Source organism: Vicia villosa, unplaced genomic scaffold (genome assembly GCF_029867415.1).
Source record: "Vicia villosa cultivar HV-30 ecotype Madison, WI unplaced genomic scaffold, Vvil1.0 ctg.000412F_1_1_3, whole genome shotgun sequence".
In the NCBI taxonomy this organism is placed as follows: domain Eukaryota; kingdom Viridiplantae; phylum Streptophyta; class Magnoliopsida; order Fabales; family Fabaceae; genus Vicia; species Vicia villosa.
In genome coordinates, this window is record NW_026705189.1 from 170,725 (window position 1) to 242,813 (window position 72,089).

A 72,089-nucleotide genomic window follows, 5' to 3' on the forward strand; every position below is an offset into this window, starting at 1 on the left:
TATTTATTTAAGGAAAGAAAATATATTTATTTTTAACTATGACATTTACTATTATAATAACCTATGATACTCACAAAAAATGAGAGCATTTATAATAAATCTATTAATTGATTGCTGTAGTAAATCAATTCATGCCTATATGATTTCTCACATATATTATACATCAAGACTCAATTAATTACCATCATTATTAACTTTTATTCTTATCACGCACGACTCACACCAAATGCAATTCTTAATATTAAACCCTTGATAATATATGGAACAATTCATCTGAAATCATATCAATTTTATAAGGAAAATTTTATTGTCTAATATAATCATTTAATTATTTTATTTATTTTTTGTCATAATCAATGTTGTCTTTTAATATTTTTTATTTGAAGTTATACTGATTAAATTGAATGTGTTAAACAAAAGAATAGATTGATTTTATATACATTCATCCACATGCTGAAAAATTAAATGACCCAATAGAGGTAGGTATTAGCTCTAGGAGATAATAATTGAATTTAGGTGATAATAATTCATTTTATAGGTACAAAGTTTTTCAATATCTAAAAGCAATCATTATGCTTAATTAATCATAAAAAAAAAAAGAGTAGAATTCAAACATAATTTCAATAAATATAACTCTCTACCTTCCATACAATACAAATAAAATAAATAATATCTTGACATAATTCAAACTCAAATAGAGGAATCAGAAAAGTATGAAATAATTAAAAATAAACGTACAGAAAAGATTTTATATAGAATTAAAAATTAAATGCATACAAACATATTCTCATATTTTCAATGTCTTCATTACCTAAACATGCACCTAAACATGCACTATTATAAGGTTGACATTAATTTTAATATCCATGAAAAAATAGTTGATATTAATTTTAATTTTAATTTATTCCTTTAATATTCATAAAAATATCAAATATTTCGTACAAACAGAAAGTTGGTATTGACCCTTTTTTTCTATAAAAATTAATTCAATATATTATATGTAATTTTTTAAATAATTTTTTAAAACAAAAATATCATATATTTGATAAAAATAATATATGATATTATGACATGATACAACGAAAAATAAAATTGACTTGAAAAAATGTTAGCATTTTTATATTAAAATATTAGTATTTTTTTTATTAAAATGTTAGCATTTATACTAAAATATGATACAAATATTTGTTAATACAAAAAAAAAACGAGTGACAAAAAAATTTCTTATGAAACACACAAATTTATTCTTCTTCTTTATATTTAAAACAATAATTTAATATATCAATTATAAATCTTATTCAATATATTATAACACTGTCATTTAATTTTACGGGATATATTTAAAATATTAATTAATTAATTCAATTTTATTTTAGTTTTTCAAATTTGTTTTTGACTTAGAACAAAATGTATAGGAATAAAATGTAAAACATATTTAATTTTAAAATTTATTTCACATGAGTGTTATTGAATACCAATTAATATAATCATTTGATTTCTAACCAATAAATATATTTGATCACTTATTTGTCTACATTATTAATCTTCTTTTATATGTATTCTACTAAAGATACACACGCCGTATAGAAACATATGAGATGTCTAATAATAACTATGAAATTATTTCTTATGGCAATCAAACTAATTAATTGTATTTTCATAATAAAAACAATTAATAGCTATATTAAACTAATAAGGAATCAATTATCACCATAATTATATTCTTATACTAATTAAACTATTTTCCACACCTTAATTGTAATTTTTATCTTAACTATTTTCATAATTACTTTCATTTATTTTATTTTTATTTTTAGTCCTATATTATATTTTTTTCTTCAGTTTTCATTGTCTTTATAACTTCCATAACATAGAAAATAGAGGAATAAAATTAAACAATATGAATAATTTTTCAAATGATAATTTTAATCATTAAATTTTCTAATCGAATATAATTATTATTACAGTTTTGAAAATATTGTTAACAGATTTCATTTTTTTCTTATTTTCACAAGTCTTATTGTGAAAAAGATTAATCAAAATGATAATATGATACTATGATACTATTTAAAGATTAATAAATAAAATAAATCTATTAAATATATTAACCATTTTTTAAATAAATATATTTAATACAATCTACTTTTAATACAATAAAGTAAGTATACTATCAATTTTACTTAATTATCATAATTAAAACAATTTAATAATCTTTTTTTAGTACCTAAATGTGGTTTTGCGTTAAAAATTTATTAATTAAAAATTAATTCTATAATAATTATTATTAATGACAGACTAATTAATAGTACAAATAAATTCAAATAAGTGATTGAGATAAATAAGGAAAATGTAAGAATATCTCTTCTTAGGGGGATGTGAAAAAAATTAGGCATTAATAGAGGTGCTAAGTATTGGGTTTTAATATATTAAAGATTCTCACACAAAATTCATAAATGAATGAAGAGTTTATATATTTCGATTATATGAATCACTTCCATTTCACACAAAATCGAGATTGATTTATCTAAGGTTAGAAACTTCAAATGTTTTATTCTTTCTATTAACAAATAAAAAAAATTAATTTAATTTTTAAATCAAATTATACTAAAATAGTAGAGATAAGTGAATTATATTAAAGTCAATTATTGATAAAATATTATTTTTCAACAGCAAATCAAATCTGTTAGGGTATTAGATTTTTTGTAATAAAAAATATTAAAAATTTAATTTTTATTATTTATTATAAATCAATTAAAAATAACTTTTTGGAAACATGATTGTAGGTTAAATCATTTTTATGATAATGAGAGTTAATTTAAAAGTGGGTTGATTGAAAACGTGAATATTAGATTTCTTTAATGGAAAATCAAATTAAAAAGCTAAATACAAAATAATTATTTTTTCTTTTACTTTTAAGAAAAATAAAAATAATTTACGTTGATAACTAATAATTAATTGGATTATGCGAAATTACAAAATTATTTTAAAAAGATAGATTGATAATTTCACAATTGTTTAAAACTATCTTTCGGTATCAATAAATATTTATTAAACTCTTTTTAATTGTTATTTCATAAAAAAAATACTTATATTTATATATAATTTATAAATTTTGCTATAGTTTTCATTATTAATTAATCAATAATCCTCATGTTTAATTTAAGGGATACATTTAAAATATTAATTAATTAATTCAATTATATAAAAGAGAATAATTATATCGGAATAAGTTACAAATATTTTTATAAACAGGAAAAAGTTTATTGTTGATACAATTATTTTTATAAACGGTAATATGTTATAGATATTTTTATAGACGAGAAAAGTCAATTGTTGATACAATTATTTTTATAAACAGAAATAAGTTACAAATATTTTTATAAACGGGAAAAATTCAACTGTTGATACACTTATTTTTATAAATGAGAATAAGTTACAAATATTTTTATAAACGGGGAAAGTCTACCTTAATACAATTATTTTTAAAAACGGGACTAAGTTACAAATATTTTTATATACATGAAAAAGTCAACGATTGATACGATTATTTTTATAAATGAGAGTAAGTTACAAATATTTTTATAAACGGAAAAAAGTCAATTGTTGATACAATTTATTTTATATAAATGAAAATAAATTTCAAATATTTTTATAAACGGAAAAAAGTTGATACAATTTTTTTATATAAATGAAAATAAATTTCAAATATTTTTATAAATGGATAAATGGGTCATAAAACGTTATCCTGCCCTGCAAAACCACATAGGTGAGACGTGGAGGACACGCGGACATTTTATGAATGAAAAAAGTCAATTGTTAATACCATTATTCTCATACATTCTTCAACGTAAATTCTATGTATATCATGACAACTACAACCTGAAAAATTAAATTAATATTTATATGACAATTATCATTTAAGACATTTATTTTTCTCTTAATTCATATATATCGACTTTGCGCGACCCGTGCGCCCGCACGGATCCTTTACTAGTTTGAAATAAACAAAGTCACGAGCTTCAACATATCTACCTTTTGAACAACATCTACCATTGATTTGATTATATGCACGAATCCTATAGTAGTATTTACAGGACCACTACATGTTAATGAGTTGTTCTTGTTCCACCATATACAATCTGGGAAGTTGAAAAGGAAAAGACAAAGTCCCTTTCTGTCCAACTACATATGCAAACATGCGTGTGTGGTCACTTTTATCCATTAAAGTTTCTTGCCTAAGACCTCATGGACAGTCTCCAATGAAAATTTAATTCAAACAAGCCATGCATGCTCATCACAAAAAGTTTTATTAATTTTTTGGTGTAGGTGTGGCTTTCATTTATATTTATTATTTAGTCATAAAGGAACAAAAAGTTTAGATATCCCAAAAATGGAAAATAACTAATCAAGCATGATCATTAATAATGTAGTAATACTTGATAGTCGAGCATGTCTTGATTCCATCATTGAGATATGGGTGGAGAGAATACTAATAAGACTAAAATGTTGTATATTTTTGTATTTCATTGTTTTCTTTTATGTTGACACGGTGTATTTTTAACTTTTAAGGCATTTGTTCTCTTAATTCGGGTTTATCATAACTATAAATGTGACTCGATAAAATGTAAAGACATATTTGTGAATATTATGATATAGAGAGTCTAATTTATCTCTCTAATATAAATGTTAGAAGTGTCAATTGACTATTGCCTATAGTTTGATATGAGATTTAACGACTCACATTTGAATTCAACAATCTCTCTAATAAATATGAGTCACATCACTAGTCTTGGTTCATACTAAGACTTCATTTTTGCTTCTCTATCGAATTTGACCATGGCTCTGATACTACTTGTTGGGAGTCTTTAGAGTGCCACAAATGTCAATGAGTTAAACATCTAGGACCCAAGAGACATTGACACCACATATCCACCTAAAACCTTAAAACATCAGATATATTGGACCTCTCTCGTATAAATCCTACATTTTCACCATTTTTAATTGATGTAGAACTTAACCACCCACACTTGAATTCAAGCATTATTAATTGTATGTATTCTATCTTCATAGATTAGAAAAGTATCAATGACAATTTTCACGTATCATAAAAGAATTACGTGAATAACGTTAAAACATTTTAGATGAAATAATATTTAATATCGATCATATGCATGAATTGCTCAATAAATTAATTGTTATTTATCATTGTTAGAATCCAAAATGTGGGTAGTTTGGTAATAACTTTTGTGGTATTTCGATAACTCTTTTCCTTACTTTTGATTCAATTACGTTTATAATCGTGTAAATAAATAAAATCGAGTTTCATAGTAAATATGTAATTTACTAGTTTTTCTTCTTTGTTTTGAAGGTTATTTTGCATTTTGGAAAGCTTTGGATGAAAGTTATGAAAGATACCACTTTGGAGCAAGTTTGGAGCCATTTTGGAGAAGTTATGTTTAGCAAGTTCTGCTAAGCGGCCATCTAGCGCGCTTTCCAGTGGCGAACCAAGCTTCCTGTTCCGCTAAGCGGCCGTCCAGCGAGCTTTTCAGTGGTGAACCAAGTTTTTAATTCCGCTTAGCGGCCTCATTCTGCTTAGCGGACCCTTCGTGACTCAAGATATTTTCTCTAGTCCGCTTAGCGGCCCTCTGTGTGCTAAGCGAGACTACTTTTTGAGTGATACTACTTTTAGGCACTTGGAGATATTTTTAGAGAGGACCCTTATCTTTTTCTCATTCTACCAACCAACCACATTCTAGGGCAAGAGAAGAAGAAGAAAACTCATAAGTCATTAAAGATTTTTCAAGCATATTTCTTCATCATCTTTGGATTTTTATGCTAGAAAATCTTGTTTTGATGTTTGTTGTTGAAGCTATGGAGAGCTAAACTTCTCATGTGTCATGATTAGAGGTAGTTATCTTGTAAAGTATGTATTTTGCTTAATCTTTTGTGTGTGAACCTTGTTGATGATTAATATATGGTGAATATCTTTGTTATTCATGTTTATATGTTGTTTTGATGCACTATTGAGAGATATGTTTCAAATCTTGACCTAAAGGATATTCATCTATCAATAAACAAACTCTAGAGATAGATTTGTGAGTTGATAATCAATTGTATTGAGTTTTAAAGATTATTATGTTGATTGTCGGCATGAGAGATCATCTGATGGTTAATATGATAATATTCATGATATTGCTTTAGAGATAAACGGTGTCGAGAGGATACGTGGTTGTATTAATCATTAATAAGTTCATATACATGATTATCTACAATATTAGAAAATTAAATGGTCTGGAAAAGACCAAAATGCCCTGCTTGTCATATAAGCTTCCACGTGGATGGGCTTAAAAGCTTTCTTTCCTTTTTCTAAAATTTTCCTTTCTTCATTTAATTGTTGGAAATTCACACTGTTTTTTCCATGCACATCTTTTGAGATTGATATCAATTAATGCACTAAGACCTATTTCCTTACTTTACTTACTACTTTTTTCAAACTGCTATGAAAATAATATACTATTTCTTTAGAAACTTTTTACCCCCTTTATTGTACAATGCGATTATGATCATATTGGATGATTATTGTTTGATTTTTTTAATTTAATATTAATAGATTTGATATCTATGATTATTATAAGTATATTGATCTTTATTAAAAAGAAAAGACAACGGAATTTTATTAACACAAATATTTATTAATTAGTGTAAATAAATGAATTGGTGTAAGAAGAAAAGAAATAATATATGTTTTTTTATAATATTAAAACAATATTATAAATACTAAACTTTAAAGAAAAAAGATAATATATAGAAAGATTGTACAAATATTAAGTGTGATTGGACAATTCTATATGAGCCAAAAAGAAAATATAATATTTCATGATAATGATGACTAAAGAAAAATGGCAGAATTGTAGGCAAGAGTAATCATAGACTCATAGATACAAAAGTGACTAAAGTAGCATTTTTTACCAATGGGGCATGCAAGGATATTAAACTATATTCAAATATCTTGACTAAAGTAGTGAACTTTATATGTTGTAACCAAAACTTATTTAATAAAATAATAATTATAATTTCAAACATTTTTTGACAAAGAAATTAAATTTTATTTAAATATTTTAATTAATTAAATTCAAATATTTGTATTACTTTACCTTCTACAGTTTATGAGTGGAATAATTAAAAGATTTATTTTAATACTTAAAACAGTTTGCATTTATAACGTATCGGCAAATAAAAAATTGGATGTTTTATTATTTTATAGCAGTTAATAAATATCAATTAATTTGATTGTTTTTAAAAAAAAAATTATCTTTCACTATTATAATATTCATTTAATGAGTTTGGTAGTAAGTGATTTTAAGGCCAATAGTTTTTGTGACAAAATAAACTTAGCTAACATTCTCATTTAAGTAAATGATTTTATAAGAGAACATTTTTAATAAATAATTTTTACAATTTTAAATTTTAAAAAGAAAATAATATATAAGAAAATTTATGCTTCTAAAATGAAATTAATAATATTTTTTAGAGTGAAGACCCATTTTGGTCCCTCACAAATATTACACGAGTCAAATTAGTCCTTCTCAATAAAATAGACCCAATTTAATCCCTTATAAAATTTAACCGGATCATATAAGTCCTTCTGTTAATATTTTTTTCAAACCGGTTTTTTCCTAGTTTTAAACCGTGACTAGATTGCCACGTTGGATTTTATTTTATTTTCATTTTTAAAATTTTTATTTTTAATTTCATTTTTAAACAATTATAAATTAATAATATAAAAAAGCCAAAATTGTTTCTTATAAGGAGTTGAACTCTGACCCATGTGGTTAATCTTAAACAATTCTAAATTTAAAATAAAAAATACAAAATTTGTATCAATATGGTCTCGAACCTAAGTTTCTTCGGATTAAATGACACTCAATTTAATAAAATAGAAATTGACTTGTCTATTTGTAAATGATAGTCACTTTACTAACAATAGAAATTGATTTGTCTAGTTGTTATTGATAGTCGCTTTACTAACTATAGAAATTGATTTGTCTAGTTGTAAATGATAATCACTTTATTAACAATAGAAATTAATTTGTCTAGTTGTAAATGATAATCACTTTATTAACAATAGAAATTAATTTATCTAGTTGTAAATGATAGTCACTTTACTAACAATAGAAAATGATTTGTGTTGTTGTAAATAATAGTCATTTTACTAACAACAGAAATTGATTTTTCTAGTTGTAAATGATAGTCACTTTATTAAAGATAGAAATTGATTTGTCTAGTTGTAAAGTGAAAATCATTTAACTTGAAGGGACTTGGATTTGAGACCTCATAGATAAAAATTTATGTATAAAATTTGTTAATATTAGTAGAAATCATGAAAATTACTTATTTAAAAATTACTTTATAAGAAATAATTTTGGCTTTTTTGATATTATTCATTGATAACTGTTTAAAAATGAAATTAAAAATAAAAATTAATTTAATATTAAAAAAATAAAAAATAAAAAAAATTCAACGTGTCAGTCCAGTCACGGTTTAATAGTATGAAAAGAACCGGTTTAGAAGTAGGAAAAAACTGATTTGAGAAAAATATTAGCAGAAGGACTAATATGATCCGGTTAAATTTTGTAAGAGATTAAGTTGGGTCAATTTTTTTGTGAGGGACTAATTTGACTCGGGTAATATATGTGAGGGACCAAAATGGGTCTTCACTCTATTTTTTAAGTTAGTTTTAGTGTATAAAATGTGATTAAAAAATAAGATTATATTTTACTAAATCTTTTGTACACGGGAACATGAAGTTGTTGATCAAAATATTGATTATTAACGGGACATGAAATTACTGATCAAAATATTGATTATTAACACGGGACATGAAGTTACTGATCAAAATATTTTTTAAGGTACACGAGGACATGAAGTTATTGATCAAAATAATATTTGTAGACGGGAACATGAAGTTATTGATCAAAATATTGATTATTAACAGGACATGAAGTTACTGATCAAAATATTTTTTATTAATTATATTTAATTAATATTTTAAATCTTTCTTTGGAAACACAAATATTTTATCTCAATTTTCTCTTTCTTCATAAATTTCAAATTTAAATAATATTCTTCTACTCCTAATGAGTTAATATATCTTTTTATCTTTTATTCTTATTTTCAAATATTTTTTTTTATATTCATAAGATTTCTCTTTAATTTTTATCATATTTTTTCATTCATAATTTTTTTATCTTCTATTATTCACATATTTTATATTCAAAAAATTTATTGATCTAAATGTTTTTACGGGTACGAGACATTTTTCTATACATTCAATTAATTTTTTTTACGGGTACCAGATATTTTTCTATACATTTAATTATTTTTTCACGGGTACCAGACACTTTTCTATACATTCAATTATTATTTTTTCACGGGTACCAGAGATTTTTCTATACATTCAATTATTATTTTTTCACGGGTACCAGACACTTTTTTATACATTCAATTATAATTTTTTCACGGGTACCAGACATTTTTGTATGCATTCAATTATTATTTTTTAACGGGTACCATACATTTTTCTATTAAAAAATATACATCTGAAACAAATGCGCGTCCCGTACCAGAACCCGTGCGGACGCACGGGTTTGTTACTAGTTAGAGTATATACAAAGCAAGTTAACGAAAACTAATCTTGACACAGTTTTACCAAATCGTTTTTCAACTCTATTTTATTGTCTTTATTTACTTTTCATGCTCTTCACATCTAATGTTACCAAATTGTTACTCAACCTTAACTCAAAATACACTAAACTGTAGAACGGCGGTAGTATCACATCAATCCCTGAGGAAACGATAAAGGAAATACTTACCCTTTTAATAATCATTGGAAAGATCATTTGTGATATAATTTCTAAAAAAATTAAAAAATTAATATTAAGACATGTTGTTCAAAAAAGTTGTTTCTGATTATTGTTTATGAATAATATTGTATAAACTACTATAAATAATATATTTTATGACAAAATTTTCACCTCACCCAATAAAAAATTGAGGTATAAACTCTGGACTGGGACACACTTATTTTATTTTAAAAAAATACTATCTATTCCCTCGGTTGGTACACATAACCGAGGAGAAAGCTAACTAAGGGGCACACTCCGAATCCCAATAACTGTAGTTTATGTTTTTATTTCTTTCATAATCATATCATTCTTTTTTATTTGATTTTATATTTAAATTTTAAGTCATTTATTCCATTGGTTAGACTACCAACTAAGAGGAAAGATTGCTAGTTTTGTCTATAAACACATTCGTTCATTCAACTTTGCTCTAACATAACCCATTTGTTGCCGCTCCAAACTAGTAAAGATCACTCTCTAAAATGTATTGCATGCCAATTTTTTTATAAGGGTATGTTTGTCTCATGGATTTAAAATTTATTTCCAGGAATGTGTGGGGTTGAAAATCATATTCCAATGTTTGTTTCAAGTTTTCTCAAATTATACCTGGATATTTATTATTCCTGGGAATATGATTTACTCATGAATTTGATTTTTTTATTCCCATGTAAATAGGTGGGAACCTTATATTCCCATGGGAATAAGTGGTAACCACCCATAACCTCCCACTTTAAATTAATTTAACTCTTTTATATTTTAAAATATAAATAAATAAATTTAATATATTTCAAATATTCCAAGGAACTCCAATTAATTACCAAACACATAGACAGGAATAAAATTCCCAGTAATATTATTCCAAGAAATAATATTCATGGGATTATAAATTTAATCCTTTAAACAAACACACCCTAAAGTTTCTTAATTAGTTAGAAAATCTTTCAATTTTGTGTGTTGTTGTTGTTAAATTCATTCATTGAAGAAACTAATTTTATCAACCTTGAATAAAATATTTTTCTGCTCTTGCAATCTATCTTAAAAAGTTGTGTTGTTTATGTTAATTCCACCTCTTGCCATTCATTTTTATATTTGGTAATAATTTCTCAATAATGTCATCTAAGACAAAAATTCATTAATTTAATTCTTTCCTTGCCTGACAACATTGAGAAACATATTCTTAATCCTACTGAGAATATGTTGCAACCCAAAAAAAAAGTTGATGGTAAGAAGATGTAAGTAATATTTCTTACAGTTCTTCATTTAATTTTTGGATCTGCAATAGAAGTAATTTATTCCCTCAAGTGGACTAACAACCTAGGGGAAACATTCTTACTTTATTTATTTTATATTTAAAACATAAATTACATATTGGCTCGGTGTCCATAAATATCTGAAGGGAAAATAACTCAATTTTGTCTATAAATGAATCCTTGGCATCTATTTATAAAGTATCAACGCTCAATACATTGTCAACACCTCAATCTACAAGAAATTTCATTAATCCGCATGAAAACCCCACGTCAGCCAATTAGATCGCAAATGTCGCAACTATATATATTAGATGCTACATTGTGAAACACAAACATTAGCCCTCTTCCACTTCTCATGTCATGATGGTGGAGATTGTTCCCAATCATGAGTCATGAAATCCTCATCTTCTAGTTGTTGTCTTTTTTCAAGAATATTTGTTTTCTCAAGTTTCATGTATCCGCCACGAGACAATCTATTGGGGTGTTTATTTTTCGCATTGTTCAGCTTTCCTGCTTCACTTTTAACTTGTTTTAAACATATGAAAAATATTAACTTTTATGTTTGTATCTACAAATCATAAGCATAAAATTATCAAAAAATGCAATTAGTTCTAACCATGAACTCCTTAGAACTACGAGAAAATTATATCTCACCCACAAAAGCTCAAAATACGACTTAAGCTCCCTAATGTAGTCACGTGTAAGCCGTGACTTAAAGTCCGTCCAAGATGTATCACCATAATTGATCCACTTTTTTTCCAACTTAAAATCATCGAAAAACTCAAATGTCAACTTCATAGTTACATCAATAAGTATGTATTAGTAATTATAGAAAGTAATATTGAATCGATGAAAATTAAAATTAATACCTTAATGTTTGTCCATATGCTCTATTTCATCTTATCTGGTAATTTTTTCAATCAACTTTGCTAAATCCAAGGAACGTAACATAACTCTTAAAAAGTGACGTATAAGGACAATCAAGTATCATATAAACAACACTTAACTCAGCCGAAAATTTCTTACCCGTCTTGTGGACTTTTGCTAATTTAGCCATCATTGTAGCACCTCTTTGTTTTTTTTCTTTTATCCTTCTATATATTGAGAATCATTGGGAAAAACGTTTACATATCATAAACATGATGAATAAGTAAAAAGATATTGAGAATCATTGGCTCGGTGTCCATAAATATCTGAAGGGAAAATAACTCAATTTTGTCTATAAATGAATCCTTGGCATCTATTTATAAAGTATCAACGCTCAATACATTGTCAACACCTCAATCTACAAGAATTTTCATTAATCCGCATGAAAACCCCACGTCAGCCAATTAGATCGCAAATGTCGCAACTATATATATTAGATGCTACATTGTGAAACACAAACATTAGCCCTCTTCCACTTCTCATGTCATGATGGTGGAGATTGTTCCCAATCATGAGTCATGAAATCCTCATCTTCTAGTTGTTGTCTTTTTTCAAGAATATTTGTTTTCTCAAGTTTCATGTATCCGCCACGAGACAATCTATTGGGGTGTTTGTTTTTCGCATTGTTCAGCTTTCCTGCTTCACTTTTAACCTGTTTTAAACATATGAAAAATATTAACTTTTATGTTTGTATCTACAAATCATAAGCATAAAATTATCAAAAATGCAATTAGTTCTAACCATGAACTCCTTAGAACTACGAGAAAATTATATCTCACCCACAAAAGCTCAAAATACGACTTAAGCTCCCTAATGTAGTCACGTGTAAGCCGTGACTTAAAGTCCGTCCAAGATGTATCACCATAATTGATCCACTTTTTTTCCAACTTAAAATCATCGAAAAACTCAAATGTCAACTTCATAGTTACATCAATAAGTATGTATTAGTAATTATAGAAAGTAATATTGAATCGATGAAAATTAAAATTAATACCTTAATGTTTGTCCATATGCTCTATTTCATCTTATCTGGTAATTTTTTCAATCAACTTTGCTAAATCCAAGTAACGTAACATAACTCTTAAAAAGTGACGTATAAGGACAATCAAGTATCATATAAACAACATTTAACTCAGCCGAAAATTTCTTACCCGTCTTGTGGACTTTTGCTAATTTAGCCATCATTGTAGCACCTCTTTGTTTTTTTTTCTTTTATCCTTCTATATATTGAGAATCATTGGGAAAAACGTTTACATATCATAAACATGATGAATAAGTAAAAAGATATTGTCAAAATTTTTGTCTTCCTCCTCGAAGGTATGTAAGCCAAGAACAATGAAGTTGGTGCTATCTTCCACCTCGATGATACGTAAGCCTAGAACGATGAAGTTGGATGAAAAAGGTGTTCTTGGTTGAAAATGATGTTGTTTCGTTAGGGTTGAAAATGACGTTGTTTTGTCAAGGTTGAAAATGACATTGTTTCGCTAATGAAAATGAGAAAAAAATGCAACTAAAGAGACAAGCTAACTAGCTGGGTTTCCTTCAAGTAAATAAGTATTTCCACCACAGTTTTATAAACCGTTGTGATATATGGTTAACTTAATGAAATTTTATAAAAAAGTGTCAAATATTAAACATTTAAAAATTAAAAAAATTGAAACATATATCACAACGGTTGGATTAAAAAACTGTGGTAATATATGGTTTACGTTAACGTAACTTTCTAAAAAAGCGTCAGGTTTTAAGCATTTAAAATTTTAAAAATTGAAAATATATCATAACGGTTGGATAAAACAACCGTGGTGATATCACTTTTATTTTTTTATCTAAAAGTAAATAAAAATGAAAGGCATAACTAAAATACTGAAGAAATCACAAATTTGTCGGTGCTGAGATTCGAACCCATGAAAGGTTAAAGATATCACTACAGTTGTTCTAAACAACTGTGATAATATGTTAACAATTTTTAATTAAAAAATAAAAAAAATGACGCCTGAATTTAGAGATATCATAACAGTCCTTCAAAGGACTGTGAAGGACTGTGGTAACGTGGACGTTGTTGTATATACTTTTGTAGTAGTGAACCTCTTCTGACGATGTTGCATCATTAGAAGTCGTATTGTTTGCAGATGATTTGATGGTATTGTCAACGGTTTAATTTAGCAAGTTATATAGCATTTAACAATACAGATTGATTATTCAATTGAATCAGCAACATTAAATATCAAGTTATTTTAGCAGTTCTTTTATCAGTAACATTTAGCAATAGTAAGTTATAGTAATCCAATTGAAAACTAAATACAAATTTATTTATTCAATTGAATCAAATTGATTATTCATTGATACTCTTACATGAAATTGACAAAACAAACTACTTTTATATCATTAATTGATCCTCTTACTTTCATTGAAATAGGAAAAACTATTGAAATACAATTCAACTTATACATAAGTCATAAATTATTTTGAAAATTTCCTACTTAATTTTCCTAAAAACTAAGTTTGTTCCTTTCTTCTTTATGCTTCAGCGTTTTTAGTTCTTCTTTAGGCTTTACAAATATCTACATGTCAAATTTGATCCCTCCATGTTTCACTTCATGCTTCAATACAAGTACATCAAGCACACCAAATGATTTCTATATAATATGGCTGCACACAAGTTACTAATCCGTGTATGTCCGACCGACCCAAACTTAATTTCACTCTCCGAGTCGGGTTACATCGGATTATCGGGTTAAACAGATGGTTGGTTCGGTTTCTAATGGACTATTTCGGTTTAGATAAAAATATTAGGTTCATCGGTGACCGAACCCGACCGGTATTAATTATTATTTATGTTAATATTAATATCATTTAGTAGTCAGATTTTGAGTCACATCTATAAACCCCAATTCCTCTCTCTGTCTCACTTAGTCTTTCTTTTTCATGTATCCGCCATCGCTGATGTACCATCATCGCCTCCCTCATCTCATCTCACATTTGCCTCCCTCTTCTGATATCACCTTTGCCTCCCTCTCTTAACTTATCATCATCTCATCACCAATATTCATTCACTGTTTTTTCTTATATTTCAAAAGGTTAGTATTTATTGATTTTTATCTTTATAGAGTTATTATTTATGCTTTGTGTAATTTTGAAAGTGATTTAAGCCGACAGTTTTCAGATCTGTATTGTTTGTCTTTAAAAAAGATATTTAGCATTTGGGTTTTGTTAACGGTAAGATAATCATGTGATTTTTGAAATTTGATACAAGATTTGTCTTTGGTAAACTAAGATTTGTGTATCTCTAAAAGTGATATAGGGGTAAGATTCTTCAATATGTAACATTTGGATTTGATGAACTATAGTATTTTAGTATTTAATAATGTTGTCTTTTGATGTTGCAGTTTGAAAGATGAATGAAGTTTTAAGAGATTACATGGCCTTGAAAAAGGATCTCTTTTGTCTGTACACAATTTTAAGCAAAATCTCATCTTTTGTGAGTTAAAAGTTTGAGATTTATACTTTCTGTTATGTGACTATGCTTTTACATGGTACTGCAAGTTTTTGGTTAGTTTCATCTTTTGTGAGTTAAAAGTTTGAGATCTATACTTTCTGTTATGTGACTCTGCTTTTACATGGTACTGCAAGTTTTTGTTGTTTTGAGTTATGAAAATGAGATCTGAAAACGAGATATGTCATGTAATATTTGATATTTTGCTGATAGCAAACAGCTATGGTGAAATGATTATGGCATGGATTCATGATAGATGCCTATGTAAGGGGTTGATTTTGTATGAAAGATTATTGATATGTTATATGTTTATTACCCTGAGTTTATTTTTAATCTTGTTTGGTCAATACTTTATAGCTAAGAACATGGAACAATCAACAGACAAATATGATGATACTAAAGTCTTGAATAGAATGATGGATCAAAAGAGTAGATGATTGAACTTTGAAATAAGGTAATGTTGATACTGTGAATTATTCTAATTAATATCAATATTTTGTTTCACTGATGCAGTTTTTTAATGGTTTGTTATAGATGAGTCTATTTCTTACAGACACATTAAAATGAGTTTGTTTCATGGATCCTTCTAATCTTTCCCACATCACAAAAATGTTCATGGATTATATGAATGATGGCATGGATGAAGAACTCGTGAGACTTTTTTTTGAAAGTCAAAATCAAGAAGAAGCCTCAAGCTCTAGAAGGCCAAGACGTCAAAGAATAAATATAGAGAGGAATCGTGAAGATAGGCATGATCGATTGTTCAATGATTATTTTTCAGAAACTCCAGTATACACAAATGAGCAATTTCGTCAAAGATACCGAATGCATAAACATGTGTTCCTTCATATTGTGGAAGCTCTGGGCCAACATGATGAGTATTTCCAAATGAGGGTTGATGCAACTGGTAGATCAAGTCTTTCACCGCTACAAAAATGCACTGTTGTTATTCGTATGTTGGCATATGGAACGTCTGCTGATATTGTGGATGCCTATTTAAGAATCGGTGAAACTACAACACTAAAATATGTTGATAAGTTTACAAGAGGCGTGATCAGCGTATTCGGAGCACAATATTTGCAAAGACCAGACACTCAAGATATTGAACACTTACTTCAAACGGGGGAGGTGCGAGGCTTTTCAGGTATGTTAGGTAGCACTGATTGTATGCATTGGGAATGAAAAAATTGTCTTGTTGCATTGAAAGGGCAGTATGTTCGAGGCGATCATGGAAAACCCACTATTATGCTTGAAGCAATAGCTTCACAAGACTTATGGATTTGACATGCATTCTTTGGGGTAGCAGGTTCAAATAATGATATTAATGTGTTGAACGAATCAAATGTCTTCAACAATGTTCTGCAAGGGAGAGCTCCCGAGGTTCATTATACAATCAATCATACTGAATACAACATGGGCTATTATTTATCAGATGGCGTTTATCCTGAATGGGCCACATTTGTGAAAAAATCCCAATGTCGCAAGGGGATAAGATAATTTTTTTTGCCCAACATCAAGGAGTAAGAAAGGCTATTGAACGTGCATTTGGAATTCTCTAAACTTGATTTGCAATCATACGCAACCCGACTCGATCTTGGCACTTAGATGCACTCCAACGTATTATGGATACATATATCATAATACACAACATGATTGTTGAAGATGAACGTTGCACGTATGGTGGAAACTTTGATTTTTCTTATGATCATTTAGGCAATGACACGACAACATTGCCGAATGATTCTAATATTGACTTTCAAGAGTTCCTATGTAGAAGATTTAGTGTTCGTGATAAACAAATTCATCGACACCTTCAACAAGACTTGATAAAAAACATATGACAACGTTTTGAGAATGAGAATAACAACAATTAAAAATTGTCTTAAATTTATCTTTTTCTTATTTTTCGTGTTAGTGTATTTTTGAATTTATCTATTTTTTAATGTAATTTTGATGAATTATTTGTACTATGTATTATTTTATTTAATATATATTATTTTAATCTTATTTATATTTTGACACATTTAAATGAATTTTTTAATCATATTTTATATAATACATTGTGTGGTTTAATGAATAATGATACCTATTTTAAACTTTTTGATAAGTTAGATAAATATTTACAAAACCACAAATAAATATAATGGATATACTAATAGTATTAACTTTCTAGTTACTCCAAAAACCAAAGGGAGCAAAGATGTTTAATATAGGGTTTTGCCAAATTGAACCATGAACCCTAAACCCCATCTACCACCACCATGAGTGACCGTGACCGCCACCGCGACAGAGAAAGAGACCGCAGACGAGACCGTGACGACCACCGCGATCGCGACCGTGATAAAGACGACCACCGCGACCGTGACCGTGACAGAGACCGTGACCGAGACCGCGACAGAGCACGCAGCAAGAGATCCCGCACACGCTCACCTGACCGTGTACGGTCTCGCCACTCCCGCTCCCGCTCTCCCGACCGTTCCCACCGTCGACGCCACCACCGAACACCCTCCCCTGACCCTCCCAGGAAGCGTCACCGAAGGGATTCAGTCGATGAAGATCACAAAGACCACAAAGATCACAAAGACACGAAGAAAGTGGTGTCTGACTTTGTAGACGGGATTGCGAAGGAACAGAAGCAGCAGAAGATGGTAGAGAATGGGGAAGAGGTTGAGGTGAACGAGGATGAGTTGGAGATGATGAAGATGATGGGAATTCCGGTTGGTTTCGACTCCACCAAGGGAAAGCCTGTACCTGGTGCTGATGTTAGTGGCATTAGAGCGGTCACGAAACGGCAACCGAGGCAGTACATGAATCGTCGTGGCGGGTTCAATCGTCCATTGCCTGCCGAGAAGAATCGTTAGATTTCACATTGTTTTTCTCCTAAGGTCTGTTTCATTTCCCCCTTAATTCTCCCAAATTATGATAGATTAGGGTTTCTTTCGAATTTGAAATTTTTTACTTGTTAGATACTTAGGTTAGGGTTTAGCTTTATTTGGCATAAGATTGAAAGTTGAATTTTTAACTTCTGCAAACTATGAATATAATTAACACTGAATATTTTCAATTGAGTTATATGGAACCTATCATTTTTGTGTTGGAGCTATTGTAGAGGCTGATTGCTATTATATATGTTTTTTAAGTCTCATTCTTTTTTATGTATTATTATGTTGTTTAGCATTCCTGTTTAGCTTTGGATTAATTCAATATTGTTTAGCAGAATAGTCGTTCCTGGATAGTGCCTCGGAATGGCCGACCCCAAAAGTGAGATATTGGGATACGTATAGTTGGATGACGGCTATATTTGTTAATTTTTGGGATATATTACATATAATAATTATAAACATATATTTAATGTTAAATTAAACAAATAACTCGACTCATAAAATAAAATATTCATAAATCAAAGCACACACGAATCTCGTAGTGCGTAAATCAGTCTTGTTAATAGCCGATCGCGGAAAATATCGGATCACCAAAAAACCGATATGAGAAATATCGGATATCGTAGCGGGCAAATAGCGGAAACCTCAAAGCGGTTAAAATAAATAATTATATATAGAACCGGTATATCGGCGATAGAAAACCGGTATTTAACAACACTGGCGTAAATTACTATGAAGGAAGGTTAGGGTTGAGTTTTTTAGTGGGGAAAAGATAACGGGTCAGAAACCGCTCCACTATAGCGGGATAGTGCTGCTATTGGCCGTTATTGACTACTCTGGTTATCAGCGATCTTGTAATGCTCGAGTGTTATTGATTTGTATTATCCTTATGATTGATTTGGTTAGTGTTTTATATGTAAAAACTTTCCTGGGAGATATGTCTTACAAAGTTGCAAGTTCATTCTGGCACTCTGTAGGTATTGTAACACTTAGCTAGTGTGTTGAGGTTACTGTTCATCTCATTCTTTTTTGTAATTACCATGGGTTGGGTTTACTGTTTGGAATCCTCCTTTTTTCATCATCTTTTTCCCTACTCCTAACTATAGTAACTAACTAATATTATTCTCAAAATGGAGAGTTCTGTGATAAGTTACTTGTTTCTTCCTCAGGCTTACAAACACAACACACAATGGGTAAAATTTTACTCCCTTAAAATAATCCCCTATAAATCTTTAATCAAACTTTTCCTTATATTACATTATTTTCAGACAAGAGAGGTGAGGACTGTGGAGTGAAACTCAAATGTCATTCTACTTTGTTCTTCTATCTGTAATATGTGATAGTTAAGTGCCCTATTCAAGTTTGAACGAATGATCAAATACCATTCTATTTTGGTCTTCTATAAAAGAAGTTATTAAGAAAGATCTCGAGACAATTTGAATAGTAGTATGGTCATGAATAGAACATTATGGCGAAAGTTGATCCATGTAGCCTACCCCACTTAGTCAGATAAGGCTTGATCTTTGTATTGTTGTATGTGTAATTTGGGGCAGTAAATTGCTCTACTACATTTTGAGTGAAAATTTTACTATGCAACTATGAGATTTAGAATGTTGTATCATTGTATGAGACTAGGTGGTAGCTGTAAGAAGCTAATAACAAGGTAAACTCAGTGTTGTAGAGAAGACAATGTAAGAATTGATTAGTGGTTGCACAAGACAATATAGGATTAAGAATGAAAGTAATAGAGAGAAAAACTTGGTAGCACAAAGATTGTAAAGTCTCAAGCTTGAATGATTGGGCACATTTTAGAAGGCGTTTAAAAGCACTTGGTAGGAAGGTAAACCAAATCGACAATAAGTAGTGTAATAGTAAAAGGGAGTGAGTGGCTAAACAACCATAGATCAATCAGTAAGTGATATTTGGATTCCGAATGTATCATTATTAGAATGGTTCTAGACAGGACTTTATGGTGCCACTTGATTCATATAGCAAATCCTATCTAGTTGTTAAAAGTATTGAATTGAATTATAGAAGTATTAAAAATTCATTTAATTGAACCATCTTGTTTTTCTTCTTAGTTTCTAAGTGTTAGTGGTTACTTTTTTTCCAGCATGAACAACACATTTGGCTTCTGCCCTATGTTACTATGTTTGCTTCCCTCACCCTTTTCCCTAGCTGCAGTTACTTTAGGCCACCATCAGCGCAGCCAGCCACTAATCTCCACCGCCAACAAGTTTCACAACAAAAAAAAAAAACTCCCAAAGTTTCAGCTCCCACCGGTCATTCACGCACCGACAACAAATGTTGCACTTTTACAACGTCTGTGACTTGGAAGTTGGAACATAGAAGAAGAAACATGTCATAGAGGATCAAAACATGTTCTATATCATGAAGTTACAAGTTTTATATAGAATAAGAAATATGATTATGGTGTAATGCGGTAAAGTAAACTTGATACAGTAGTAACTTGATATAAAATCCTTAACACTACCCCCTTTATTGAGAAACATGACACATACTACATGAATAGGGAAACCATGAAGCATATGAAAATAATAATTGTAACATAGAAACTAGTCCTGTCTTAGGAGATAGTCTAAGATACTCTGAAGTCAGAACTGATCCTATGAGATTAACTATGACACTCTAGCATAATATCAGGACATTCTAAGATATTTTCTTACATTCCAGCAATTGTTTTCGGAGCTTATTTACATCTTCTAGAGACAAACACCATAAGATGCGGAGGCAGGTGAAATATTCTTTCTACCTCGTACTAGGAAGTTCAATGTAGTGGACTGTTGATGCTTGTTGGAGGGAATTTGTGTGCTGTAAACATTAGGGTAGGGAGTTCGAAGCATCACTGTTATTTATGACTGTCGAATAAACATGTCTTTCCCAAAAGGTTTGTTTAAAATTGGGGACTAGAGAGATTGCAAGCAGTTAGTCTGTCAGAACAAAAGATGCGAGTTGTCAGAGTGTAATGACAAAAATAACTGTATATTTTGCTGCTACGGTATATTAATCATTTATTGGGCTCACTGCTAGAATGCATTTATTTGATTTCCGAGGTTTTCTATACGGGAGCAATGCTATGTAGTATGTTCTCTTTAGAAAGGTACTGTGCTGTAACCTAGAAGAAATAACATGATTGGCAACAAGGGGAGAAGTTGTTTATTAGAATTCCTACGAAGTCCCTGTTTAACATGTGCTAATTATATTATTAATCCCTTTGAGATGCTATGTTCTGCTATATATTCTTCATTTGCATTCTCAACGATCCTTAATTTTGAAATATATTTTGCTAATTTCCTGGTGTGGATATTTTTACTTGTTTTCATTGATGTTGGTCACATGTCTTTTGGCTATAACTTAAGAAAAAGTGATACCTTTAATCTCAAATATAAGTAAAAGTTAAGAAAACTGGTGTATTTGGTCCAGAAGTTAGTCTAAAAGAAAATGTCTTTTAGCTGCTGGTTTTACTCTAGAGTAGTCCGAATTAATTTCCAGGAAATTTTTACAGATGTTCAAATAACCAATCACGCTGTGCTTATGAATGAAATGAAGGGTTTTTTTTTTTTTCTTTTTAATTCTTATACAAAATGCAGATATTGTCTTCTTTATTTTACTTGTTTGTGTATATTTTATAAAATATTTTCTGCATAATAAACCACTTTCTTTGCTTAATCAAGTTTTGCCATTGTACACTGCATATAGGTTATATGTTTTGGCAGCGCGGTTCAATCATAGGGAAGCTTGGAGCCAGAAACAGTTGATGGAACTAAAGATTGTACGGGTTCTTGTTTCTTTTGACACACTAGTTATTTTTGTTGAATTACTGGCCATTGCTACCTTGAGCTCAATGCCCAGTGTAATTTATTGGATAGACAAAAATGGTTGTAGATTATGTTATTTTTTGCAGGGTTTAAATGTTGGATTTTCTGGTTAGTAATCTTTCGGTGTCCATCAACTATCCAATCTAGCTGACTGCTGGAGACCAATGTTCCGGGTAATTGGTTTCAAGCATGATTTGATTGTTAATCTAATACTACAATCTAGGTTCCTTTTTAATTGTGGGTTTCTTAAAAATATTATTCAGATTTGTATGTCGTTTTCAAAATTTGAAGTTATAGTTTCGTTAATAATGCACTGACCTTATCAATTATTTTAAACTTAAGAGTAAACTGGTCAATTGAAGGTAAGAGAGTTTTTGAAAGTAGTTTGCAATCAAAGAATTTGCAAAGTTTTGATTTAGCATGTAAATTTAATTTCATCTTTTCGAAATTCATTTAGTTCCTTTGAGGTGCTCATGATTTAATTAGGAACTCATAATTCTCCATTTCAATTTTGATCAATGGATTTGGGAGTTTGTTAGTTAACATTATTGGAGGAATGATATTTATTTGCCATTAAATAGCGTTTTTTTATGGGCCATAGTTTTTTTTACCTCACCTTTTATAAAATTTATTGATTTAATGTTAACTTCATCCCATGTAGTGATCAGGAATCCTTTGGAAATTCAAAATTGCCCTTTGGAAATTCAAACTTGCCCTTCGCAGTCTGAAGATTAAAATCTTAAAATCTGAATGCACTAATTTTATAACAAATCTCTGTAAAAATGCACCATCATCCAACTTAAAAATAGTTTGGATTTTGGATACAACATTTGAATTTTGGAATTCGAAAATATTAGGTGGGAAAATGAATGTTGCATTACCTTGCATAGTACACTTTAAGATCATAACATAAAAAATTACCTTGCATGGTACACTTTAAGATCATAACATAAAAAAACTCAAATTCTTCCAAAATTTCTTGGCATGCTTAATCAAGATTTTCACTTGCTAACAACATTTAACTGTAATTCTACATCAAAAGGGACAATATCTTAAGTTACCGTTAATGCACATTTATATCATTGATCATCATGTAAAATAATTTACATTTTATTTCTCTACCATGAACGGATAATCTAGAGATTGAAATATGGATTTGTTTTTTATTGGTTCGAATATTGAAATTCGGAGATGCTTAATGTTGATTGAAATTGTCTTTTTTTATTGGCTGTACTTATGGTGCACGATAAAATACTCTACTGTTGTGATTGAAGACTTTGATGTTGTGATTAAAGCTCTGATAAATCTAAGGATGGTGATCAAGAATTATCCCAACAAGTTGGTGTCCACCTAGTTGTTCAAAAAGAATTTATTAATAAACATGAGTTTACTTTACATGAATATATGCTTGTATGGATCCACATGACGTTTGTCAAATTAGGGTTTGACATTGTTATCGGGAGATCGAATTCTAATTTTGATATAAGAGATATTTGTTATGATGAGATGCAAAACAGACAACTAGTAAAAAGAACCTATCCAAAAGTTGACACGCGATGACACCAAGACAAGGAAATGTGGATGTCCTTTTAAGTTGCGCGGGTACCACAAGACAAAAAATACATGTACATTTAACGTGATTTGTGGTTTATATAATTATGGTTTGAATCACAAGTTAGCTGGTCATTCGATTGCATGTCGTCTGAATGTTGAAGAGAAGAAACTTGTATTTGACATAACATTGAACATGGCAACTTAAAAACATACTATCCACTTTGAAAAGGAAAATACTTGAAAGTGTCTCAAATAATAGACAAGTATACAATGTTTGCAACCTAAACAAGCAATAAATGGTCCAAGATTTAAAATGCAACAATTGTTGAAATTTTTGGAAGACAATACTTATGTATCTACATACAATGTATGTAAAGATGAAAAAATGGTTTGAGATTTATTTTAGGCTCATCTTGATTCGATGAAATTGTTCAACACATTTTTTTATTATACTGATAATTGATTGAACACATAAGACCAATAAATACATGGTTCCTATTTTGAAAATTGTTGGTGTTATTTTTACAGAGATGATTTTTTTAGTTGACTTTGTGCTTTTAGAATATGAAAAAGAAGATAATTTTGCATGGACTTTGGAAGTATGTAAAAAATTATTGGAAAACCAAGAAAATATATCACAGGTGATTGTCACCGATCGCGATATCGTATATATGAATTTGGTTGCAAGGTGTTTTCTACATTATATACTTTACTAGGTAGGTATCATATAACAAAAATATGAGAGGTATGCTCAAGCCTGTTGTAGAGACCAAACTAATCAAGGGTGAAAACGAGAAAATGACTAAATCTAGTCAGATTTTGGAAAGTATAATGGATGTGTAGAATGTTATAATAAATTCTTCTACAAAGAAGTTATATGCCGAATTAGTTATATAATTCAGAAGGGCTTGTGCAAAATATCCAAATTTCTTGCAATACGTTGAAAGAATTATATTAAAATAGGTTAAGAAGAATTTTTTTGGTGTATGGGCTGATCATACTATAAACTTTGAAAATACTATAGCTAATAGAGTTGAATCTACTTGCTACATTTAAAAACTGGTTGGCAAATAGAAAAAGGGATTTGTGCTAGGGTTGGGAATCATTGAATTAGATGATTGAAAATCAGCGTAGCGAGAATATAAATATCATTTGGTTGCAGCATCACAATATTAGAACATAAATTCAAAAATCATAATATGTATTCACAATTGGTTGACTATCTCGAGCGGGATTGAATTTTATTTATCACAAAATTACGTGAGTATAGAAAACAGGTTCAAAGAGCTCTAAGTGTGGTTCTACTCTTATAAGAACATACAACTTTATGTGTGCTTGTTTAATTTAGAAGAAAATGCAACTTCATCGACCCATACGTATGGATGAGGCGCGCGCACACGCACACACACAGGAAAAGACTCTGGTTTGATGGTGTGATCAAGGAGAGTTCATTATATATATATATATATATATATATATATATATATATATATATATATATATATATATATATATATATATATATATATATATATATATATATATATATATATATATATATATATATATATATAGAATGAGAGGTGATTCAAGAAAGATTTTTAAAGTTGATTATAACATGAAAATTCACATCAAAGAGCGGTTGAGAAAGATAGTATATCCCAAAACCACATATATGAAACACTAGCAGAGATGATAAAATCTATGCGTGCTCCTTAGAAGGTCAAACTAGTACCAAGTGCAATTAACCCAAGAGGGCTCCATCCTATTTTGAACATTTTGACTCACTTTATCCAAAATCTCTAATTTTACAATCCAAATAAAAAATCTATTCAAGGTGATTGCATCAACAAATCAACATCTTCACCACCTTTACGAAAAATGATACACATTGAAGAGATGCCCATTTTTATGCAGACACGTTGATTAGATTGTAGATGTTAAATATGTAAGTGTTATGTAGTGTGTACATTTTATCTTCACACAATTAAGTGTCTAATCAAGGTGGATGCGGCGCTTGCAAGATCAACCATAAAAATTTTAAAGATGATGAAATATCCTAAATCAATTATTGGTGATGAGAAGTCATGTTAGATTTATGATAAAAAAATATTTGTGTTATGTTATGCAGTATGTGAATTTGATAACAAAGATTTATGTTAAGTTATGTTAATTCACATTCCTTGTTTGATATTGCTTGTGTTTTGCGTATGTGATAACAGAGGTGAATTCAGATTTTGATATTCGAACAAATTCCTGAACCAAATTATTGTTTGTGTTGTGTTTGTGTTAATAGGGGTGAATCCATATTTCAATATCCGGACATACTCTTGGACCAAATTGCTTGTTTGTTCCATGCTCTGTCTACATAAGAAAGGGTGAATTAAGATTTCAATATTCAGACATCTTTGTTGCTTATATTTGGCGTGGTTAGGGTGCTTCAGAATTTCAATTTCCATATTTTAAGGGTATTTTGAAATTTTCGTCACAGTAAATAAGTAAGAATGAAAGGGAATGCTCTTTCCACCATTTGGGATGCACCCCACACCTCAGAAAACCCAAGAATTTCTTTTATGTGTCCGTAAATGATCTTCGAACGCATCCAAAATCATACCAAACTTTGGTTTTCTAAGATCCATCATATTTTGAAAAAAAAATGGTCCGGAGATGCATCTATGTATAATATTTTGGTGTCTCTGGAGATGCATTTTTGAATTACCCCATGTACTCATTTATGATGTTTTTATTTATTGAGGTGATTTAATTAATGACTCAGTGATAGTTTTGAATATGCATATCCAAAAATATCAAGCGAAAAATTGAATAAAACACCACCTTGCATGATCTTCCTCTTTATAGTCAAACAACACTTCATTTTCAAAACCTTTAAAAAAGTTTCTTTCATTCTCAATCAAATTTTCAACACCAAAACATCTTTGTTGTATTTCATCACATCAAAAGGAGCAAAATAATTAGCTGGAATTGCCGGTAAAGTTCATTCATTTCATCCCTCATTTCTTGCATTAATTTGGTTTTTAAGCTAAAAAATGAACGTTGAATCCATATATGCATCTCCGAACGAAGTTTAGTATGGTCCGGATATGCTTATTTGGAGTTTTAACATTATTTTTTTTGTTATTGGTGCTATTAGATATTGTGCACCGAATATGTTTTTCAAAGATATTGCGAGTGTGGATGTTAAACCGGACGGAATGAAAAATGATGTTAAACCAGAGGAGGTGAATGATGATGTTGAACTAGATGAGGTGAATGATGATGTTAAATTGGATAAAGTGAATGATGATGTTAAATCAAGTGCTCGACTATTTATTATCGAGGTGGATGTTCATGCTTAATTTACAAATAAACAAGAGTTTATTATTTGTGACGATATGCTACAATGGGTCCGCATGGAGACTAGGAAATTGCAGTTTCTCATTGTAATCAGAAGTTCGATTATGGTTCGGATAAAAGACAAGCATTTGTAACAATGAGATGTGAAAGAAGTGGCACATACCCACCATAAATTAGGAAGTTGAAATGAGATGACACTGGATCGAGAAAATATGAGTGTTCATTTAAATTGTGCGGATACCGTTTGGCGGATGACACATAGAATTCTAATGTGATTTCCGGTATACATAATCATGCCTTGAGTGGCAAGATAGCTGGCCGTCCATTATATTTTGTGTTATTCCGAAGAAGAGAAAACTTGTTTCAGACATGACATTAAACACGGTGGCCCCAAAAAACATACTCACATCTTTGAAACGAAAATGACCTCTAAATGTTTCAAATATCAAGAAAATATACAACATGTATGCTCGAGACAACAAGGAGGTAAAAGGACCAAGATCTGAGATGCAACAACCGTTAAAGCTTTTGGAGAATGACGACTATGTTCCTATGTGTAGAGTTTGTGAGCATAAAGTCATCGTTTGAGATATATTTTGGAGTCATCCGATTTTTATCAAGTTGTTCAACACACTTCTCACCATGCTCATAATTGATTCAACATACAAAACAAACAAGTATAGACTTCTACTCATAGAGATTGTTGGTGTTACTTCTACAAAGATGACTTTTTCAGTCAATTTTGCATTTTTGGAATTCGGAAAAGAGAACAATATTGCATGGGCTTTGGAAATGTGCAGGACTATGTTGAAGGATCAAGAAAACATGCCACATATTTGTTGAAATATGTTAAGGGCACTATTTTGGACCAGGTTAAGGAGAAAAATGTTTGTGCAAGACTATGGTGATTAATTAGATATGTGCTTCTATCATATACCAACACGACGTCTTTAACATCATATCCTTGTCAATTATTTCATCAAATGATTGCAAGATATTTCTATTGTATTAATTTTGAATATTCAAACACACATATCTTTAACTTTTATTTAGTTTTGATGGTTTAATCAACTATCACGCAATCATGACAATGTAATCATTAAATTACTACTTTGTATCTTAATACTAACATTTTAAATCATTCAACATTTGTTCTTAAACCATTTAATAACAAACAATACGATTTAAAGTTTCATTTTTCTTTCAACGAACACACATCATAATTTACTTAACACAAGAAACATGTAAAACAACAATAAACATGAATTACCAAATTTAAATACTCAAAACAATCAAGATCATAAATTTATCATATTTAAAATTCTTCTTATAAAGATGGTTCAATCATGTTAAACATAAACACATTAAAATTAAATCTAAATTTTTAGAATTAATTTTAATTCTCTTACAACAATTATTATAATTTACTCCCTCCGGTCTCAAATATAAGCAAATTTGCAAAAAAAACTCACCCTTTAAGGAGAATGTCTCAATGCATTTAATTCTTACTCTCTTTCTAATTTTACCCCTATTTTTTGCTTTGGAAATTGTTGCAAACATTTAAAATGTAAAAAATTGTAGGGGTATATTTGGAATAGTGACATTGAATGTAATAAATATTGATTTTTTTTGCTTATATTTAAGACCATAAAATTTTTTTTTATTGCTTATATTTAAGACCGGAGGGAGTATATCACATAAATACATACATACATGCATACCCTTGAAATTTATTATACAATTATCAAGCATTATAATTGGATTAGATCTTAAATGACATAAAACTGAACATTAAGTCTTCACACTTAAATGAATGTAATAAAAAAAGAAAATTATATTTTTCATGTTAAAAATAAATCAAATTACATTAGTACAAAAACATATGAAAATTACATTAAATCAATAAATTGGTAACGTTAAATATATAAAACAAATAATTTTCAATATGTGATTTTTATTCTAAAATATTTCTTATTGATTTTTTTTTCAAATGTATTTACATGCTAAATAATTTGATTAAGATTACATAAAAAAAATTATATTTAAGCATATGTATTAAATAATTAATTAATTTTTTATTTTAAGTGTAAAAAAATACAATTTTTTTTAAATGTACAATATTTATATCATCTATAAAAAGTGAATATTATAGAATACTTTCTTGACCATCAATTTTATTATTAATTATTAAATTTTTTTCCCCACACAAATAATTTTGGATCCGTCACTGAAAATAATTATATGTATATTTATTATGTGATAAATTTTATTAAAGGAAAATTCAATACTTTATGATTAATATTTTTGAAAATAATAACAATTAAATTAATATTTTGAAAATAATAACAACTAAATTTCACATTCGAGACTATATCAAAATTGTTGTGCACAAGTATGACTTGAAGGTTCTACATTGCTTAGAAAAATAGAGGTTGAATACTTGAACACTCATACACTCATTGTCTTAAAAATTTGGGTGAATATTTAGTGTCTCTTACTTGTATGTTGTTTTTGATCCAATGTAAATAATTGTTAAAATGACACAATTTTTTTTTTAATATAACTACGAATAAATAATCCTAGACCATTTAATGTTTGAGTTTATGGAGAGCAAGTCAATCTGCATATCCAATTCTATCTTACATTTTTAATAAATAGTACTACATGGTAAAATATTAAATCCTCAAGTCAAGTCGTGATCTAAACTAAGTGAAAGATTGTGAAATTATTTTTATTTTATTAATTAATAATCTATTATTCTATTATACATTTTTAATTAATAGTGTATAATTATATGGTAAAATATTAAACCACCACGTCAAGTCGTGATCTGAACCAAATGAAAGATTATTAAATTATTTTTACTTTATTAATTTATTAATCTAATGTAACTCCCCTTTTTGAAGGTTGGTTTACAGTGTCAAGGAATGCATGCCAAAATCTAAATCTATGGGCTGGTTTTGTGACGCAGTGTGGTGTGAGGTGGCACCTTATTGTTTATTGGACATACCAAACGGATGTAACCAAATCCATTTTAACCAATAAATGAGTCTCATAACATCAGAACAAGATCAAAACAGAGAAAACAAGTACATAGAAGAAAAGTTTGAGAATTTCAACAAACAAGGATTTGAAACGAAACAGTAAGAACAAAATAGCTTTAAGTAGTAGTAGTCGGTTTGTGAGCAAGAAAAGCCATGGATTGCATGTGACGTTTGTTGTCAAATGCTAAACATCTTATATATGCATTTGGAAATGTCTTCTTGCATTCATGAATCTCATTAATCACTTGTGAAGAATCCACACAACCAAACATAGGTAGCTTCCATAATGTCCAATATCTTCCATCATAGTATCCTGGCATCTGGCTATTTGCTCTATGAATACACCCCACCTTCCATTTCCAAACAATACAAATTCCATGTTACTAACAATATTATCAAAAGTTGTTGGTTTATAAATATGACAACTAGTTTATATTAATACATAAATATAAATAAATGTTGTTGTCAGAGATCGAACGCTAGATTAAAGTTATACTCATTTAATTCAACTATCAGATATCATTTACCAGTTTGAACTATATGTGTAATTGAACTGAACTAACCTCATCAAATTCAAGGCAAGGGGTCCATCCTTTCTTGAGCATGTAGTCAATCTCTTTTGCAATGGATTCATCAGTAAGTGGAGGTAGGTAGGAAAGTGTTTCAAATTTCCTATTATTGATGGGATTCCATGTCTGTTTCAAGTTAAAAAAAAAATTATATCAGCATATTAGAGAAGTGAAAAAAAGATCATTGCTTGAGATTACTTGACCTTCATGCAGTGGACTCTAGAACCATTGGAAACGGTCTTCTTTTTCCAATCAATGGAAGAAGCATTGGGCCAAAGATTTGATGAGTTGGATTTCAAGCCCACGAAGCTAGGCCCAGTAACTGAAGTTGTAAATGTTCCAGCAGACATTTGAATGATCTTTGAAGGAAGGAGAGAGTAGTTAAGATGAAATGAAGAAAGGAATAGAGTTAGGTGATAATGAGTGTGATGTGTTAAGTAATATAAGAAGATAGTGGGAACAAGAAAATGGATATTAATTAATGAATTGTAAAAAGTAGTACAATAATTACCATGCAAGATTATTTTATTAATGTGGTCCATGTAACTAATACCATCTATAATACCTCTTGATTCCTCCCACGGTTTTTCTTTTGGCCTTTCTGTTGCATTGAATACTACAAGCTTGGTTGGATTGGTTACACTGTGGGTGCATGATTCAAGTCCCAATAACCTTCTTACAATCCACTATAACACTTGTAGGCTTCTCCTCAGTATCAACAAACTACAATTATGATCAATTTCTAAAGAAACTCCAAACAACTATCCATTATCACACAAGGTTCTATCCATGATCTTTCAAACATCTTAGGCGTATATATTTTATCTATACCTTAAAACAAATACAAAACTTTGATCAATAGATTTGTGTGATTACACATTACATGCAGACAGAACTAGTTAGAGAATTCACTACATTTGATTTGAGACCTTTATCATTTTAAAAGGATGTTAGATTCTTTCATCTAGTGCCTAAATCCAAAATATTGAAACCTATATTCTCTATATCTGCAATCTAGATTCTCTATATCTGCAGTAAGATTCTTTCATCTATAGGGGGAATCCAAGAAATGGAACCTAGATTCTCTATATCTACAGTATAGAGGATTAATTTAAATCAAACAGTACTTGCATTTGCATCACCAAGCCGAAGTTTTGGAGTTGTGGATGATCTAATTTTAAATCGGGTCTAATTTCCAAACGATCACAGAATTCCAAGTATTAGCCGGACCAAAATAAAAAGTTCATAATAAAACCATTTTTCATCACATACAACCGAAATTCAAGATTTGACTTGTGGTTGAAAATCTATATTTCACTTGCAGAATTCTGATTTATGGATAAATCCATTAATATTAAAAGAACATTATCGTCTACTTTGACCAAAACCACACGCATTTTATTTCAGCATAAACTTCCCATAAACCCTTCAATGTTATTCACTAAAAATATATCAATTTGAAATAGTAATAATTGTATAACTTATGTAAATCTAAAAGAACATTATTGTCTACTTCGACCACAACTACATGCTAGTCATTTCAGCATAAACCCTTCAATGTTATTCACTGAAAATTTATCAGTTTGAAATAGTAATAATTGTATAATTTAAGTAAATCTAAAATCCTTAAAACAACAATATGAATGATAATGTTGAAATAAATATATTTGATGACTCTCTAAATGAAGAATGTCATCAATCTAAATAATTATTTCAGCACAACCCAGGAGAGCTTCAAATCTGGTCAATGCCAAAGCTTCATGCAGAACCCTGCGGGTACTGATGATCTCTTGTTTGACATGCATTCGGAGAAGGTGTCCACAAGTTGCTCTGCAAGAGAAGCTGGATCTTCAAGAAATGTATCTACATATATTTTCACAATCCTTATTTCTTCAGGGGTTGCTCTTAAGCTGTACCATGTCAGAAATTTCTGCCTGAAGTTCTTCTCAATGTGTCCTTCACACTCTAACCATCTTATCACCTTCACATAATACTCAAGATCCCGCTCTGGAAAACCATTAGCCTCGCAGCCCTCGTTTTTCCTTTCACCACTTCTCTTCTTGGGTTTGCTTCCATCTCGAGGGCCACTCCTTTTCCCAGGTCCTTTTTCTAGATCTTTGCTACTGAATTTGGATCTACCTCTTTTTCCTAGACCATCTTTAAGTATTTCCAACCTGCTGGGAGTATTAGGCAAGCTCCCTTCTGAGCAACCTACTAACGGCACACACTCCCTTCCCGTTGGAACTGACCCATCATCAGTGCTTATGTCCTCAGTTACTTGTTCCTCTTGTGAATGCTTGTTTTCAAGCTTTAGTACATCTGAACTAGGTATTGTGTTGCTAGTCATTCCCACAGCAGCTTGCTTGTCTGACAAGGAATCTGTATCGGTGGGAAGTCCCACTCCACCCAATTTGGAACAATTAATAACATCATTTGATTGATTACCAGAAGCAAGCTGGTCACTATCCTTGTGATAAGAAGGATAATTATCTGATCGATTATCAGTCTGGTCGCTATGATTAGTTTCATCTTCCACAGATGAGGGATTGGAAAGGCTGCTACAGTTGGTTACTGGGCTCTGACTTCTTTCCGTTGCTGAGCAATTTGGGACGTCATCCTCACCATGCTCTGTTGAGACTTGAACTTCGCACATACGTGACTTCCTCAAATCATTGGAAACAAATTTCAAACTGTATTCTGTAGCTGGAAGTAGATCCCTGATGCTCAGCTTTCTATTTGGTAGGAGAGTTGTGCAAGTCGGGTCCAATGGATAGTTCACATCACCGGCTTTACGATGCCACACGGCGTAACCGGCATTATTTTCTCCAGAAGAATCTTCCAAACACAAAAGAACAGTGAGGGATGTTGCGGTGACATCTTCGAACTTTACCATATTTATATTTGGAGTTAGTAAACTTGCATCTGAAAATGTAAACAAAGACTGGTCAGTTACCTTATGTGAGAGTGTAAACACAAATAAGTTCGTGAACACTGTCACACATGGTCAAGAGTTTTAATTTTTGTACCTCCACCAATTATCAGAAGTTACATTGAATTACTCAAAATTACTTATGCTTAAACATTCTTAAATACAAAACATATTCATTGACTTACTCAAAATTACTTATGCATAAACATTCTTAAATATAAAACATATTCATTCAAAATTATTTCTCATTATTACAATTATTCTATACCATTGTATCACTTACCATAAATGGGAGAAGTTGAGTAGTTGGTTCCATATTACAATGCTAGTCACATGGATCATCATCTAATTTTAAAATCAGTGAAAAAAAGGCAAGGTCTTTTATAAAAGAAAAGTGATTGATCACCTTGAATAGTTTGATTGGGTGATGGAGGCAAGAACCTTCTAGAAAGTATTGAATCAAGTGATTCAAGAGCAACACCGCAGAGTCTCTGAACCTCGGGTCCTGAAGAAAGCCTGTTCACAATCCCCCTACCAATCTTCAATGGTGAGCCAGTCAGTGGACCCACTTCAGGTTCAAGTTTCTTCACTGCTTCATCAACAATTTTATAAAGTTCTACATGCTTTTCTGTCCCTTTCAAAAGTTTTTGGCTTAAGGAGACACGATAACAGAGTATGTCCACACGTCTAGCATCCTTTGCTACCATCACTTGTTTTCGCCAGCATCTAATACATTTAAAAAATTAGATGAGATTGTACCCAACACATTTTCCAAAAATCATCTTAAAAGGTCTATAGCGCATCACACACATATTGAAATGAAGCAACAAGTTTACGATCTTTTAATTAACAACAGCAAAGCAATTCAAAAGAACATTCTCCACTGTGCTGAGTAGATTTCACTAACCACTATAGCAAAGCAATTTGAAAGAACATTCAAGATTACAAATCTTTCTCTTTCACAATGCTGATCATACCTAATATTAATCTTAAAATGGCAGTCTTGTGCATGTTTAAAGAAAATTATGAACGGAAAAGTGCCATGATTATATTTCCTACTATATAGAGCCTGAAGTCCCAAAAGGAAAGGGTGGAAATGATTAAAAACGGAAAGATAGATATCCAATTGGTCACAAGAACTTTAAATAGACTTTAAGCATGAAAAGAATTGTTAGATCCTGTGAATTTATTTCTGTACTTATTGTCTATTCTGAAAGTCTTTTGACAAATAACAAATTACTCGGTTGACTAAACTTATTTCTTTAGCATGAAGAAAATTCTAAGTGTATGAAACAATAAGACCAAGACAGAGAAAAACAGGGAAAACGAATTAAAAAAAAACTTTTAAATGGATAAGCTATTTCATCTATAAGGAAATGAAAACAATCAGTATAGAATTTACCCGAGTAAGTCATTTACTTTCCCACAAGAGACACAGTAGAAGTTTCCATCAAGTTTGGTGCGTTCACCGTCTTTGCCAATTCCAGAACCATCATGTTTTAAAGCACACTCAAGGTGACATGACAAGCCGCAGGAAACACCAGGAAATGGAGCTTCAGAACTGCATATTAGCCACAGGCTAGGGTCTTTGTTGTCATCATATTGATGACAAATACAACATGAACATCTTTTACAAAATGCATCTCCTTGATTTAGGGTAGCCTTGCATGCGGAGTTTTTGCAGTAAGTTGTATTGTTACTCACATCACCACCATTATTGACTATAACATTGTTTTCAGGAGCAGCCAATCGAGATGGATTCTCAGTTTTTCTCTGCCTTTTAGCAGGTTTCTGGCCAGTTGCTGGAAAAGAATGTGATTCAGGGTCTGTGGCAATATCATGGCCGCCTGATTTCTTTTCAGAAACAATTTTCAGAAGATTTTCGATAATTTTCAACTTTGTCAGCCCAGTATACTTCCTTTCTTTTCCCATCTCAGCACACAAGATTTGCAAAATCTCTTGACGGCTCCACGACTGCAGCACCTCGGATGCACCATCATTAGATATTTCATATACAAGCGCTCTTTTTTCCTCCATACTCAATTTACTACATTTAGAAGGATCAAGAGCAATACCTAGGATCAAGAAAAAAGATATTAGTACATTATTATATACACGAAAGCATTCCAACTTCAAAACTTCCAAGTGATGAAGGAAACAAGACTTTTTCAACAAAGACTTCTGCTGCAACTTGCATTTTAATAGACATGTCAATTTCAAGAAATGGAAAAGTTTGTGCACCTATAAGCATAAATAATGGACTTTATACTAGAAACTGTTATGAATTTATCTTTCTAAATGCATGCACGTTTGACAAGTAAATGGCCCAATTTTTTATGGTCTAAAATATTGACTACGTAAAATATAGAAGGACATCCCAACCACTTGAAGCCTAATGATAAATTAAATATAGGAGAGCTAAGTGTAATGAAGACTAATCAAGTCAGCTAATTAGGCAGCTGGGCTTAACTTCCTTTGACTTTTATAGGCACCTCCGTATACCAACTATTTGAGTTGCTGGCACATCGCATATCAAATTATATGCTTATTTACTTCCAAAAAAGTATTATATGCTTATTTCAATCAAAACTCCTTCCTCCTTCAAAAGGCATCAATAAAACTGAAACATAAACTCTATGGCCCCCAAATGCAGCTCATACTAAGCTAGACAATCAAAGGCAATAGCACAGATTTAAACCAAAAGCCAGAATCACAAAAGATAAAGAAAAATAAACTTGAACCAAATCAAATAAAAAGGGAAGCACATTTTTTATGAAAGTTAATTAATTTTTCCAAAAGAATAAAATCAACGTCAATCAGTACGCAAAACTCAGAAAAGAAACACTTGAAGAACTAAGTTTTAAACCGTTGCTGTGTCATGATCCTTGATATTGCGGAAAATTGCAAGTTTTAAATCATTGTCGTGTTGTGGTCCCCGATATTGCGGAAAGTTGCCGTTAAATACAACTGATGCAACCACAACTAACGCAAGTGTGGACACGTAAACACAGGGTTTAAAAAAAGGGTCCGCGACTTGAAAAACGGCTGCGACAAAATGGTATCTGCCGATACCGATACAGTTTTATATGTTAAAAAATAAATTATGGTTAATTCAGACCACAACAACTAGAGTCAGTGTCGCGACACCTATACCGAGTACCGACCGAAATCGCGAAAGCTTTAATGCGACCGCGACCTTTTTTTAATAAAATTGAAGTGTCAGGCCTGAGAAAAGCTTGAGGAAGAAACCACAGCAAATAAATCAATCCACCAAAAAATCAGATAAGTCACAAATCACAATGCTAAAATATCATATCATAGTGATTAATCAACCGGTGGATCATTAAATAAATTAAGCAGTACAACATGTAATCACGTGAGAGCCTCAGAGAATTTAATCATCTCAATTTCAACAGAACAAGGAAGTGACAATATAATCCATGAAAATCAACAGAGGTTAAGTTCAAACACAGTTCAGTATCAAAGTAGATTTTCCAAAATCACATTAAACCACCACCGTACTTTCATAAAAGCTTAGGTACAACGTGATTTTGGCAAATCTACAGTGAAATAAGCTTTTCTACAAAATCAAGCTGCTTCACTGTGATTTCAACAAATCTAACGTAATATAAAACATAATAATCAACGATCAATGCTAAAACAGATACGTCGCAATGCTAAAATCAAATCAAACAGATTAACCAACACATAGATCGTTAAATCACGTAAGATAATAATAACGCATAACACAGATATAACGAATCTTACACAGAATCAAATCATCTCAATTTCAACGAAATTTTCACAATCCACAACAAATTACACAAAGTGATGAATGGAGGCGATACCTTCGAACGATGAATTCGCAGCCATAACGAGAACAAATCAGTGACCGATCACATCACATTATGAAGAAAAGCGTGCAAAATTCACCGAACCTAAAGAAACAACAAATCAATCTACGTCATGATGAGTAACCGTATACGGAAAAAGAGAGAGATAGAGAAAGATTGAAATGACAAATACCGAGAAAAAGATGCTTTGAATTGGTGAAGAAAAGAACGAATCCGTTAACCGAAAATTGGTGACGACGCGCGCACACACTCTCTCTGAAAGAGGGAGATTCGAGGAGAAGTTGAGTTGAGGTGCTTTACTTCTAGAGAGAGAAAGCGTCGTAGTTGGAGTGAGTGAGAGAGAGCTTTAATAAATTATTAAAATTAACAAATATTGATTTTTGTACACTGAATATTCCATGTGCCCGTAAATGTAGAGACTAATATTGAGTCAAAGAAAATTAAATAAACGATCAAAGAGATTTAAATTCTGTTTGGTAAAACTACTTAGTAGCTGATAACGGGTACTAATAGTTGTTAGTTGACAATTACTAGTTGGTAGCTTATAGCTGATAACTAATAGCTGATAAGCTAACATGAGTGTTTGATAAATTAATTGTTTCATTAACTGATAGATACAAAATAATATAAAAGTTCATTTAATTAATAAAGATAATAATATTTTTTTAAAATAATAAAGATATAAATGAAAAAAAAGTCATAAATTAAAAGTTACAAACTCAAAAATTATTTCAAATAACTTTTGGAAAATAAATTTAAAAGCTATTAAAAAAACTACAAATTAAAAGCTAAAATAACATTATTAACGAAACTTTTTTATTAATATAAGTTGAAAAGATAAAAATTCTATTTTTAATCTTACGAATCAGACTCTAAACACTGATGCATATCTAAGAGTGTAAAAATATTTTACTTTTTTATCATATAAAATAATAAACTCTTGACCAAAAATAAAATATAATAAAGTGATATAATAATGGTATTATTGCGATGCCTGGTAATATTTTTTTTGGAATATATAAATATTACTGTAGCTTTTTTTCGGTTGAAAATTGGAATGGTATGATATGTTAATTTACTGAAATGGCCTTTGGTTCTTATCGTTATCTATTAGCCGTCCAAATAGCACCATATCTTATCACGTCCATTCAATAACCTGGGCCATAATAAATCAATACTACATCATAAAAAGTCTGAATTGGTTTTGGTGATGTAGCTCAGTGCATGATAAGGTTTTCATTAAAAGTATGTGAGGTCATTTTCCCATTCTTTTCTTTATAAATATCTTTTTCACTATTTTAAAACAGATTTATTAACATACTTTGTAAGTATAACATTTTTATATGATACATCACAATTATTCATAAATAATATTTTAAATATGATTAAAATAAAAATTAAATAATTATAAAAATTTAATAGTTATAATTTATTGACAATAAAAATATAAAATATTTTATATTAATATAAATCAATTAAATTTTATTGAAAAAAGGATATGGACTGATCGATTGAATTAAAAATTGAAGGATTATCATTCTGATCTATCTATTAGATCGATAATAAGAACTACAGTAAACTAGCCAAAATCCAAAAAAAAATCGATTAGTCAAGAGTTTTGCAAATCCAAAAGACTTTTGCTTATTCTTTTGTTCCTCTTTCTTAAAAGTCAAACGAACCGTTTAATAATCTTTTAAAAAGTAATAAAATTTAATATAAAAAGTAAAATTTTATTATAAAAATTTAAAAAGTAATAAAAAATAAATTTTTAAGTTTTTATCTATGTTAAGAAAAAAAAACAAAAATAATAAATATTGAAAATTAATTTAATTTATGATATTTTTTGACATTTTTTTTAATGTATCATACTTTTTACAAATTTTTATAGAGATTGAATCATCCTATTAAACCCGACTTAATATTTATATAATTTTATTATTATATCGATTTATATGATTGAATTATTCAATTTCATTCAAGTGAGTTATACGGTTGAAGCATTTTTCAACTAAGTGACTTTACCATGACCCAGTCGATTTTTAAAACAGGGTTCTTTTATTTTCTAAGAGCTTATCACACATGCATACATTAACAAAATTTTGCAAGAGTTCACGTATATAAAATGTTAATAATGGGGTGGAGGGGCATATTTGTCCATGTACATATAAGTATCGATTGGATAATAGAGTCTGTTAAAAGTTTGTTGATATGGCCCTATCCCCTATGGCATGGGTAATATGGCAGGGGCACGCATGTGAGATCCGAATCAACGGTGGTGGGGACAACATAGTCAATTTTAAATAGCTGCTCCACATGCCACAAATTACTGCGTATACACAGAAGAAATTAAGTTTTTTTTTTTTTTTAATTTCAAAAACCAGAAAATGTAGTTTATGCACATATGAGTTGATGCTTTTTCTGTTTCATGCAACTCATTTACATATGTTTATAACGGTTGGTCTAGCTTATATTGCACACACCATGTAATCAAAATAGTAGTATTAAATAATGCTTGCTTTCTTCAAATCTGATGAAGATCTGAGTTATTTTTAACTTAAGTTGTGCTTTTGTAGAACTTTTTTTACACATTTAAAAAATCAGTAGAGAAAATGCTCTTTTATTATATTATCATTTTATTATCATCAAAACATAAATAATAATTTTGAGATTATAATTTCCCTTCTTAAAATTGAATAAATGAGGCGCACTGTGTTTACAACAAATAAACAAAAAAAAGTTGATTTATATAAATACAAGTTTAATAATAATAATAATAATAATAATAATAATAATAATAATAATAATAATAATAATAATAATAATAATAATAATATCCACAATTACCACTGAACTTATGGGGAGATGAGAGCATAGGAAAGATTGCGAGTGCTATAGGAAAGCCAGTAATGACTGATGAATGTACTGCACGAAAGTTAAGGATATCGTATGCTAGAGTTTTGATAGAAGTTGATGTCACTAGAGAGCTTAAAAAGGAGATTACGATATGGAATCCTGCAGGGGGCAAACAAACTCAGCAAGTGCACTATGAATGGAAACCACCATTCTGTACCAAGTGCAATGCAGTTGGACATATGTGTAAGGAAAGAGAAGAGGCTATGAAGAAACCTGAAGAACCAAAACAGAGCTGGCAAGTGAAAAAAGCCCCTACCAATAAAGAACAACCAGAGTGTAGTGTGAATTCTGCTGCTGATTTACTGGGGGAGACTGCAAAGAACATAGATAAGAACATAGATAAGGAAGAATGGATCTCTGTGGCACATGGGACTAAAGGTAAATCGCCTAGAACTGGTTTTAAGGACCCTGTAGTCGAAGTTGCTTGTAATAATGGTTTTACTGCCCTCAAAATTGGCACCTGTTTTGAGGATGGAGGAACTGGTGTGCCATGATTGTTAGCTGGAACATTAGAGGGCTTAATAAGAGAGCTAGAGCTATGGCGGTTGGAGCCCACCTTAGACATTTGCAAGCTAGCATTGTTACTCTTCTTGAAACTAGAGTCAAGAATAAGAATTCAGAAACAGTTAGGAAGAAGCTCAGTAATAATTGGAAGTATCTGGATAATTATAAAGATCATGAGAATGGGAGGATTTGGATACTTTGGAATCCACAACTTTGGGATATCAAATGTATCTGTTCTACGGACCAAGTCATTCATAGTGAAGTGTATCATCAAGATGGATCCTTCTCCCATTATTTGTCAGCCATTTATGCTCATAACCAATTGAGTAGAAGAAGGGAACTATGGGACAATATCAAAGAGATAAGTAAATCTATACAAGGTCCTTGGATTATTATTGGAGATTTCAATAATGTCCTTAAAATTCAGGACAGAATTGGAGGGAAGGAGATTCACCCTAATGAGTACATGGAATTGGAGACTATGATGACTGAAATTGAACTCACTGAGCACGAAACGACAGGGTGTTTACATGGTCTAATAGGCATGCTGTTAAGGTGATCTATTCTAGAATAGATCGAGCTCTTAGTAATACTGCTTGGTTCCTTAAATTCCCAGATAGCACCATTGAAGTCCTTCAAACTCAGATCTCTGATCACTCTCCCCTGCAACTTCATCTGAAACTGCCCAATAAGGAACCAATGAAAAAGAAGCACAGATTCAAATTCCTCAATTGTATTACTGATGATAAAGATTATGAGGAGGTAGTGAGAACTAGTTGGAATCAACATGTTCATGGGAAGCCCATGTATAGAGTTTGGCATAAATTAAAGAGAAGGCAATATAGCCTGAATGGTATCAATAGAAAATATCATCATACAGCACACAAGATTCAAGAAAGTAGGAATAATCTGGAAGAAGCTCAGAAATTATTGCAGCATGACTTATTCAATCAGGATCTAATTAGAAAAGTCAAAGACCTATCAGAAATTCTTATACAGCAGTGTGATATTGAGGAAAAAATATTGAAGCAGAAATCAAAGATTGACTGGCTAAAATTAGGAGACGGCAACAATAAATACTTTTATGCTAACTTGAGGGAGAAGAATAGAAAAACATTTCTGAGCAATTTGGAGGATAACCATGGTACTAAACTGATTTCTTTTGATGATATGGAGAAGGAAATCTTGCAATTCTATGGTGAGCTGATTGGAAAAAATACTAGTAAATTAATGCAGGTAGACATTGAAGTGCTGAGAAGAGGCAAACAACTTTCTCATGAGAGTGCAGAATGCTTGATTAAACCTGTTACTGAGGAGGAAATTTGGCTGGCCTTGCAAAGTATCAATGATCATAAAGCCCCCGGAATAGATGGATACAGTGCCAAATTTTTTAAAGCTAGTTGGGCAATCATAAAGAGTGATGTGCTAGCTGCAATCAAAGATTTCTTTAGCCACAATAGAATGCTTCCTGCACCCAACTGCTCTTTGGTTACACTCATTCCAAAGAAACAGGATGCAAAAACTATTCGTGATCTCAGGCCTATTGCTTGTTGCTCAACCCTGTACAAGATAATATCCAAAGTTCTGACAAGAAGACTGAGTGCAGTGATTTCTGAGGTAGTTGATGAAAGCCAGTCAGCCTTTGTACCGGGACGGAACATTCAGGATAATATTCTTATTGCCCGTGAGCTGATCCGAGGGTATAATAGAAAACACTTGTCTCCTAGGTGTACCATACAAATGGACGTGCAAAAAGCATATGATACCGTTGAATGGGATGCGTTAGAGCGGATTATGCAAGAGATGAGTTTCCCGGAGAAATTTGTCAAATGGATCATGACATGTATCAGAACTGTATCATACAGATATACTGTTAATGGGCAAATTAGTAGAACTTTGAGAGCCAAACGTGGTCTGCGGCAAGGGGACCCAATTTCCCCATTACTATTTGTTCTGGTAATGGAATACTTGCACCGTTGTATGGGAAAGCTTCATGACACAAGAGAGTACCGATTCCACCCCAAATGTGCTAGACTTAAAATCACAAATATCTGCTTTGCAGATAATTTGTTGTTGTTTTCTAGAGGGGATGTCACTTCTATAAAGAGTATGATGAAGGTGTTTAATAAATTTTCTGATTCTACAGGATTAAAGGCCAATCCGCAGAAATGTCAAGTCTATTTTGGTGGTACTAAAGATATTGACAAACAGGAAATTTTAGCAACTACTGGGTTTGAAGAAGGACAGCTCCCCTTCAAATATCTTGGTGTCCCGTTATCTAGTAGGAAGCTTAGCATAGTTCAGTGTCAACCTCTTATTGATAAGATCATGGCTCGGATTAACCACTGGACGGCTAAATTGTTGAGTTTCGCAGGTAAAAGTCAGTTGGTTCAAAGTGTTATCTTTGCCATCGCTGCCTATTGGATGCAGGTGTTCCCGATACCTAAAAAGATTATTCAACGTATAGAAAGCCTATGCAGAATGTTTCTTTGGAGTGGGAAAATTGAGGGCAGTAGGAAGGCTCCAGTTGCGTGGGATAGAGTATGTGATCCTAAGAAAGTTGGTGGGCTGAATATTATCGCTTTAAAGGAATGGAATGCAGCAACTATGATCAAGCTTCTGTGGAATGTGCAAGCCAAGAAGGATAAGCTTTGGGTGAAATGGCTCAATGCTTATTACATAAAGGGGCAGGATGTACAAGAGTGGCAAATTCCCCATGACTGCTCCTGGATCATCAAACAAATCGTGAAGAGCAGGGTGCTGATCATCAATGATCCGAAATGGAAGACGAAGCTGAATGATGAGAAATTTAGAACAAGAGATAGCTATGAGCTGATGCGAGAAACTCAACCATCTGTTAGTTGGAGAACAGTCTTCCATGCTAATAATGCAAGGCCTCGATCAATATTTTATTTATGGCTACTTATGTTGGGCAGGATCCCTACAAAGGACCGCTTGGTTAAATTTGGTGTGCAGGTGGACCAAAAATGTTGTTTCTGTATTGAGAATGAATCAATTGATCACTTATTTTTTCAGTGCAGTTTCGCTAACTCAGTTTGGGGAGAGATTCTGACCTGGATGGGTTACGACCGGAAACCTGAAAAATGGAGCAATGAGAAGGCGTGGATCATAGCAGAGACAAAGAAAAAGGGCTGGCAGCGAAGCATATTGAAGATTGCAGTGGCTGAGACATCCTATATGCTGTGGAAACATAGAAATGATGTCATCTTCAATAATACACAAGTGAACTATAGCATTGTGGCTGATATTAAATACAATGTGATTATTAGAAGTAGCATGAAAAGAAAGCTGATAAACCATGTAGACATTGAGAACATTAAACTTTGTTAGGAGTTTGATGAATTAGTATAGTGGATGAACTGTACCTGGACCCTCATTGGGTCGGTTGTATTCTCTGTTTTTGTGGAATAAAGTCAATATTCTCCAAAATAATAATAATAATAATAATAATAATAATAATAGAGGAGGGTTATATTTACTCCAGGAATAAGTTATTATAACTTACTCAAAATCTAGACCATTGATTCTTTTCAATTTAGTGGTTAAAAATAATAAGTAATTAAATGTGGAGAGAGAAAACTATTACTTATTATTTTTAACCGCTAGATTGAGAATAATCAATGGTCTAGATTTAGAGTAAGTTATAATAACTTACTCCTGGAGTAAATATAACCCTCATAATAATAATAATAATAATAATAATAATAATAATAATAATAATAATAATAATAATAATAATAGAGGAGGGTTATATTTACTCCAGGAATAAGTTATTATAACTTACTCCAAATCTAGACCATTGATTCTTTTCAATTTAGTGGTTAAAAATAATAAGTAATTAAATATGGAGAGAGAAAACTATTACTTATTATTTTTAACCACTAGATTGAGAATAATCAATGGTCTAGATTTAGAGTAAGTTATAATAACTTACTCCTGGAGTAAATATAACCCTCCTAATAATAATAATAATAATAATAATAATAATAATAATAATAATAATAATAATAATACCCCAACCTAAAGGTTGTATAAATTTAACGTTATCAACACTCAAAATACACGTTTTTTAACCCAATTTTTTTTCACATCTGAACTTATTAATTTGAGTATTAAGTGTTTGTAGGTACACCCTCAACACTAGACTAGAACATCAAAACACTTACAATCATTCAGATGTTCACCATCAACATTATAAATTATAAATTTAGATTCATTAGAACATAAATTAAATGTTCACCATTAACATTATAAATTATGAATTAAGATTCATCATTAGAACATAAATTAAATACAATATATTTAGAAAAAAAATTCCACAATACCATTTTTTCGATTTAAATTTCTAAATAATCATGTTTTCCACTAAATTATAAACTGACCTAAGTGTTGGTGCGTACCCTCATGGAACCTATGTGTGTTTTTTAGGAGGATACGCCATGGGCCATGGCGCCTATGCGCAGATGGAAAGCAAGGCACCACCCCATATGATATGGTGCCTATGTGCAATGTGTGTGAAGAGGAGTCATATGGGATGACTCTTATGTGTTATTGTCTTTTCTATAAATAAAAACTTCATCATCCACCAATCTTCACACCTCTTTTTACTCTCTATAATTTCTTCTTCATGGTATCTAACATGGTTTTCAAAAGGAATGGGTATGTTTGTTTCTCTACTGTTAAACTCCCAATTAAAATGAAATTTTGGAACATCCATTCAATGGACCATCTTAAGAGGTCCTTGATCCGCTGGTTAGAAGGGGATTTCGAAGATGGTGAAATCATCCAAAGAATTCAAAGACTTAGAATGACCACCTCAATTGCGACTGAAGCACTAGAATGTTAGTGGGATGAAGTCAAAAGTGACACGATGTATGTGCTATGATGCATGGATCAGATGATATTATTTTGACAATTATGATGTATTATATATTTTTCCGTGTTAAATAATTGTATTTATTGTTTGTGATATTGTTTTAGTCTTGTTTGCGTTTGTTTAGTTGTAACAAATATGTTTAAGGAATAAATAAAGTTCAGTTGATTTCTAAAAAAATATTACAAAGAGTGCATACAATTATTAGGCTGCGGAGCTTGATCCACGATTGAGACAATTATTACGATTGTGTCCGACCTGACGACATATACTACACTTCCTTTACATTTTGTCAGCCGCATTCATTTCGGTTCTAATATGCGTGCTGTTGGCGCAACCTTTTTTCTTCCTTCGCATTTTGTCGTTGTGCCAAACTACCCCCTTCATATGTAGGCCAATAATTCTCTTTTGCTATCACTTTAAAGGCATTGTTGTATATGCCGAACAAGGTTTCAGCCTTGTAAATGAGAGATAGCAGGGTTAAGGCATCTTGGTGAGCATATAAACATGACGCTATGACATGGGAGAAAGGCATGCGAAAGTCTTGAAACTTTCCGCATTCTCATCAACCATCTGGTAGTACGACCCAATACTCTTGTCTTGGCATCCCCTCATTATGGTCATTTTTTTCTTTGACACTGAAAGTACGGTTAAAACGGTCGAAACCTGTAAATTGATGGATGTTAACTTTCGTTGTTTCTTCCTTCATAAATTTCATGCAGCTTTCACTGAACAATTGCCCTAATTGTAACACTGCACTCCGCCTTTCACCTCTTTTCGCAATAAAGCAAGTCTATAACGCTATTTCATTTTACTCACTTTATTATAAAAATAATTGTAAATAATTTTTTTCTCTCTTTTTGGTTTAGGTTATGTGTAAGAGGGGTGGATTGCAACAAATATCCTAGAGGAAATATCTTGATGTATCGCCAACTTTTGGATCACCTTAGACCAGAGGATGTATTACCATTAACCATCTTCTAAGTAATTTAATAATATTTTTTCTCCGCAGTTTACTTGGAGACCATATCTAGGTTTGCAACATGAACCCAACCTCGAAGATGAAGCAATTTAGACTTAAAAAACGGCTATCATGCGGTACAATATTGTGGAGATGCACCACAATGACCGTGTCATTTTGAAGTTCGGCATGCATCAATAAATCCCAGATCTCCCGATGTGTTTGGGCCAATGGTATCTCTATAGAGTCAACCACCAATGGAAAGTTAGAAATTGGAAAGACTTCGCTCCAGAATGGCGTCAGATGTGGAAGAGACGTCACCAACATGTCTTACAATACCCTGTCACACCATGTGAAATAAAACCAAATCAAGAATATATGATTTGGTATAGATTAGTTACCACGCCTAAGCTGTTTGTGTCTGACTCGTACTTTTTGATCGACCCATACCAACACACCTACAACAAACAATCAACCCAACAAAGATACTAATTTGTTAACACCCAACCCCAATACCAAGACCAATACAAACAACAATACCTGTACCAATACTAACCAACCACTCAAACACAATACCAAGAACAAAGACGGTACAACCAACACCCTGATGCAGGCCACTCTAGATCTCAACCTAGCCCCGACTTGGGCCAAGCTGACGAATATCACCTAAACAACCTACTCATCCCACAAACATCACATCACCATAGTACCCAACAAGCATATGACTTCAACAGACCACAAGAAACATTGCCTTTTTTCCAACCCGATTCAACTGACCAGTATTAGCGACAACCTTCGATCACCACCACCCCCACCACGACAAAGCTTCGACACCATGGGCAATCGAATTTTTTACACCGGATAATCGAGACAATTTGGTGAGCTCACGAATTACATGGACACTAAGCCCATTGAGGTATTACAAGGGCTATCGACTCAAACACAGCAGGAACCTTAAAGGATTAGGGGTCAACGAGTTAGGAGAGCGACGCGGTGCGGAATCGAAGGCCGCTACAGTGAACTGAAACATTAAATATATGTTATTATTCCCCAAATTTATTAGTTTTTTTAATTAAATATTAAATTGTAGTACTCTTTTATTTTTGTTAACTAAATATTTAATATTATTAAAAAATAAATTAAAAAATAAATTAAAAAATAAACAATAAAAAATATATATACACTTAAACGTCATATGGGCGTGTCTTAATAATCTTGCACTTAGGTGTCATCTCATATGTCGTGGATACCTAAAAATGACACATAGAAGTCATTCCTCATTGCACCAACACTTATTTGGAAAGTCAAATCTAATTATTTGGGTAATTAAATTGAAAATGTTGGTTATTATTTGGGTAATTAAATTGAAAATGTAGGTTATTGTAATTTTTTTTGATATATTTAATTTGTGTATTTTAAAAATATATGTAAATTATAGAAATTAAAATAAAAAATAAAACAAAATAAATAAACACATACAATATCATATGTATATGTACTTTACTATTCAAATGTACTTTACTATTCAAATAACACAATTGATGATCATTGTCATCCTATAAACATCTCACCAATATAAAAATTTGTGAAGTTGATAATGTGGTAGATTCCTATTGATTATATGACTAGCTATATGCATTTCAATATATTATTATCAAGAAGTTTTGAATGGTCCAAAGGAAATGATAGGATAAAATGCATTATAGTTGAAATGAAAACGACATTTGAGTAAATTAAACAATGCAAGAGATAAGGAGGTGAAGCATATGCCGCCGACGAAATGAAAAATATGGAAATGATGTGTTGGAGGCTTGTTTGCATGTGATAGTGGGCCTTTTTTCAATTGAATGTGACTTACTAATAAAATCTTATTAAGAGTTAGGTTCTCCTACTTTTCCAAATAAATGTCATGCATAAACCATAAAAGAAATTATATATTTTTAAAAATAAATCAAGTATTTTCTATGCACAAGAAATTAATGAGGGAAGTTGATCCCAATAAATAATAAATCTCTCAAAGTGTTTGAAGCAACCTAATTTAATTAGTTCAACCACATTTAAATCAAATGATAAATAAATATGCAAAGTAATTACAAAAAATAGAAGTGTTTGAAGCAACTTAATTTAATGGATTCGACTCTATTTCAATTAGACTACAGTACAATCAAGATAAAATTAATTGACAAATTGATCATGAGCCCAACAGATTGAATTAGTCAATTTATTTTCTTTTTTTTTCATCTTATTCAAGTGATATTCATTACAAGGTTACATCATAATTGTCATTTGTTATAATTTATCTATGAAATTAATTTCTCTATTTTAATTTTAAATAGTTTTGATATTCTTTTATTGAAATATTGAGTTATGTATTATCCTATTTTTCATACATTATATAAAAGTCATCTCACTTATTATATAGTGATAATAAGTGGGTGGATATAACAATGAGTTAGTTATAGATTATGGTTATGTTTGGTAAAGCATAATTTTGAGTTCATATGATAATTTAGATATATTTGGTAACGGTCTTTTCATCAATAATTTATAGTTTATTTTACTAACTTATAACTTATTTTTTAGATGCTATTTCAAATAGCATTTTAGCTTATAGCTTATCATTTTTTCTTCCTTTTTTATCCTTATTATTTTAGCATAAACTCGTTTTTATCCTTTACAATTTATTTTAATTTTAAATTAAATAATTATGTATTAAATATCTTTTATGTCATTTTACATTTATAAGTTACTTGAACCGCTAATTTTACCAAACACTTCAATTAGCTTATCAGTTATCAGTCTCAATCATCAGTCATAAGCTATAAGCTATCAGTCACCAGCCATCAGTCATCAGCTATTAGTTATAAGCTATGAGCTAACTTATCAATCAACCGATATTTTTACCAAACAGACCATATGTCTTTCCTGTAGCTAACTCTTAACACTTGGCCATGTCATGAGAGGTTACTTATTTGAGTCAAACAAATTTAATTGTCCAATATAAATCATTGTATGCACGAAGAGAAAAATTATGATCAAGAAGAGTTGGCCTGAAAAGAAGATTATGTAAAGCCTACTTAAGTACCTCAAAATACGCTTGACAGCTAACTAGTGGCTTTCAAGAGGGGTAGACATAAATTGGTAAGCTTTGTTGATAGAGAAGGACTCATACAATCTTGTTAATGTGACATATTGAAGAGCCCATATAATGGACTAGTACAGAAGAGGATCGTGAAAAATGTCAATACCATTTTTACTCGACTTCCAATGGTTTAACATGGGCGTAACAGCATACATGGTTATGCCTTAAGAGGAGTAAGTAAATAAAGAGAGAGTGGTCACGTCTACTGTGAGTGAAAGCAAACTGAATGACAGCTTGAGCTAGTTTGTCATATTATGCTCTGGGGGTCTGTTTTAACCTATATAAAGCTTTATTGAGTTTGTAAGCCAAGCTTTTGTCTTTGGAAAGAAACCCTAGAGGTTGTTGCATGAAGACCTCCTCTTGTAAGATGCCATTCAAAAAGGAATTTGTATGTGATGGCTAATTTGAGAAAAACTCTAATAGTTATAGGTTTAACAATTGGTGAGAAGATCTCATTAAAGTCAAAGCCTGGTGGTTTTAAGTAACCCTTAGCAATCAACCTTGCCTTATATTTATTGATGTTTCCATATAGGTTTTATTTGACTTTGAAGACCCATTTATAAGCTACACCTTTTCTATATAGTGCTAGGGAAGTGAGAGTCCATATGTTGGAGACAAGAGTTTTGTATTCAACCTTCATTGCTTCTAACCATTGGGGATGAGATAAGGCATCTTTAAAAAAATAGGGTTCAATATGGACAAGAAATTCCTTAGGACAAGAATGAAATGCCTTTCCTCTAGTCATCATTGGATGTGCATTTTTCACAATTGAGTTATGTGGTTTAAGACTGTGAAGGGAAATTCACCGAGACGAGTTAGGTATAGGGTTATTATACAAAGGTATAATAGATGAGTTGAGAGTACATTTATTAATATCCAACTGGTATTAAGCTGAAGCAGTTGTAGGTACAGTAGTAGATCCAATAAAAGAGAGTTAAGATTGCTTTCAGGTATAAAGATTCCATTATCACTAAGTAAAATAAATATATCAGCTCTATATTAAGAACTAGGAGAAGGCCAGACATGCTAGAACCAGGTGTTTCAGGTTGAACTACCTCATAATTAGGTAAATTAGATGAGTTGTCCTCATTACTAGTGATATCTTATGTGCCAAGTGTCATACCCCAAAATTTGCCCATCATATTTTTATATTCAAGCTCATCTGAATGACAAGAAGCTCAAGACTTGACTGAGTGTACACTCACCTAAGCAACATTCCTCCAGCTAGGGTTTTGATCTTCTCAAGGAGAAATCAATTTCTGATGCCTCAAATGGACTTCATGGCTTCCCATATGTCCCAAAGAATCCCTATACCAAGTTTCAAGTCTCACAATACAAGTTTGTTCTGTCAAGGGCTCAGAAAGGCAATAGTCGACTAGTTTGACCTAAAAGTCCATTATGGTCAAAACTCCTGATTTTTGGTCAACATCCTCATTATGAAGTATCATTCATCATTTGATCAAGGATTGATCATGATGCATCAAGAAAAGATCAAAAATCAACAAATTCAAAGGTTTCTAAATTAGGGTTTTTAAGGAAAAGCCAACTGAACTTTGACCAGTCATAACTTTCACATGGAACATCATAAATTTCCCATCCAAAGCTTAATTTGAAGGAAAATTGAATTATCTACAACTTTATCTCTCACAAGCCAAGGCCAAAAATGTTTCATTTGAGAGATATGAGTCAATACATTACAGGTCCTTCTAGAAGATTGCAAAAAGCTGTTTTTTGTCAGGAGCAATATCATCAAGATAAAATCTCCAAATGAAAAATATGTTCCAAAGTGGCTTGAATAAGACATCTTGGGCTTTCCAAAAAGTTCTATAGCATATCCATATGATAAATATTGAAAGAGTAATGATTGGTGCAAGTTGGGCAAAATTTGAGAATTACATGAAACCCTAATTAGTGAATTTTGAAAGTTTGAGCCATGGGCCTTTATTTTCAAGTTTCCCACGTGGATTTAAGCTCATCAAAGGCCCATGAATCATTTTATCTTTATTTTGTGGTTTTTATTTATTTTATTTTGAATTTATTCATTAAAATCAAAATAAATCAAAATAAAATCATTATTTAATGATAAAATACGATTTGAATCATATAATCAGATGGAGGTTGATCTAATGGCCATGATTTGAGGAAAATATGCATGGAATAGCATGATGCTAAAAAATAGAAAGATTTTATACAAAATCTTTTTTCAATTTCCCTGTGACTATTTTGTTTGATTATTTCCTCAAGATTCAACCCTAAATCATTCCTATATATATGCATAAACTCAGCAGCCACTAGGGGACGAAAAAAAGCAAGCAAAAAAGGGGTTTCCACATTACAAAAAGTGTCAAAGAATAGGAGTACGACCAAAATCTTGTTGCAGCAAGTCTCAGAGCCAACCAACATTCTCAATCATTCAAAAGGGTAGTGTATGGTAAGTTTGAGTCGTTAATGACATCCCATAATGCATAGAACAAAAGTTTCACGTTTTTCCTATGTTGCATATGACCCCTTTCGTTTTTGATAATTTAATGTGTTTCGATCCAAACTAATTACACATTTGAGTTCCTGATATCATGTAGAGAAGGTTTGAGTCCCTTTTGAGAAGCTTTAGTGCCCAGAACTCGTTGTGCCATTGTTAGGGAACCGAAGATGGAAGCTTTCGTTTTCCCATTTGCAGGACGATTCAGTACAAAATAACACCACCATGAGACTCGCAGACCTCGATTTAGGGGGATAGGGTGATTTTGGTGTTTTAATTTGCGTTGTTTTGCAGGCTTTAGTTTTTGAAGGAATTTCGGCAACAAATTCCGCAGGAAAATCTAAAACAAAATCCGCAGCTATCATTAGAGAAGAAGGTGAACAGTGCCACAGACAAATGGACCACACGTGTCCCACCGGTAGTGGCCAGTCAACGTTGTGTTATTCTCTTTGCACGCGCGGAGCTTTCCTATTGGTTGGTCAAGTTTTCCAATCTCTCTCTCTCATCGTGATTGGTTCGTGTAGAGGGCATGGGGCCAGGCTGACTTTGGTTCTAACTTTTCCATTAATTCTTTTGATTTCCTTATTTATTTCTCATGATTGGTTAGCTTAGCAGATAAACGTTTCAGATTAATTGGCAAGTCAAGCATACCTTTCAATCTCACGACCTGGGTTCGATTCCCAGGTTCCACAATTTTATTTTTCAATTAAATGGAACGTAGATCCAGTGTGTACCACGCGTGTGCCATCACCATGACGTCTCAGATTTCAACCATCAGATATCCTCAGATTCCGATCCAACGCTGCACAACCTGCTTCCCCACCATGGACACTCAACAGGCTGCCCACACTTGATCCAAAGCTAAGCTTCTCTAATCTTTTTTTATTTATTTTTATTACATTATTCTCTTTATTTTATTTGTTTGTTTATTTCCTTTTTTTTAATGTTTCTTCTAAAAATCTTGTTTTTTTATATAATTACAAAAATATATTTTATCAATTATTTAATCGAAAATCCGATTTTTTTATAACATTAAAAATAATTGTTTTTTAGGTTTTTAGCTAATAAATATTTACGCCTTAAACCCTGATTTTATCATGATCACTAATCACTGTTATTGGTAGGTGTCGTCCATTAACTTTAAAACCTTGTTCCCTAAAAAATCAGGGTTGCCCCGAATCTTCTCAAAAAACCTTTCCCTTTTGTTTTTTTCCAACTTATTTAAACATTTTTATTTTTGTTTATATAATTAATTGTTTTGCTTGGTTTATTTTCACCAATTAGGGCTGAGATCCTTAAATGCACTAAAATTTCTCTTCTTTGTGCCTAATTTTCAGGGTCAATCAAGATCTTTCAGCCACGCGCCCACCAGATCAAAGAAAAAGCTAAGTTTCTAATTTCTTTTGTTTAAACATCATTTTATTTTTATTTCGCCTCTTGATTAAAATAGGGTTTACCTCAATAGTCATGAGTCTGTAATACACTAACCACTATTATTTTCCTCTTAATTTTCAGAGCTGGTCAAGGGTTCGAAGAAGATCAAGGCTCAAGATAATTAAATTAAATTATCGATCCCTCTTATTTTTCTACTTTAATTCCCCCCATCCCCGCAGGTGTTTATTGTAATAGCATAGAAACTTTTATTTCTTCTGCCTTTAATTTCTGCATTTTTAAACTGCGTGGTTAGTAATCCTAGGGAGTGATAAACCATGAACTGAATGTAGAATCACTAACTTTACAAGATAAATGTCATCGAAATTAACCACGTGATTGTTGCACCCACACACCTTTAGGGTAACCCTTCTTGTTGCCTGTTGCCTCATCACTTGCTGCCTTGTTGCCTTAGTTTTGTTGCCTAAAAATAGTCAAAGTCCCTCGATTCCGAGGATACCTAAAGCAAATGTTGCCTTTAAAGTTATTGAAACTCCCTCGAGGTTGCCTTATAAAAATGATTGTCCCCATTGCTAAGGTATCCTCGCATGATGCCTAAAAAGATCACATGACTATTATATCCTTCCCTTAGACTAACTGCCCTCTTTATGGCTAGGGACAATCTTGTGGCGAACGATAATCTCGATGACCCTTCAATATCCAATTGAAAGACTTCCTGCCCTCTCATGGTATGGATAGACCCTTTCGCCTGAAAAGCTAAAAGGACAAATTTCTAAACTTAGGGTAGTTGCTATTAATTGCTTGCTCTTTTTCAAATTCAAATTCAAAATCTTTTCCCACTTCTTTTCAAAAAAACTTTTCAAAAAGACTACGCTTATTTACAAGCTAAAGTTCTTATTCAAATTTCTATTCACACTCCACTTTTTAAACATTTCAAACAATTTAAAAGTGAGCTAAGCAATTAAGAGCCCATGGATAATCATGGATGCAAAGGGTGCTTTACACCTTCCCTTTGTATAAATTACCCCCCGAACTCAAAATCTTTCAAAGGTCTTTCCTGTTCTTTTAGCCTTTTCAAATTGGATAAAATAAAAGTCAGTGGCGACTCTTGCTATCCGCAAAATTTTCTTAAAAAGTCAGTTCACCGTATTACACCAAGTATAATGTCTACTAGCCTTCGTTTGACTATAATGTATAACCATGTGAGTTTTACTAGGATGGAAATAACACAAGAAAGGGAAACCTATTATTATTAAAGATCACATCCTTATAAATGAAGATTTTTCCTTGAGTACTTAAATACTTGAACCCTTTAGGTTGAGGAGAAATCCCCAAAGACACATATTCATAACTTTTGTTTTGAAGCTTATTTTGATTATAATGCCCGAGAGAGGGATAATAGGCACATCCAAAAGTTTTAATGGACTTATAATAGATAAGGTCTTGTGTAGAGTGTGAAATGAATATGTGAATTTTGTCAGTCCCTTGGTGGATAACTTACTTATTAGATACACAATTGTAGTTCTTGAAGCGGTAAAGATGCAAGCAAAAGATTAGAAGAATTCTTGGATTTGCTGTATTTCCGTTGAATAATCTCAACTTAGTGTATAAATACGTTTAGTTTGTTTATATTCGTGTTTTGATTCATTATTGTACCTACTAATAGTTTTCCATTCATTTTGTAGGTATTTGAGCATGTATGACGCATTGAGTAATAAAGCTTCAAAGATGCATTTTTTATCAATAAAGAAGTAAGGAAAAGAGAGAAAGTAATTGAAAGAAAGAAATGCAGACTGGTGTGATTTGTCGGGAAACTATGTTGCTTCTGGTGTGATTCCCCGGGTGAAGCTCTCCTTCGTTGGGCGAGTGTGGAGATAATTTTCTCCTTTGGCTACTGACTTGATTTGCTCAGTGTCGCCAGGTGAGTGAATAAGTATTCACCGGGAAAAGCTTTCCTTCGTCGGGCGAATTAAGATATTTTAGCCAGCTTATGGACGTGGTGCAGGCTGCATGGTCAAAATAAAGGCGTTCGCCAGGCGAACGTGTCGGGACATAATTTTGTATATGCTTTCTTTTAGTTCATTTTAGGTTGGTGGTGGTTGATTTTGGAGATTTTTGTGCTCCCATGCAAATTCCACCCATTTTTAATTAGGATTAGCTTAGATAACAACTTTGGGTCTTGCATTTGGTGATTCGGAGGTGGATTGCTCATCGACCGACGTTGACAAACTGGGAGAGTTGTGGTTTTGCCTCTCTTTCTCTCTATGTATTTCTCTTGGTTGGGTTTTGTATATGTAATTATTTTGAACTCATGTATAATTGTCGCCCATGGCGTTATATAAAATTTGCTTTACAAATCTGTATTGATTGTCGTCTTAGATTTTTGCTCTGTGCTCGAGGTTTGGGTTGTTATAGACATATACTGCTCGAATACTTATCTAGGATGATCATCTGTTAGCTTTTGGATTCTAGAGATATATTTAGAGCTAACAATCTTTATGAGTGTCAAAGCTTAATGCTTCTGTGTTAGTTGTATCGGTTTAGAGATCGTCGATACAAATGATATGAATGTATGATATGATGTTGGCAGAGAGATCGTCACCGAGATGATATAGCAGTTCTCTCTACTTTGAGTTAGAAATGACTTAGGGTTTGAGCGATGTTGGATGATACTTACGAATATTGTAGGTTGAGTATAACTGGTCGATAAGTTAAGTTTGTGAGAAATAGATTATATGCAATGCTTGATAAGTTTCTTCTCTCTAAAGAATAAATTCTTTTGGTGTTAATATTTACTATTCTATTTTTATGCTTTAACCGTTTAATCCAAACTCATAACTTTGAATACTGTTGAATGAGAGTTCAATGTCACTGATCCCTATGGATACGATAAATTCTTGGAAAAATACTTTCAAAACTTTTGTTGCTTGCCGCTTTACCGCATCAACACTCAGTTGTACTCAGCATAAATTACTTGTCAATATTGTCATATATCACTGATCCGCTGTCGCGCGCGGATAAAAAATGAGTAGTTTTACAAAAACGTAGTACAGTGACAATTTAACTCGAATTACGTCTCTCAAGGATTCTTGTTTATTATCAACTAATCAAAATCGATGGGAGGGGTTGGTTCAGGTTCGATTTATAGAAAAAGTGATTATCAAAAGTGATTAATGAAATAAGCTGTTTTGAAAAAGTGATTATAAAATTAAGCCAATCTACTGTTTTCGGTTCTGGCTTATCATAGGTTTCTACCTTACCAATTCCCTAAGCGGCTTCGATCTCTATTCGATTTCAATACCAATTGACAAGCGCAAAAGATATTAAACAGTTTGGATTCCTATTCCGAATTAAGCAAACGGATTAATACAATCGCGATTTAAGCAAACACGATATAGAAACGCAATTTAACGACGAAGCGACGTAAACAACGATTAACAGTTAGGAATACAATCATACAAAATTAATCAAAATATTCCACGAAATAACAGATTAAGCAAATGCAAATTGATAGAATATAATTGAAAGAGAAACGAAATTGAATTGATAAAATAAAAACCTCAAAGCTTTTGGAATTCGATTACAGTAGATCAACTCTGGATGTTTAGTTCTCCATTCAAGCGTACAGAGCAAAAGCAAAAGTTTGGAAACAAAATCGTGAATAGTAGGTAAAATTACTGTAGCGGCTGCCAGCCCTTATAAAACAAAATAAGGTTTTCACTAAAAATCCGAACCGGGTCGAAAACATAACCTAAACCCATAGCAAATGACCCAAAACAAAAATATATCCAATGCTGAAACTTCACACGAAATTCTGGAAATGATGCACTCCAAAAATGCCTTTGACTCCAACATGAAAGTTGTAGCTCTTTCTCTTATCTTTCCGGCGATTATTAGAATGCGTCGATCCGATTCCCGTAGCTCTAGTTATGATCATTTTAGTGCAGACTGCTAATGCTGAAAATAAAGTGCGAAAATCAAATAAATGCAAAAATAAACTGATTTATAAAAACACATTAAAATAGAAAATAACCAAGGTAAAGTATGGAAATTCATAAGTATAAACATTGAGAAATGTGCATCAAAATGCACTGATCAATCACTCACACAGAGGTTATGTCTAACGCAAAGTGAGATATCAACCGTTTTGATCTCGTCGTGATGCCTCGTGCAACTCAACCAACACGGAGGCATTAAGAGTCGATACCCAAATTGAATACTAAGGCTAGATCTATCTCTAGAGACTAAAACCTAGCAAATATTCATCCAAGAACAAGATTTGAGGAGTTTATGTTTAAAGCAGCTTAAATCCTAGCACAAAGCAAAAATAAAAATAAACATCAACATTGATTTGTAAAAGAGATTTTATACAATACCACGAACAATAAATATATATATATATATATATATATATATATATATATATATATATATATATATATATATATATATAAACAAGGTATGATTACAAACAAACCCCAACAAATGAATCTTACAAATAGAAGAATGGTGAAGAAAACCAAATCTTTCACGGTGTCAATCACGAGCAAAGAAGCATCGATTCCGGATCATCTGATCACAACCTCCAAATGTTATTTTCTAAGCTCTAACATCAAAAGAATGGAGGTGATGGAGTTGGGCCGAAAAAATACTCAACCCATAACCTAAAAATTTGCTTTTAACCTATTTATAGAAATTTTAAATCTGCAGTGCATGCTTAGTCCGCTCTGTGGGCGCTAAGTGCGAAACCTGTAGTCCCAAAAAAAATTCAGCACTTGTTTTTGCCATAAATTTTGAACCATAACTCCGATTTACGCACAATTTAAAGCGTTGGAAAGCTTATTCAATGCTCTTTTTAACAATGACATAATATCATTGCTTTAATACCTACAAAAAATAAGACAAAAACAATCAAACAAATGATGTTTACACAAAAACACGATTATACACGATATAAACGTATTTACAAACAAGGTGAGGTTTATTGCAAGAAAAACTAAAGAATCAAGCCAATAAGTTCCAATTATTCACACTCAAAAACACCAAAATTTTGCACTTATCAACTCTCCCCGACTTAAAACATTATTTGTCATCAAACAAAGTCAAACAACCTGAAGAAACAAAAGTAACAATCAAAGAATCATGAATCAACAAGTTTTGAAAAAACAAAAACAAATGTACAGTCACACAAAAACTCAAAAACAAAGTAACACTTACCACAATCCTACAAGGAAAACATGTAAACAAAACGAATCCTAAGTACAAAAATCATACCAAACTATCTAAAACAAAATAAGCTCAATCATGAATCACACCTAGCAAAAATTTATCAAGAGATGAAGAACATACAAAAGTGATGGACTTTGACACTCATCCAACAATATTGCAAACAGTAGACTAAATTATGCATTCATCCAAAAATCATAGTGAAACTACAAAAGCAAGAATCACAAGGACTTTTCAAGGTTGTAATGTGGCTTGATTAACAAACAAGTGGAAATTTCTAAAGCTAATTGAAAAAAAAAACTTGCCTAAACCTAAAGGAGTGATCAATCCACAAAGTTTCAAACAACAAAACCTCAATCAATTTTTTTCTATATTCTCACATTGTCACACCAAACACAATACTTATTTAGCACAATTATTTGATACTTTTTTCTTTTTCAAAATTTTTCTCTTTTTTCTTTCATTTTCTTTTCTTTTTTTCACACTTTTTCTTTTCTTTTCTGTTTTCTCAACCTTATAGCAACCAACCAATGAGGAAACAACATTTTTCTCCCCAACTTGAATTCAACCAACATCAAAGTTTGAATCCTCCCTACGTTCTAAAGCAAGGTAAAAATTCAAACCAAAATCATGGTTGGGGGTTCAAGAAAACAAAGATCAAAATCCATGGGAAAAGAGAGAACTAAATACTCATAGACAAGAATCGAGTTCAAATGCAACATGAATATTAACAAAAAGGCTCAAAAGGGTTAACAAATGCTCACACACTCACAAGGTAAATTGACTATTTGGTTAGGGTGGTTGTGCTCAAAATGAAACAAAATGCCTTTATCTTTTTCATGCTTTCGTACAATTAACACAAATAAAAGATTAAATACAATAAAATCCAATTAAAATAAATATTGTGGCATCCTGCATATATGAATAATGGAAAGCTTCATCACATTTGGGGGTAGAAAATTTCTTGTTATTTGAGGAACAAGAAAAATATCCTTAAGTGTCAGTGTAGTGTGTGACAGAGTTTTGGAATAAAAATAAGAAGAACCAATATAGTGTATATCTAGAGTTTGTCCATTTTCTACACATACTTTATTTGAACCAGTTTAAGAATGACTAATTTATAAATGCGCATAATAGAAAGTGAGATGATGCAAAACACCTGAACTAGCGAACCACGCCTGAGAGTCAAACTCTGTAGGCGCACACAATTCTTGGGTGAAGCTATATAAATAATGAATGGCTACAAGAGCAATGACATCTCGCATAGTTAGGGTATTATTTTGAGACTTTATGGAAGTTAAAGCACATTGGTCACTAATTTTCATTTAAGACGCTTGAGGGCTAGAGCCATTTAAAAGAAATTCTTCATCAAACCGATGCCAACAATCAAGGATAACATAACCATACTTTCCATATAGCTTAGAGGTAGGTATGTTTCTAGGGTCAAATGAGCTACCACGACCCCTGCCTCGACCTCTGGTGTGAGTATCCATCCCTATTAGCCGAGTCTACTTGTTTCGAATTTGAAAGGGAAAGATTCATAGATATAATTGATAAGTATAATTTGTATCTAAACGTATCCAATTAAGCTTCTTGAACATACAACAATGCTTTTACATCATAAAGAGTAAGAGATTTTGGCTTGCTGTATATTTGCATAATGAATAGATTGTATTTCTCATGAAGACCATCTAAAATTGCATTAATTTGAGCTTCTTCAGCAACTGATTGTGTAGGATTGTTTGAGAATTTTAGAATTGTTGTCGTGTTAGAACAAATTCATGTAGGGATGATGAACAATTATATATATATATATATATATATATATATATATATATATATATATATATATATATATATATATATATAGGGGACGACTCAAGTGAGAACACTTGGTTATTATGAGAAATGAGAACAATGAATCACGACCATTAGATTTGATTTTAATGGACTGGATTAGTTTCTCTTTCTGTGTTGATTTAAAATAAATATTAAGGATCATGGAAAGAGAAACCAATCCAGTCCATTAAAATCAAATCTAATAGTCGTGATTCATTGTTCTCATTTCTCATAATAACCAAGTGTTCTCACTTGAGTCGTCCCCTATATATATATATATATATATATATATATATATATATATATATATATATATATATATATATATATATATATATATATATATATATATATATATATATAAGTGATGAGCAAATGAGCAAATATTATGATAAAATGAACCCACAGTGTGTGGACAGGATGAGTAGCTAGGTATCCTACTTTAAACGAGGTGTGTCGTATATCTATCTCCGGTGCGGTGAATCTCATGGATTCTTTACAAATATTCCCGTACATATTTTATGAAGTACTCCCTCTGTCCCAAATTATAAGATAAAATTACTTTTTAGATTCATTGAATAATTAATGTATCTGGTCTATATATATATATATATATATATATATATATATATATATATATATATATATATATATATATATATATATATATATATATATATATATATATACCAGATACATTAATTCTTCAATGAATCTAAAAATTGATTTTCTCTTATAATTTGGGACGGAGAGAATTCGTGTAAAAGGATAAAATTCCATAAATATTAAAAAACGGTGGGAGCATATAACATTTATGCATCTCTCTCAAGAAATGAATGGAGTTGACTATCTTGTATATAGCTATTGGTAAAATTAGGAATCATTATTAATGATATTTTAATTAATCATCGCTATTATTGGGTTTACTTTTCTTATAAAGAACTTTTATTAGTGGATATTATTCAGCAAGAATTATTATAATCTCGGTGGTCCTTGTTTCACTCTTATTTTTGGGTGTTCATTCTTGTTCTCAATAATGATGACATAAATTATGTGGGTCTTATACATAAATTTTATTAAATCATGTGGGTCTCATATAAATTTGAAGGAACTTATGTGAATTTTATTCATAAAAAAGAATATAGTAAAAAATGTGTTAGAGACTATATTACTAGTCTTATTCATCGAAGTAGAATTGACTTTTTCATTTTCTCGTGTTTTATTAGTTTGAATTTAACATGATATATTTTCTATATTTTCTTTTAAAGTAATTTGTTTCCATTTCTGCATATTAGAAATACTTTTACTTGATAGTATAAACTCACAAGTTTAATGGTTTAATTGTGGGCATTAGTTTATTGAGATTGTCTATAGTCTCACTATACTCAATTTTTTTGCATAATAGCCACAAAACTTGTAAGAACAAGTATCTATGTGTTGGATCTTAATCCGTTCTAGTTGAAGGTGATTGTTGTCTTTTCTTATTGTCTTTATTTTTTATAAGAAAATTTTATTGAAAATTAACTAACACAAAAGTGCAAAGTTGCTAAAATGTCAAATTTTCATAACCACAAACAACTTACTAACATTGAAGAGTAATATGAAATTAACATTAAGATAAGATTAAATATTTTGGATACAAGTCGGTGTACTATTCCCCCAATTCTATACTTTTTATTTATTTTGAATATAGTCCCCGAACACATTTACTACAAGTAGATTTTGTACATATCAAAGTCAGTATTAGAGATTAGTGACAGAAAAATAACTAAGAGTTAGTTATGGTATTTATGGAATGTTATTAACTTCAAGGTAGAATGTGTGAGTATTAGAGATTAGTAATAGAAAAGTAGCTGAGAGTTAGTTATGGAATGTTACTAATTTCAAGGTAGAGTGTGTAACTACCTTGAGTGTAAACTAGCTTCACTAAGTGATGATGAATTTAATATGAAAATTTCTTCACCCACCTCCTAACCTTCTTGCCCACCCCTGGTGAATTTACCACACTATCCATTGTTTCGGAAGTTCATTTCCGAAACTGTACTTTTTTTCTTAAAAAAGGTGTTTTCGGAAATGTATCTCCGAAAACGTGTTTTTTTTAATATAAATAATTGATTTCGGAGATGCATCTCCGAAATAAAGTTACTTTTCAGAAAATGTGGTGTTTCGGAAGTTCATCTCCGAACGCACCTCCCTTGGAGAATTCGGAAATGAACTTCCGAAAATATGTCTGGACAGAATAAAATGAAAAACAACAACAATTCGCTTTATTTAATCGGGTGAAGATTACAACGATAATATTACATAAAATTAAAGTTACATATTCTTGAACACGGGTAGGTGGGGATGAGAGAGTTGTGGGGAGAAAAAAAGGCTTCCAAATTTCAAAAGGTTTTTTTATTCTTTTAATAAAAATACGTACTACTGTAAGTAACAAATGACGGAGGAGGTGTAACCGGGGCCGGAACATATGACGGAGGAGGTGGATGTCCGGAGGAAGAAGAACCGGAGGTACGTCCACCGCGAGACAAAGGAGCCAATCAATGTAAGCTATAGTTTATCATTATCATCAGGGGACGTCATTACAAAAAATTGGGAAAAAATCTTATTATTTTTAATCTTGATTTTTTAGAAATGACGTCCCCAGATGATAATGATAAACTATAGCTTACATTGATTGGCTCCTTTGTCTCGCGGTGGACGTACCTCCGGTTCTTCTTCCTCCGAACATCCACCTCCTCCGTCATATGTTCCGACCCCGGTTACCACTTCCAAAAACTAACATGATAAATCCAATACAAAAACACTGCGATACAATCCGAAATCAGAACAAAACAAAACAAAACACGTCAAACAAAACAAAAACATGTTATTCTGCCCGACGAGGGTTACAAAATACACATCAAACAAAATAAAAACACGTTATTCTTCCCGACGAGCGAACTCCTCCGAATGAAGATAATTATACCAATCCTCATCCCACTCAGTATCAGAACCATCAGCGTTGATCACGCCTGAAGGCTGAGCCTGCACGTCCGAGCCATGGACCCCCAGGGGACGAGAAGCAGAACCAGTCAAAAGCTTCTTCTTCTCCTTCACCTCCTTCACATCCTTCACCTCTTTCACCTCTCTCACCTCCTTCTTTGAAGAAACCTTTCTTCCCTTAGCGCCCTCTTTAGAAGACGCAGTCCTGCGTGCTGGTTGGTTGCCTGACATGTTCCTGTAAACAATTGAAAACGATTAATATGCATAGACAAAATAAAAAACAAAAAAATTTGAACTTCTGATACATTTCGGAAGTTCATTTCCGAAAACTAGGATGGAGGTGTTTTCGGAAATGAACTTCCGAAACACCCCTGCGATGGAGTTTTCTGCAACTTCCATGACAGACCCCTAAACCAAACTTCAAACCAAATCAAAATGCTTCTAAACAACCTAAATACTACTAACAACCTAACCATATATCATTTATGCAATTAAAACCCTAAATAACATGCATCACAAAACTAGATCTAAAAATTTCAAAACTTACAAAGTGTTAGGATTGAGGGCTTTTGAATGTTGTTTAGCAGTGTGATTGGAGCCTTGATGCAGCTTTGAAATTCTGTTTGCACAAATTTTCGCCTTTGCCACTTTTTGTTTTGATTTAGGGTAAATGATTGGGGGAGGGGGAGTGTTTTGATAAATCTGCAGAAATCGCAGTATTTCGGAAGTGAACTTCCGAAATAATGTTTTCGAAAATGAACTTCCGAAATAAGTCAATTTTTTCAAAAAAAGACGCTTTCGGAAATGAACTTCCGAAGCAGGGGTATTTTGGAATTTTCGCTGGGGGTGACCCCCATAGGGAGGTGGCCAAAGAAATTTTCTTTAATATTTCAAAAGGAAGGAGATCTTGCTCTCTCATTCTCTCTTCTCTTCTCTTCTTCATACATGCATATTCATTAAATATGGTATCATACGCCTAAGAGGACTATATTCTTCCGCTGCATCATCATCGTTTAGAGCACTTTGAGCTTGTTTTTCCTAATTAGAAGCCAACTATATTCTCCCACCAAGAAAGTCATGGTATCTATTAGAGCTAATGTCACTTTGGATTTTATGGAGCTTTTCCTCAGCCAGTCTCACATTGTCCTGCACATTACCAAAGGTTTCGTTGTTCCACTTGTTAAGCTTACACTTTTGAAGGCGCGTGAAATACAAGAAGGGGGGTTGAATTGGGTTTTAAGGTTTAAAATCAATTTCTTTTCAAAACAAAATGCAAGAACACACGAACAAAAATAAATAACACAATTATTTTTATACTGGTTCACTGTTAACGAAGTTACTCAAGTCCACCCGCCAAGGTGATTTCTCCTTATCAACAATGACTTAATCCACTATAACCAAACTGATTACAGAACCATAATAAAGACTATCTGTCAATATTGCAAACCACAACAAAGACTAACTGTCACTTGTTGCGAACCACAAAGACTAACTGTCAATGTCTTCTTGAGAATTCTGACTAAAGCCCTAGTCTCTCAATGAACTATCAACTTTACTAGTTGATTACAGAGTTGCTTCTTGAAAGCATATTACACAAAGTTGAGATACAATCAAATAACACAAAAATGTTAAGCAAGTATCGAACAAAAACCCACTTGCTGCAAGTTAACGAACAAAATTTCACTTGCTTACAAAATTATACAAAGAAATGATTAGAGTGATTTTAGCAGCATTTCAACACTAGTTTTGTAATCTCCAGAGTTGTTCAGAGTAACAACGTCGTCATTTGAATTCTTCTTCTAAGTCTTCTTTTATAGCTGATGAAGAGAAGTTTGTTGAAGGGTAATATTGAAATATGTAATTCCAGCTGTATAATTCCAACAGTCAGTGAGAGAGTGGTAGAACATATTGTACAATAGTACTGACCTAGCGCCACCCTAGTAAAAGTAGACACCACTTATAACTTCCTCAAGTGAATCCAAATTTGATCTTTTATCTTTCAATCTTCATAGGCTTCAAATGGTAGTTGTTGAAGCATGTTTAGAAGGATCAAAACATCGAGTCACCAAAACCTAAGTGTTCAGAGTCTTCGGAACTTGTTCAAACAAAACCTTGTCTTCAGAGTCTTCAACACTTGGTCTTTTGAAATTTCACAACCTAAGTCTTCATAACTTTTTCACTCATAACCTTGTCTTCGGAATCATTAGCACTTGGTGTTCAAATATTTATCTTCACAATCTTCAGACTTTGTTCACTCAAAACCTTGTCTTCAGAATCCTCAGCATTTGGTCTTCAAATCTTTATCTTCAGAATCTCCAGACTTTGTTCACTCAGAAGCTTGTCTTCAGAATTTTCGGAACTTGGACAATAGAATCTTAGAGCTAGAGGAGGCCCCCCAAATCTCTTTTATGAGAGTCTCAATCAGAATCTCTATTACTAACGTTCATCAGAACCGTTGTTTTAGAAGCATTCTCGAACTTGACTAAATTTGTAAACACGCTGGTTTCTTCCAGAGTCGAAGTGTGTCGTGTTCAAAACCTGATGACGTCACACACCTTTCTTCAAAGTTAGAACCTGTTTAGAAAAAACTACACACAAGACAGTAACCGTTAGAATACTAAATTATTCTCTAAGATATCATGTAGTGTTATCATTAAATCGTAAGGTCAGATGCAAAACCAAATCTTGTTGTTACAACTTTAACATTTGCAAATTTCTACTAAGGAGAAACATAGGGCAACCAAAGATTGAGATTTCCCATCTATATTTAATAATATTAAGGTAATCCAGATGAAGCTTCCACATCTGAAGAAACTTAAATTGAGAGGAAAACTTTGTGGCATGACAATTAAAGTCCAGCAGAATATGGTAGTGGTATGAATTAGATTTGGTTAGGGTGGAACATGAGATAGAATTATAAGCACCCACCAAGAGTTGGTTGAAAATGGACCTATCTAGATTTCTTTGAGTGTTGGCATTCTCTCTTCTACCATTAGTCCAGGTAAGAGAAACACTAGTGGTTGGCATGTGATAAAGTGCTGAGAGTCAAAGCAAATGTAAGAGAAAAACTAAATGAAAAAAAAAACAACTATTAAGTTCAAAGCAAAAATAAATTACTAACAATGCTAATGTAAAAAAAAATGCAAATGCAAATGCAAATGGATTGACTTCGAATATCGGATTGGTTTATGAACCAGAAAGAAAAGATATTTTGTTAGGTCATAAACCAGGTCTGATGCAAAAGATAGGGAATGACAAAGTCAGACTCCTGATTTTATTATGCAGATGGCTGAATGATACTAATGTATCAGATGAAATGATAAATTTAAATAGTAAAGTGAAGAAGTAAAAATGCAATATGCTAGTGAAATTATTTGGATAATTGGACTAAAGACTTTGTAATGAACCATAAACTAATGACCTGATACTGGTGCAGATGAATCAATGAATGGAAATCTTAGGGTAAAATTTAGGATATGACAGAAACATAATAGCAAACATATTCCCCCTCGGCACATGACATAAGGAGATGATTGAACAGAATATTGCATACATTGTTCACAGCTTTGGCAAAAGTTTTTTGTTGTTGTTGTTGTTTTGGGGGTCTTTGAACTATCGAGAGGTTTGCTTGGTGGGGAGGAGATGTCGAGAAGTGTCGTGCAATAGCTTTTGCCATATAAGGGACAAAGTTTAGGGTTCTACACGAACAATGCAATCTCGTCATTGCCATTCAGTCAACCTTTCTTAAAACACCGTAACTAAGCCAAATTATAATTTAACGTGTTTTTTAAATATATTATGTAATGAATACTATGATTTTGACACATAAGTATGAAATTAAGAATAAAAATAAATAAACTATAATTAAATCATTTTAATAACTACTTCTTCCATAATTCTCTCATCTTATGTGTCAAAATCACTCATTCTAATTGAATGACGGTGTAAAGTTGTTTCACACTGACAGTGTATTCCAATTAATCTCTACTATAATTGATATTATTTACATCACCCATAAATTTTATTTTTATTTTTTATTTATGATAACAAAAATAACCAATAATTAATATGCATATTTGAATAAAATTATTAATCTATTTTAATTTATTTATCATATTTTTAAGGGCTAAATATGTTTTTGGTCTCTAATAAATTATTAAATTTTGATTTTAGTCTCTATAAAAAATGACATGTTTTGGTCCTTACAAAATTATTATTCACATAATTTTAGTCTCTGATGTTAAACTAGTATGTATTTTTTAATGATTATTTTGCAGACATGTTTAGAACGTTATAAAAAATTCATTGAAAAAATTCAAAATTTGATTTCTAAGTCAAGATTTTCATTACTTTTATCATTATCTTTTGAAATTTAAAAATTTTATATTTAATTCTTCTCATTTTAAAAAATTCTAAAATTTGGTAAATAAATATTTTACAGTATTCTAAACATGTGTGGCAAAAATTATTCAGAAATTTAAAAGTTAAAGGGTAATTATATAATTTTCAAAATTTTAATAAATAGCAGGGACTAAAACTGCATGCATACGAATTTTGTAGGGACCAAAATATATAATTTTTTTTAATAAGGACTAAAAAAAATTGAAATATTTATAAAGACCAAAAACATATTTAACCATATTTTTAATATGTGTATACCAATCAAATTCAATAAATATTTTGAAATTGCAAAATTATATAACATTTGTGCGTGTAAGGATGTCAATGGGGCGGAGTAGGGGTTGCATCCCATCTAGGGATGGAAAAAAAAACCCATACCCATGGATACCCGCAGGTAAAATCTATCACGGATACGGGTTTGATAGTTTAATGGATATCCACGGGTAAAATAAATGAATATTTAATGACCTGTTTTCTTACGGGCACAAATACAGATTCGATGGTATTTGTACCCGTAGTCATTAATAATTAACAAAATTACTTAAATATTGATTTTTTTAATATAAAGTAATAATAATAATAATTATTATTATATATGATTAGAATTATTTAGTTGAATATGTAATCATTATTGTTTTGTTGAATTTATTTATTTGTTAAACGAAGAAATAAAATGAATATGATTTATTATTATTATTATTATTATTATTATTATTATTATTATAGGTTACATTTAAAAATATTTTTTTTGTTTTCAAGAGGATAAAAAAATAATTAATTATATATTTTTAAAAAAATATTTAAATAATAATATTCATGGATATCCGTTTAATATCCGTAATTATCTTAAAATCCAAAAATACTCATTTTACAGGTACCCACGCGGATATAGGCGAATACAGATATCATATTTATTAAATAGAGCGGGTAGCGGAAAACTAATACCCGTGACCATGGGTGTTGTACCCCAATTTTTGGCCACTGAGATCCCACCATATTTTAAATATTAGGATAATCATAATCATCATGCATTCATCATTTGCTAACAAAAAAATACAAAAAATTGTTGTTTGTTGCTTGTGTCCCTAGACAGGAGACTGATCAGGAAGAGACTGGGCAAATTAGGGTTTTGAAGCCCACAAAGGAATTCAACATTCTTCTAATGATTCAAAGGATTCTATAATCAATATCAAGGTCCAAGGATGGTTCAATGTAAGATCAATCACCTTCAAGTTCATCAGAAGCCCCAATTAGGGTTTTTTGACCTAATTCCGCTGGAGGGTTGACTTTTAATCAGGACATGGCTCCAAGAATCAAACCATGATTCAATGGCTCCAAATCAACATTATAATCCATCCATATCATTCATTTAAAAAGGAAAGTTTGATTCATTTGGAAATCACAAAATTGCAGTTCATCCGGAAAAAGTCAATTGTGCAAGTCAACCTTTGACTTTTGAGAAAAATGGTCAACTATGGACTTTTAAGGATCCGAATCATTTTCATATGGATATTGAAGACATTTGATCAAATAAATTCAAATAATTCATCAAGAATCAAAAAGTCAACAAAACTCAAAATTAGGGTTTTAAGTGATTTTTAACCCGATTTTGGGAACTTCAAATTTTGCCTACAAACTCAAAAATCTCCAAACATGAAATTTGTAGATCTTGACAAAAAAATAACTTACCACAATGCAACTTTTGGCTAAAAATGATTATTTTGAGAGATTTTGGATTAAGAAGGTTTATGTCTAAAAGACTTAGAGAAATTCTAAGTGTTTTCACCTAGTTTTTTCTTAACTTTAAGCCCTTTTTTCTCCATGATCCCAAAGGAGTTTGAGGAAACTTTTAACAAGTGAATTGAAGTATGTAGCAAGGGATTTCCAAAGAGACCAATAGCATGAAAATCCATGGCTTGAGCTAGGAGATATGATTTTGTCAATATGGCTCCATAACACTTGAATTCAAGCCATTTCCATGAAGAACATGAAGAACAAGTTTGAGATTTGCTTCAAATCTGTGGGAATATTCAAAGTACAGCCCCTCTAACTTGTTTAAGAGGTCATAATCAAAAGATTACACTCTCTTTTGAGCTATGAACCAAGTGTTTTATGCATTGTCCAAGTTTCATTCCATTTGTGTACAAAAGCTAAGACTTCCATTATTGAAAAGTAAGCTTTATGCACAAACTCAATGCATTGAGCTCCCAACTTGTTTTAATCTGATCACAAGCAACCCTAAAGCTCAGACACAACATATTTAAAGTGTCTAACAACTCCAAGCATGCTTGTACTTTCCATGGGAAATCCAATTTTGAAATCCAATTTTCTCATTTCTTCATAAACAAGCAAAGAGGTACAAAGGTCATGGGATCTCAAAAATCTGATGTTTTTCCCTCCACAAACCTTAACCCTTGCCTATAAATAGAGGGTATCACTCCCTTGATCATGCACACCAGAATTCTCCAAGTCACCTATCACTTGAAATTCTCCTTTTCTTGCTTCTTGCATTTTCTAAGTGATTTTGAGCTCCACAAGTTCTAGGTGTCAACCAAATGTTTATACAACTTCTAAACATAATTTAGAAGCTGTCCATACCTTCCTCAACCTCTCAAAGGTCCCCTAACCAAAAATCACATTTCAACCTCCATTAAAGGTCCTTTTAAGGTCTCAACCTACCAAAATCAAAACTAAACACTTACCAACCAAATTAGCCTTTCCAATAGCTTCTATTTATCATATATAAGCTATCCATAACCTTCAAACACTTACCAAAGGCCTTGAACCAGAAATAACTTCTCAAATTTCCATTAAAAGACCTCTTTGAACCAAAGTTGTGATTTTTGATTTGGCTCGTGCGTTCTTGGATCTGTAACACCTAGAACATTGAGTTATAGGCATAACTTTTCTTGCTTGTAGTTGGTATCGGGATTAAAGAAGGAGTGGTGATCAAAGCTTGTTGAGTATTCCAAAAGCTCCCTTGAAGGTCCCTGAAGCTTTATAGATCCTTAAAACATCTCTTTAGTACCTCTAACACAAGTCACGATCTCCGTTTTCAGAGGTATCAAACTCAAACTTTGGCATATCTGTTTAAGCATCATTTTGATCAGTTCTTGTTGCCATTCTAATTGAAATAATGTGAGGGTTAAAAGCCCTAAGGTTTTAGGGCCTAATTATGTGTTTCAAGGATTTAATTTGAAAAACCATTTTTAGGGTTCTTCCCTATTTTCCAAAAATTCATGCTTGTTGATTTAAATAAATGTCAGTTAATTACATGTTTTGATTCGTGACCCTTTGCTAATCATTTTAGGACTTTAGTTTGTTCAAATTGGTAGAGTATTGATGATGTTTGAATTTTGGCGCCATTGTTATTGTTGGCACGAGGAAGAAGATGAAGTTTCATCTTCATTTTTCAGACTATCAGTTTATAATATTATTAATTGCGTGCATTCACTAAACGAATTCATCGTTTAGCTCACTTGGTCATCAGCACGCATTTAGTCCTTTCGTGTCCCAGGTCTGGGTTTTGAATCCCCCTCGCCCCAAACCTTTTTATTTCTTTTATTTTTCATAGTTTTCTAACTTGTTTTGAAATATAATCAATTGGGCTTACTCTTCTATCACCCATAGCGCGCTGGCCCAGTGGTAAGCTTTTGTGTTGTTGATCAAAAAGGCCTGAGTTCAAACCATAGCAAGGCCAAATCTTCTTTTTTAATACTAGTTTATTTTACTTTTTTATTAAACTTCAAAAATTCA

At 31.5% G+C, this 72,089-nt stretch overlaps 4 protein-coding genes across 5 annotated transcripts; 2 read left to right on the forward strand and 2 right to left on the reverse strand.

Moving 5' to 3' along the window:
- Positions 1 to 16,187: 16,187 nt before the first annotated feature.
- On the forward strand, positions 16,188 to 17,069 carry LOC131627906 (uncharacterized). The gene is made up of 2 exons (XM_058898758.1): positions 16,188 to 16,716; positions 16,879 to 17,069. Exons 1-2 carry the CDS (start codon positions 16,188 to 16,190, stop codon positions 17,067 to 17,069), a joined length of 720 nt encoding a protein of 239 aa, XP_058754741.1.
- A 671-nt stretch (positions 17,070 to 17,740) lies between these two features.
- On the forward strand, positions 17,741 to 22,528 carry LOC131627914 (uncharacterized). The gene is made up of 2 exons (XM_058898766.1): positions 17,741 to 18,457; positions 22,175 to 22,528. Exon 1 carries the CDS (start codon positions 17,834 to 17,836, stop codon positions 18,431 to 18,433), a length of 600 nt encoding a protein of 199 aa, XP_058754749.1. The 5' UTR covers positions 17,741 to 17,833; the 3' UTR covers positions 18,434 to 18,457; positions 22,175 to 22,528.
- A 7,689-nt stretch (positions 22,529 to 30,217) lies between these two features.
- LOC131627916 (ribulose bisphosphate carboxylase small subunit, chloroplastic 3-like) lies at positions 30,218 to 31,256 on the reverse strand. The gene is made up of 3 exons (XM_058898769.1): positions 31,018 to 31,256; positions 30,809 to 30,940; positions 30,218 to 30,595 (listed from the first exon to the last, which is right to left on the reverse strand). The coding sequence occupies exons 1-3, from the start codon at positions 31,162 to 31,164 to the stop codon at positions 30,362 to 30,364; spliced, it is 513 nt and encodes a 170-aa protein (XP_058754752.1). The 5' UTR covers positions 31,165 to 31,256; the 3' UTR covers positions 30,218 to 30,361.
- Positions 31,257 to 32,248: 992 nt separating this feature from the next.
- Positions 32,249 to 37,936, reverse strand: LOC131627915 (VIN3-like protein 2). Of its 2 annotated transcripts, XM_058898767.1 has the most exons (5): positions 37,770 to 37,936; positions 37,592 to 37,681; positions 35,146 to 35,818; positions 34,150 to 34,469; positions 32,249 to 33,736 (listed from the first exon to the last, which is right to left on the reverse strand). In XM_058898767.1, the coding sequence occupies exons 2-5, from the start codon at positions 37,614 to 37,616 to the stop codon at positions 32,559 to 32,561; spliced, it is 2,196 nt and encodes a 731-aa protein (XP_058754750.1). In that variant the 5' UTR covers positions 37,617 to 37,681; positions 37,770 to 37,936; the 3' UTR covers positions 32,249 to 32,558. The 2 variants fall into 2 exon arrangements, with proteins under 2 accessions (XP_058754750.1, XP_058754751.1); XM_058898768.1 differs by lacking the exons at positions 37,592 to 37,681; positions 37,770 to 37,936 and adding an exon at positions 37,512 to 37,536.
- Positions 37,937 to 72,089: the final 34,153 nt, after the last annotated feature.

Excerpts from the sequence above, each read along its gene's own strand:
- LOC131627906 (XM_058898758.1), top strand. The coding sequence starts at position 16,188 with ATGGATTATATGAATGATGGCATGGATGAAGAACTCGTGAGACTTTTT. Across the intron at positions 16,717-16,878 it reads GGAGGTGCGAGGCTTTTCAG|GTTCAAATAATGATATTAAT; the intron begins GTATGTTAGGTA and ends TTGGGGTAGCAG.
- LOC131627914 (XM_058898766.1), top strand. The coding sequence starts at position 17,834 with ATGAGTGACCGTGACCGCCACCGCGACAGAGAAAGAGACCGCAGACGA.
- LOC131627915 (XM_058898767.1), bottom strand. The coding sequence starts at position 37,616 with ATGGCTGCGAATTCATCGTTCGAAG. Across the intron at positions 35,819-37,591 it reads TGCGAATTCATCGTTCGAAG|GTATTGCTCTTGATCCTTCT; the intron begins GTATCGCCTCCA and ends TCTTGATCCTAG. Across the intron at positions 34,470-35,145 it reads AAAGTAAATGACTTACTCGG|ATGCTGGCGAAAACAAGTGA; the intron begins GTAAATTCTATA and ends TAAATGTATTAG.
- LOC131627916 (XM_058898769.1), bottom strand. The coding sequence starts at position 31,164 with ATGTCTGCTGGAACATTTACAACTTCAGTTACTGGGCCTAGCTTCGTG. Across the intron at positions 30,941-31,017 it reads CTAGAGTCCACTGCATGAAG|ACATGGAATCCCATCAATAA; the intron begins GTCAAGTAATCT and ends AACTTGAAACAG. Across the intron at positions 30,596-30,808 it reads CTTGCCTTGAATTTGATGAG|GTGGGGTGTATTCATAGAGC; the intron begins GTTAGTTCAGTT and ends TGGAAATGGAAG.